Source organism: Tauraco erythrolophus, chromosome 4 (genome assembly GCF_009769465.1).
Source record: "Tauraco erythrolophus isolate bTauEry1 chromosome 4, bTauEry1.pri, whole genome shotgun sequence".
NCBI classification, from domain to species: Eukaryota; Metazoa; Chordata; class Aves; order Musophagiformes; family Musophagidae; genus Tauraco; species Tauraco erythrolophus.
In genome coordinates, this window is record NC_141468.1 from 77,033,440 (window position 1) to 77,105,528 (window position 72,089).

Consider the following 72,089-nt stretch of genomic DNA (forward strand, 5'->3'; position numbering starts at 1 on the left):
TTCCCGTGCAGGAGGGAGTTCTTCCCTATGCCCTTGCTAGTGGAAGAAGTGCTGTAGCATACCAAAAACTTTAGCTATGAGACTTTATTCAAATACTTTCTCTTCAACTATTACACATTTTTCTAGCAAATATTTCAGCCCTTGGAGTTGCTAATGAGATGCACACCCAGTCTGCCATCCAGACTCACATACGGTACAAATAAATGCATCTTTCACACAGTTCTGTGTCTATGTATCCAAAAAAGGCAGCTGCCACACTCCTTCAGTACCAGGTTTGCCAGTCAAGTGTGGTGGTGTAGCGTTTAACAGCCAGCACTGGGAGTGTTAAAAGTTGCATCATTTCTTAAATAATTTAATTCAAACATAGTTCCTCAAGGTTTTTGGAGGAATGCTCTCAAAATCTTCATAGAGTGGAACTTACTACCTATGAGACTTGGGTGTACAGTACAAACACTGACGGTAAAACCAACTCCCATGCAGCAAATGCGCCCAGATAAAGACCAGGCACACACTCCATCCACAGAGAACAACAGTCCCTGAAGTCCTTTCTATGTTTTAAGTTAATGTTATAATCAATACATCAGGCAAATAGAAAAAAAAAGGGGGGGGGGGAGATAAAAAAAGGAGTAGCCTTAATTATGCTGAAGAGGTACACAGAAAGACATTCATTGGTTAAATTCCCCATTTCATTTAAGGTTATTATACATCTTTGCAAAATTAAAGAATTAGCAAGGATGTCAAATGCATTCTGCTGGCACAAGCCAAAGGAAACACTTTACAAATGCAAGCTCCATTTTCAATGGATCAAAAACTACCTGAATCCATACAAAACCCACTAGTAACACTAAAGCACACGTAAACGTTGATCTGCAATAGGACTAGCACAGTGAAGGTTTTAGTTCCATAAAATTCATACTGAAGACTGCAAGAAAGTACACAAATTGGTTCACAAGCTATACACACAGTCCAAACGGCATGTAAAACTTCACGGGCAAGTACAGCACTCAAGATGTAACAACTTATAAGCAAGTATTTTTAATAATTTAAATAAAACCAGAGAGAGATCCATTCACCTCCAACTTTGATGTCCTATGTATCTATAAAGAAATACTCAAATTTGTAGCTTAAGTAGAAAAAGTATGTCCGCCTACTGCAAAGTAAAAAGAAGTCAGGTTGATTGAGACAAGAGAGAGCCCATGGCAACAGAAAGTAAAATGACACTTCAAAAAAAGCAAAACAAAACCTGGAGTCTTTTTGAGGCACATCACGGTCGTTCACACAAACAGTGCTCTTCTAAATAGGAAATTAAGAGCTTATATCAGTACTTTCATCAAGTGTGTGTTAGTGTTTAATAATTTAACTGGCTAATGGCCATTAAAAGTGACACAGCTGCTGCTGCATGAGTTGAATGCCCTTCATTTGGAAGTGAATATTCTGTCTAAAGAGAAGTATGAAGAAGGCCAGCTATGTTATTTGTTTAAACCTTCCATGCTGAATGAGAAACCAGCACTCTACATCCTAGAAAATTCTCTTTGGTACCCTGCCTCTCATCAGGGATGAGACTCCTGTGAGTGTCTATTCATTAAGAAAACTGCCAGAGCATAAACACGTCTTTTCAGAAAAAGACAATTACACTGGAAAGACTAAACCTAGTTCAGAATCTGTTTTAAATTTCAGTCCTGAACTGTTAGCTTTAATATTTAGCTGAACATTTAAAAGTCTGAATTCATATTTGCTCATTTTAACATTGCTCACTCTCATTTTTTTATAGAGGTGTTCTGTTTCCTCTCCTTTAGTCTTATAGCTTTTTATACTGTTTTCAAAATTTTAGACTACCCGAGATTATTATAATTAGATGTATCACAAAACAATGATGACATTGAATATATGGTCTCTCATAGTTCTTTACATATTGAAGCAAAGGAAAACCACCTGGTTTTTAAACTAGAAAATTATATACAGTCTTGTTCTATTATAATAATACCTGTACTGATTTCTAAGATGATAGACATTTTATAGACACAAGATGCTGTTACGGTTAATTTTTCTTCCTGGTCTGCTAGATGAGGGAAAATGTGTTATGGAGGGGTTTTTGTGTTTTGTTTTGCTTTGTTGTTTGTTGTTTGTTTTGTGTTTTTTGTTTTGTTTTGTTTTTAAATAACATTATTTATTCAATACTGAGGTAGAAATGTTCCACTTAACTGATGCTACTGATTTGCTTCAGAATAATTTCTATTATATATTCTATTTAACTGAAGAACTTTTTAAAAGACCATTTATTCCATGCAGACATTAGCTCTACCAGCTGCAGACCAGGTTGCTTTTTTTGTTTGACAATGCAAGAAAGCTGAATGCTCTGACTTGCACAGAATACACTCAGCATAAAGTCTCATCCCAATTAAATTAAAACCATCCAAGAGCACTGCAGTTGCTAACAGTGATTTAGCACTGGTGTCATAAAAGATACATTCAATGACACTGTTTCAAAAACCTTTCCATGGTAGAGCTGTGTAAAATCTTCCTGAAAAGGATTGCTACTGCTGTGGCTGCCAGGCTCCAGTACTTTTAAAAAACAAGACAAGAATGGTAGAACAAACCTACAATCCTAAACACTCAAATTCTGTAATTGTAAGATTATTTTCTCTGTTATCACATGCAAAGTTCAGGATAATCTCCCAGACATCTGACCAACTCCTTATTACAGCCGTGAAGGAGTAAGGTGTTTTTTTCCCCCTGTAACATCACAGTATGAATTTATACTTTTTAATTGGAATAACTGCCCACACACCCCAGAGAAGGGGAAGCCAACCTGACCCCCACTCACTTTTCTGTGGGCCTGTGTGTTTTATCGCACACGAGAGAGGAAGACTCTGAACACTTCCCTCAAAGGGCACGACATGGACAGCAATTTCGACACAGATGCCCGACAAAACCAGCAGGTTTTCTGGAAAGGTAGCAAGTATCAAACATTAGTCGCTACATCGCTGCAGAGATGTCCACTGGCAGCAAGTACAGGCACAACTCAACAGCAAACATACTTATGTTGAAGCACGCTTCCATATTATTGAAGTCACCATTGTATTTTATTTTTAATGCTCGTGTTGTTAAATCTTGCCATATGGCAGCAAACCTGCTCCTTTATGTTCTAACCATCTCCCAGTTTCCTTCCCCCAAAGCTCCCTAGCAGCTCACTCATTAACGGTACCTAATACCACCAGGTCTTCCAAATACAGAGCATTTTCAACTTTTTTATGTGAGTGGGACAGCTCCAAGTAATCACCCACCGTCTCAGAACTGGCAATACAAGTATTAGCCCCGCTGCTGCCACATTGCTGCTGCCTTCTCGCTGGCTCAGAGGTGACCCCAATACAGCAACAAGACCGTACAGCCACTGTCCCCAAAAGCCCTCCTCTCCTCCCCAGGCCTCTTTTAGCCTTAGAAAGGACTGTAAGCAGTAAAGTAACAAAACAGCTGAACAAACTGTGCTTCAGATCGTATTTGCAACCTCAGCACTGTTCACATAAATTTAAAGAGTCCACAAGCATATGGGCAGTCATTTCAGGTGTACCACCTGGGGCCATCTGTCACCATCTTACTGTCCCAAACACCGGGCATGGCTATAAAAGCAAAAACATCTCAACCACTCAATAGGTAAAGTGACATCCCAAACTACCCAATTTAGCAAATAATATGCTTTTGAATCACAGTTACGACTGCGGGCCTCCCTTGCGCCTTTTATCCTTTCACAGACAAAGTCTATGGCCAGAAACACAGTCAGCCAGGAGGAATTGCTTCGGATCTGTCCAGAGCCCTTCTACTACTGATTCTGCGTAGCACTACAGCAGCTTCTAGTGGGATTGATTTCTTTCTTACCCATCCTAATTACTAGAGCCCCTGCAACAAATTTCAAATGAGAAGATACTAATCACATCAATATTCTGTAGAATTAAGTGTAATCCAGGTGTTGTTTCCAGAGGAATACAGGAATACTTTATGTCCTGTGATAGCTTTTGAGCACTTTGTTATCTTTCAATGTAATGCAATACAGGTAGGGGAACAGCAACCCAGGTAAAGGCTCACGTAACGAGATTTTTCTTCGTTTATTCTTACTGGACAACTCTATGGTGCAGGGTGCAGTGTGGTCTGTCAGCAGATGTGCTTGAAAGGCCTCTTCAGCCTTCAGCAAAGTCCCCCATTCATCCCTTATTTCTTGTACAGATCACAGTTCTCAAAACTTAACTGTGGACAAGCTGCTTAGTGTGCAGGCTGAGGCTGTTTCTGTAGGTCTGCTCAACTCAGGAAGGCTACTGTCCCCTTTAAAATGGCCAACTGATACTAGTCTAAGGCTCTCATTTATTAAAGTACTACACTTGACTAGTCTTTAATCAATATGCACAAAAAGGAGTTCTTAAGGAAACAGAATACATAAAATTTATCAACGGGACCAAAATAAACTTTGAACTCCTGGGAGAAAATCCTAACAGTGTTTTGGTATCTAAACATCACCATTCTTACCACTACAAATATTTTGCTATGTCAAAATGCGGATAGTGCTGGTGAAAAAACAGTAACATTTGTTGACATTCTTAACATAGTGTCATATTTTATCTCATAACAACAAAAAAATCATCAGAAATGCTTTGTTAAATACGTATTTGCTACAGTAGCTGTCAGATAAACACACTAAAAAAAGGTTCTTTATATTAAATTTTGGTATTTGAAATAGATCTGACTTCTGTCATTCACACAATTTTATGTTTTGAGCATCTGTGAGCCTGTTGCTGCAACTTTTTAGAAAGGGAAGGATGTTTCGTCAAGTGGAGCTCTGCACAAGCAAGCAGATCACTTTCTAGTCTTCGTATTCTGGAACGTGAGTTACCAGCATGAACAGCTGTAGTTACTGTGTTACAGCAACAGCAATATATACCAATGCTAAAGCAATGTATAAAACTGTGGTGTCTTTAAAGAAGAGTGGAGTCTCAGTGCTAGCCTGACAGAACAAGATTTCATGGCAGTCCTGACAGCATTCAGAAAAGTCAAGTAGCTTGCCAGTATGTCCAAACCTGTGTCTTTAGCTGAGTAGAAGAAATCAGGAATATAATAGCTTGTGTATTTCTGTTCTACTCTCCCAGAATCTTCTTTGTATTACGATTTTAATTTTGCCAACATCTAATAACAACAAAAAAAAAAAATCTAAATTTAGATGCAGAGAAAGTGGATTCTAGGTTTAGATTCTCTTAGGATAATCACAACTCAGGTTTGATACGTATAAAAACAAGCTGGACTTGATGATCTTCAAGGTCTCTTCCAACCTAAACGATTCTATGATTCTACAAAAAAATGAATATGTAACTATCTTCAAAGATGAGTTGTTAGAACTAAACTAGTGGATTAGTCCAAGCTTACAAAAACGGGAATATATGCCACGTGATAAAGCAGGAGGTCACTTTTAAGCGAAATTAGCATCTAAAGAAGTCAGTGGAGGAGAGGCATGCCTCTCACACAAAAGCAAACAACATAGTATCACATGATCACATGTCTAGACAACCCTTTTTGCAACTGCTGCAGCAAAAAGATCCGTTTGCAAGACCCAAATCAATGGCTTCGCTAAGAGGATTAAAACACTCACTGCCTCAGAGCTGAGAACCCTGAACCTTTCAAAGTTATTTTTGAATTTTACTATTTACTGTGCTAAATAGCTGACTTGAACATTTACAGTACTCAGTTCAGATTGTAGGAGACATTTAAATGCAGATGATTTTACAATAGTGAAATACATTCGAATCAGAACATTTTGGTTCACTTACAACCATTACTTGTATAAAATAATTTCTGATGCATAACAGAATTTTTTCAGGGTCATTTGCTCACAGGAATTGATGACAAATCAAAACTGTTCCCCCTTAATTTCCACTCCAGTCACACTCACGCTTGGTCATCCCAATACCTGTGAGACTTGTGGTTGGAAGAGTGAAGGTTGTGCAGGACAATGACAACTGTAATCACGTGAACCGTATCCAAGAGCCAATTTCTGACACAACTCTCTAACATTTTAAGAAACAACTATTAACTGAAAGCTCTAAGTTAAAATCGCTAGAATCCTATCAACACTCTCCTTTGAAAAGAATCAGAGGTACAATGAACCTTTAGAGCATAATTCTTTAATGTAGTTTCTTGCAGAGTCTGAGAGGTAAATCACTCAGAATTGTATCTGTATTTCAAGAAAAAATTTAGACCATATCGAGCTATATTGTAGTCTTGATTTCAATTACAGAGCACAATTTCATATACTGATGTAAAACATTTCTGTATTATAGAAATCTGATTCCTGCTCCAAACTGAACACCATCACATATCCTGAAAAAAAAAAACAAATAATAAACCACATAAGTGATATAGAAGGTACCAATGAAATTAAAATAAATTCTCCTTACTCTCAAATTTCTACAGTTTTCAATCTTTGGGAAGTTACAATTCAAATTTTAGCCCACAAAGCCTTTTTTAAAATAAATGCTTTTCCAATTTGTCATCTATATGGAGTATTTACGTTTGCAAAATAAAGCCCATAATTTTTGAATTGCTATTATTAATTCACATTTCACATGAATGACAAGTAGAAACATAACTCAATTCCTGTGCAAAATACAGAGTATCTCACACAGTACTGACAGGCAAGAACAGGCCCCCTGAAGCTTTTCTATTCTGTACTATAATATTTGCTTGGTGTAGGATAATTGGTTGCTAACAAATTAATTTGTTCTCTCTTTATCTGTAGTTAAACTTGTTTTCATTTTTCAAGCAAAGACACTAAACTCAGTATTTATCCAATAATTTGGTTTTGGAAGGCTTAAGAAAAATCCCATGAGCTGTTTGAGCGATCATTTCCCCTCAAGAAATAAAACCTGCTACACAGCTACTCGTATATTTTAACGGCTGATCTCAAGTTCAATGAGCTTTGAAACCTGAGACACAAAGTCTTAAACCAAGAAGTACTGTGAAACACCACTGATCCGGTGAGCTGAAAGAAGAGCATCAAGTGCTGAAAAATCTCAAAACTGGAATAGAATAAACAAGATTTAAAGACAGCAATTCTCTCTGCCGAATACGGATAGAAGTGCAGTAAAAACAGCTACTATTAAAAAACTGGTGTAAAAAACAAACCTGTCACCAGACTGTACTCCCATGGGGAAACAGTAGTTAAGTTCTAATCTAGCAATGTTTCCAAGTCGGAGCACTATTCCAGCACCATAAGACCATCGGATATACTCTGCCAGCTTCTGCAGGTGAGCTCTGGGACCATCACCTGAAACCAAAAGAGCAGGAGAACAAGAATGAAAGTGGTCAAAGGCTAACTGGATTTTCAAAGCCAGGAGACAGACTACTTAGGAGCATGTCCTGCAGATTCAACACTTGTTTACTACCCACACCTCCCATAAATGCCAAGTACCTTGGACTCAAACTACTCTGATTTTAGTTGGATTGCTGGTTGATCTTCATTTCCCACCACAGGGCACCTACTTGCATGAATCTGGAAAAGAGTACTAAAAACTTAACTAAAAGTCTTTAGTGGTTTTCTATTAGTTTTAAAGTTGATTTGTCTGATTTTCCATTGTGCACAAAGTGTTTCCCTCCCACACAGATGTCACCCCTCTTCCATCAAGCGAGGCAGACATCAAATATCACTATATCCCTAAATTGATACTAAAAACCACTGATACAGTGAAATATATCTTTAAAAAAGTTGGGGATGGAAGGAAAAAAAAAACCCAAATATCAGCTACCTCACTTTCATCTACACTCCAATACCACCACGTTTTATTTAGTTCACCCCAGAAAACAACAGAATCTCACTAAAACCTCATCTTCCAATCTCCCTTTAGACTGGTGTATAGCAGGTGTTAATCAATTACCATACTGGTCTGCAAACATCACCAAGTCACAGATAGCACTGTTACCATCCCAGCTCTCTTTCCTACAAATTGTGCTAGAACTTATGTACAGAGCTAAAAAAATTACTGGCAATATATCAAATATACAAGTTAATAGCAGCAGCTTTTTGACAGGCACAAAAATATACGCAGTAAACAATCTGCTTCTGAGTAAACAGACACATAACCGCTCTCTTCTTTTTGTTTTTCTATATATAAAGAAGCAGGGGGTTTATATACAATTCTGTTGAGTCTCACCATAGTTAAGATTGCAGAGGTTTCCAGCATTAAGGAAGAAATGTGTTCGGAAAAGGTCTCCAAACCCTCCCCGGCCTGGCCGGAAAGGGAGAGGGGTGTATAGATGTAAGCCTCCAGCCCAGTAGGCTTCTCCTCCCAAGTAATCACCTATTTAGGGAAAATGTTGGAATAAAAGAAGTTACTGTGGAATACATTAAAAGACCACTTCCTTAAGTTCTTTTATATTGCACTGCTACCTCTTTTGCAACTCTTGCCACTTGCTTCCAGCTCTCTCCAACCTCACCACTAGCGAGTAAAAAATTAGCACTTACACAATTCTTCAAACCTGCCAAGTGAATTGCCCTTTTCCTTCATTCCTTCACCCGAACAGCCTGAGGTATGCACTTACTTGTGGTTCATCAGAGCCTACCTCCTGAACACCTCTGAAATACTTGCCTTAGTTTTAAAACCAGAAAATTGATACAATTAAACAATTAGCTTTAAAATATACTGAACACACTGGTTAACAGCAAGCCAGCAGCAGAGTAAGGAACAGAACCGAGGAAGCTCCTGGCTCTCCAAACACCTTTGTTGATCAGATTACCTTTCCCTTGAGCTACCTCAACATATGCTGCATCAAATAGAGATTCAGCGTGACTGTTGTTGTAACAATCTGTTGGGAACTTTTTCAGCTTGAAGGTTGCTTAGGAATTAAAGTGACATACTGGAACTACGCAGGTCTGAACACACACTTGGTTTACAAAAGTAGCTCATGGCTTAACTAAGAACTACCAGGCTTTATTCCATTGTGAACTAATATATAACAACCGAACAAAGACAACACTTCTCAGATTCCAAGTGCAGAACGAGTGCAATTATTTTCAAGCTACACAAAGCTTAAGGACAGAATTTGGTTCTTTGTTCCACACTAGTATTTACAGTATTGTCAGAAGAGAGGGATTTAAAAGTTTCACACCTTCACTCTGGGGTCCAATGCTGTACATACTGAATCCACGCACGCTTGTTGGTCCACCAAGGTAAAACCTAGAGAATACAGTTATATTTAATTTAATGCTTCACTTGAAAGCACGTATTTGAAAATAACTAGCCATACTTCTAACATTGCTTTCAGAGTTACAGGTAACTTTTTAACAGGTTTAGTAAGTGTATTTAAAGAAGTACAAGAAATTATACGTAAATCTAAATCCTGACGCATTTGGCAAAAAATTCAAAATAAAATGGAAGCATTAAAAATAAAAACCAGTCTTCCATCACTTATAAAGATCAAAACTAAAGGTTCCCCAGCACTGAAGATGAATTGGAATACTGTCTGATTCAGTCTCTTGCAATAATTTTGACAGAATACTGTAGTTAAGATCTATCACATGTGAAGCTGACACTTAGTGTTTCTTGTAAATAAATGTAAATCTACATGGTTTCTGCTAGTGATCTTTAAACACAGGCGTTAGAGGGCAAAATTGTCTAAAAAGTCAATAAAGTTACAACACGGCTTTACTTCTAAAAATACCTACAGTGTTACCTATGCCTGATGCAAAATTTTGCTGATGCTAAATACCTTTTTGCAACCATAAATATTGGCAGGCAGAGCTACTACATAGCAAGTTACAAATTTATACCACCTCAATATGGAAATTAAAAACAGAAGGCATGGCTTGAGTACTAACATGCATTTAAAGATAACTAGAACTATTCTGTTCTCCTCAGATACTGCTTCTCTCTTCTACTATAAAGTTTTGTTACACATTACCTGGGTTGACTGAAAAAAATTAAGAAACATTTAAAAAACTTGCCTATCAGCTATACTGGATGGCTTGTCTCCAATAGGTACTAGCATTCCACCCCAAAGTGATGCTGAAAAAACCTTTGGAGAAAAAAAGTTGTTTATTAATACATATTACTTAATTTCCCTAAAAATAGCATTAGTAAAATTCCATCACTCAGTAACAGGCAGAGCTCCCATTAGCCTGATAGAAAGTTACAGATGATCACAGTGTGTGCATGGATGTCACACCATCAGCAATAGCATTTTCAAGAAACTCTTGATCATTGCTGCCCTCTTTCTTTCATGCCGTGCTACATCTTGAAAAAGGCAATACAGCATATTTGAACCAAATGCTACTTTCAAAATAGCTAAAGGGAACGCTCATCCAGCTCCTATTTTCTTATGAATTTTAATGCCTTGAAATAAGACAACACTGCTGACATAAATTACTCCTGGCAATTTTAAACACATAGGAGGCTAAGTCCAGCTACCAAAACCATACAATTATTACCTGTCTGTAAACTAGCCTATTTAAATGAAACCACCTTCTGCAACTCACTATCAAATATGACTATACTGACATACAGCATTACTGCTTATCCATACAGTAATTCTTGGCAACTAAATCACTATAATAAATATGTTTAACCATTTGCTTGCTGCCTGAGTACGAAGTACAGGTACTACTGCCAGATGGTGAGATCTATTGTCAATACCTAGGCTAAAGGTGTTGGATGATGTCTCTAATTTTACAGCACACTCCTGCTACCTTCTGCCCTGAGAGTTCCCAGGCGCCTCCCCTGCCATTATCAGAGCGAACTCACCAGGCGGTACACGCGTGTCTGGTTACAAAACACATGGCGTAGGCAAAGGCCAGTTACACGCCAGTCTACACTCATGAGCAATGGGTGACGTAATTTTACGTACGCCACGTGATGAGATACACTTCACTTTCACTCACAATGTAGGCATATTTGCAGTCAATGGGAAAGAGCAAAATCCTCTTTGCGTAGCCATGAAGCCACTAAATGACTTCATAGGAGAATACACTGTCTTCCTCAGCTGAAGGTCAGCAAAGAAATGCGAGATGACTAGAATTGCACTCATCAGGCAACGTCTTTCTTCCAGCACATGGCAGGTGCAAATATAATAATTTATATTATAAATTATTGTTTCTGCTAGTGAAATACGAAAGGGGTATAGCGGATAGTCTTAAAATGCCCTTCTGGTGTTGGCCTCACTCATCCAACTCAAGAACTTCATTGCACTGAGTCGCCAAAGAATAAAAGCATGACACAGTAGACTGACAGATTCTTACAGCATCAGTGCATTAGTATCTGCACTACAGAAGTAGCTTGGAGTTTTTCAGTTTTACTGTTGGTATAATGCTAACACTGTTCCAGTCTCCTAGAATTTCTTCATTATTCCAATACTTCTTAAAAAGCTTTCAAGGGGCAGAGATCTTCTCAACTCTTGGTTTGGTTTGGTTTTGTTCAGTATGTTGGGATGCAAATTATTCTAACCTCTGCTTTTTAATTCTCCATAATGGAAGCTGCTGCTTAATTCCCCATTCAGATACGAGAAAAGAACCTACTGCACCGCTTCCACGTGATTAAAGAACTTCTTTCTAAATGCAGACAGAAGTAATTTTACTGTAGAGTTAAATTATTATTTCATTAAGCAGAAAAACACCTATTTCCACCTAATACTAGCTCTCTGTTCTTAAAGATGCCTGAAACTTAAAACCTCTATGTTCTCCTAAGAAGCTGGAGCATATTAAACATGAACTTGAAGCCGAGTTATCCAGTGTTGTTTCCTCCGAAGGAAGCCTAATTGGTTAACAAAAGAACTGCTCTGCTAACCAAACCAAGACTTCCAAGTGATGATGATAAAGGAATTTGCTACAAAACCACAGTTACTCCAAACCAAAGTACTGATGTACACATCACACCGTAAAATCTGGGACGTGCTCTGCCTATAGGGTGGCAAGCCTGGGGTTTCTTAAACTTGTCACACTACCATGTGTGTTTCTAACTGGAACTTAAATTGTTCATTGTGCACAAATACGAAGAAGTTTGAAATGTTTCAGTGCAAGCTTAGTGTTGTAGTGAAATCAGCCTTACCATTCTTGCCCAATAATTTTACATAGAAGAAATAATTACATGCTAGGACACCAAAATTAGTAGTCCTATCTTCACAATTTACAATGACAAAAGAAAACTAAACCAAGATGAGTCAGAATATTCATAAACAGGTGAAGGACACAGAACAAAGCCCGTAATAAGTTTTTGAAAAATCACGCTCAAGAAAGATCACAAAGAACAGACATGGTCAACATTACTTCTGAAAGGAAAACAGTTCATATGGTTAACTGTCAAATGAGTCACTCCTTCCAAAATGCCCACTTCTCAAGTGACTGTACACGGCAGGAACGTCAGGTTAAAAATAAAGAGTATTTCACTTTCAAAAAAAACCAAACCAACGTATCACACCAGCCACCTTTCACTTCCATGATCCTTTTCTAATCCATGGTGAAAAATTATCATAAGACATAGATTGAATAACTTCATTTGCTAACTGAGATCAATTAGTAAAATATCTTTTAAAAAATTACCGAATCCCAGAGAAGTTGCTTATTCAACTGAAATTCAAAATCCTCTTTCAGAAAGCTCACGTCTCCACCTGTATAGCCAGCCAACTCCTGCAAAGACATAAGTTTATGAAAGTTGTAACAGGTATTACATGTTTCTTCCCTCTAAAAGTTCATCATATCTGCATCAGCATAAGCAGTGTTTTCTGGACAAGAAATAAAGATACACTAGTATGGAGAGAAAACTGAATTTTGGGCCAATGAAAAACCATGCATGACCCTCAGAACAACGAGCTGCATTTTTCTCCTCCAAATATTAAAACAAGGTATCGCTTTCTAAGCCATTTTGTAAACGATGGCAAAATAGAACGGAGCATAGAAAAGAATTTGAAGGATCAAACCTGTTACTGTATTTACCGAGGCCTGAGAAGATTTCATATGTACTCAAGTAGGGCTGAAGAAGCAGACAGCCAGCTGCATTGCACCAACGCTAGTTGAAAATATCATGTGAAGTGACTGAACTAGAGTTAGAGGCAGCATCTAACAAATAGTATGTTAACAAAACCCTGAATTGTAACCACCTTTCTCACTCAGAAACAGAATAGTTCACTGCTGCTAAGGAACAGTAGCACTTCTAGTTCCAATGGCATTTCAAAGAAATCTGCTTCTAAAGCGTCACAGAAGTTAATGTTTCCGAACTATTAACCCATATAGCAGAAAAGCCAGCTTTCCAAAAGCTCTGAAAGTAACAAGAATGAAAACCATTTTCTGTGCCAAAATGATACACGTGGATGCCTTTGAGAGCTATTTTTACCTAGTCTTTCATTTTTAATTCTAAGACTTAGAAACTTTGTTAGTAGTAACAGGACCACAGTCTGGGAGTTTTATGTTACAGTGTTAGAAAACAAGGACTAATACGTACTGTAAAGTGTGGAGTAAGTGCACTGTCAGGGATCATGTATCTCAGCTAATAAATAATTTAATGTTAACAGCAAGATAAAACGGTTGTGCTGTTTGACCAGTGGTATACAAATGAAAATTTGCCACCATAAAAAAGGTTTCATGATTTTAAAAGGCACACACTGTAAAGGTAAAAAGTAAATACTGACCACCATTGTCTCCTAGTCAATTTATGATTAATTTCTAACTTTAGATATTTTTAACATGAACATCAATTAGATAAATTAAGACGTACTCAAACACACTTACAGGTAAAATCCAGTAATAGTATAAGTGATTTAATACTACCTGATTAATTTTTAGCAAAGCACCTCGTCTTGGCAAGATGGAAGAGTTCCGGGAATCAATCACCATGGCATGCTGAAAAGAATCCAACAATTATTTTTAAGTTCTTCTATCTGTTGAATACTGCAGAGTGACACTATTCTTTTCCTTCAAAAACTATGCACACAGTGGAAGATAGCCACAGCTCCAGCTAATGCTAGTATAGTTCCGTGGATTTGGGAACAACGTACCTAGAGACTAACTTAGTTCTGACTTTAGAAGCCACATCAAATATATATATATGTACCTTTGGCCATGGTACACACCAGAAATATAGCAGCAACAATGCCCCAGTGTAAATCACCAGTTTTGTGACAGTAACCTGCAAATAGTTTATCTCCTAAAATTTGTAAGATACAAATTAAAGATGAGAAGTGACCAAAAACTAGTACAGGAAAGAATATTTAGAAAGGGCATAGCAACTGTAGGATGAGAAAATTTACTGATCCTGCCTGCTACAAAACCAGAGAATTCTGCAAAAAAGGGACAGCGGATGACACAGAGGGAGGCCCTGCAGAAAGAACAAGCCAGCCTAAGCAGCAGTCAAAATGCAAGTCAACTATGAAAATATGTTCGCTGTTTGGACCTCCCTGATGACTCTGTGTGAATGGCCAAACACAGTAGAAGATATTTGACGTAAACCACGCTTCCTACTCAGACAAAAAGTTCCTTTGGCATCATTCATAAGCATTAGATCACTTGTAATAACGCATTTTAAAAAAATATCAGGAAAAAACCTTACAGAGAGAGAAGATTTAAGAGAGTGTCCACTTTCTTCTCGAACAGAAAACGATGCTGTTCTAGCAAGGCAGCCAAGCTCTCTCCACACACCCTCCCACTTCAGTGTGTGATTGGTCTTCCAGATTGGAAACTACAAATAAAGAATTGAGTAAGATATGAAAAAATTTTTGCTACAAAATTAAAATAAACATTTCCCTGAAAAATCTTTCTCTCTAAAGTTTATTTATACATAAGTCTATGCTTTTTCTTTCCAAACTTCCTGGATCAGAGAGAAATCCTTTTTCATTTAGGAGTAATGCTAATTGTGCTCCAGCCAAGAGAGTTTCTCCAAGTAGGTGCACACTATTTAATCCATCCCAAATGAAAAATATCTTGAATGGGGCTGCTACAGTGAGCTAGGCAACCAGCAGCCTATACAAAAAACATTTAAACATGAAAAATTTGGAGAAAAACACACTGGTATTTTTATATGTCCAAAATAAGATTGAAATCCAACAAAGAGATTGAGATTTATTATCTCTGTAATTTTAAAATTGTTGACCTCTTTCAAATAATGACAAGTTAGCTCTATGCACAAGTGTTTCAACCATTAAAAAAGTAAACCAAGTATTTACGAAAGCCAGCTGTGATCTGAATTAAATGTAAATGAAGTACGTGTTCCACAAACACTTGTGCTACACTTACATTAAACTCTGTTGATATTCCTCTATCAGTTTCACGAAGAGAGCTCCAAGGGAACTGTCCAGTTACTTTATACAGGTTAACTGAAAAACTGAAACACAACGTTACTGGTAGGTTTGAAAGTGAAACTATTTAAGTAGGTGGAGTTTTAAATTATGACAAGAACTTAAGAAACCAGCTCTGCTACATTATTAACAGACCCTCAGCTAAGAAATAAATTTAATTACTCAATGAAAGATCATATTAATTGTTTTATATTCCTTTGCTAAAAAAGAGAAGTACTCAAAAATACATCCCTTACTTTCTTTCAAAGTTTCCAGGCTGTGGTTTGAAGAATGACAGGCCATATGAAGTTTCCTTTGTTCCGTAGGAGAACTGGAAGGTTACCTTTTCTGCACGTCCAAAGAGATTTGGGAACTTGAGTCCAAGTACCTACAGAAAATTAAAAAAAAAAACCCCACATTTCATATAGTTTGCTGTCTTGCATCTTAATCGTATGCTGATGACAAGCATATCTACCATGATAATGAGAAATGAAGACATTAAAATATTTGTACCTGAATATGTTTTTCTTTTAAGTGAGGTTTCTCTTTGAACTGGCAGCAAAAGCCATCATCACAATAGCACAAGTTACAGTTAATCATCCAATTTTTATTGCTGTCCAGTGGCTGCTGACTTAATCGGCATTCTCACTGTATCATCGGTACTGCTATTATTTCAAGCAACATTTCCCAGCCAGTCTCAAAGCCCAGGAGAAAAAGTCTTTGGCATAACAAGCAGCTGCTCTGCAACCACAGACTTGCCTGCTGATCATCAGGAAAACTAATTGTCAGGCTGAGTTGATTGGAACCACAGCAATAAGCCAATGGAAAACTATCAATACAGAGTTACTCCCCTGTATTTTTGTTCGGAATAACAAGATGCTTTTGCAGTCAGTCCTGACAGCAGCACAACATACCATTACAGTTCTCCAGAAACCAGTTAAACGCTTTTGCCTGTTCTGACACAAATTCTTTGTACCCCTTTGGCAGACAGGATGGAGCAGGTTTCCTCCAAGCACAGACACTACCAGCACTGTTCTACTGTTGTGTGTTCTATTTTAAAAGAACGTAAAGAAGCTACCAAATCCTAATTGGCTTTGTCTAACAGCTACTGGAAGCAAATCAGTCACCTGAACTTTGTGATGATGGCTAATATGCAATGATCCAACTAACCAGAAAGGGTTATTACTACAAAATATTACATCTACAGGCTTCGTGTGAATTTAAGAAATTAGAACAAATGTCAAATCTATTTAACTCTTAAGGAACCATAATCTGCTGCCAAGAGCAGTGTATACAAGTCATGCTTTCATATCACTTAAACGTTTTACTTCTCTGTAACGAATTGATATCAAATAGAGGGGAAGCTGAGTACAAAAAGAGAAATCACAGTAGGTTTCAGACTGTTTTCAAATGCAATGGAACCAGCAAGTAGGATTCCCCACTGGTTTCATTCCACAACATCCTGGACATTGGTCTCAGCAGCAAAGCTGCAAAAGCAGCTCTCAAAAGACTGAGCTCCTATTCTCCCTGCACTCACACAACACCATCACCTGAGTCATGCAGTATCTTATCCAGGTTAAAAATACCCCTAAGAAGAAAAGGATGAGTCCCTTGATCTGGCTTATCTACTAGCCCCAGGCACAGCTGCACTGTGCACATGAGAAGGCAGAATGGGTGCAGGAATGGGCACCTGAAAGCACGATCTACTTACACCAGCACTTCCCTTAAAAACACATTAAGAGAACGATGGTACAGCTGTCACCTTTTGTGTCAATTGGTAAACATTTTTCACACAAGATTTTAATCTGATGCACCCTTAACTGAATCAAATGGAAACAAGTTCCACAGTTTACATGACTCTGGAAAACCTCGCATTTTGCAGCCTATAACAACTGGTACTGGGCGGAAATAGTGAAAACCAACAACAATTTCCAAGTCAGACATAAAGCATTTTGACTGAGACGAAAAACACTTTAAATAGATCTCACCGAAACTAAATATCAAACTCCTTACTAATCTCTCCAGTAGACAGAGCATCTTAAATATACCAAGAAATAATTTAAGTCATTTTAAGAATTAAAAAATTAACATACTGAGATGGAAGCCACAGCATTCTTCCCTAGCTCAAAATAGGCTTTTGCTGAATGAAAGCCTGACTAATACCAAGACTCCTTAGAGACAAAGGTCCAGCAAAGCCTTAGTAAAGCTGGATCAAGAAAATAATTTGGCTTGGATCAAGTCCTCACTTATTTAATAATCAAATTCCTTGCTAGGTTTGGAACATGAAAGTGAGAGGAATATCAAAAAGAATCAATAATTATTTTAAATAAACCATACCATACTGCCTTCATTGTTGCCAACCATAGTGTTATAGCTTCCAGTTAGTCTTCTCAATTCTGTTACCTCAAAGGTTACATCTAAACCATTTGGAAGGGCATCATCTCCTACACAAAGAAAGAAATGTATGTTATCTCTAGAGAGCTATTTGAAAAAATGCAAACAGAAGATGATGTGAATTATTTGAAAACTGGTTGTATCAAATGATACAATAGAAGTCTACATTACAAAGAAAAATGACTTGAGAAACAGAAGCCGTTTGGACATGTGTGCAGAGTTTAGTTCAATCAAAGCATCACTGGCTCTAATCATCAACGCACTGGTTTAACTATGAACTAGTAACATTTGTTTGTTACCTACCTGCTAAAACCAAAGATGTATGCAAATTCTTGCATCAGAATAACTAGAAATCAAAGTGGTCCAGACATGGCAAGAACACTCTCAGTAGGGCAGAGCTCCCAGCCCTCTGTAGGTAAGCGCTAAACAACAGAAACTGCCCAGTTCCCTCAAGGCTCTGGCTACAGCAGCTGTTCCAAAACTGTAAGCTGTACCTAATTCTGCTTGAAGCAAATGGAAGAGCATCCCATCACCAGCAATCTCTGGGACTACGCTGCGTTTCCTTTTCAATAACACAACTTTCCTCTGCTGAAGAGAACAGCAACAGGTTTGAAAAGCAACCACGAGCCCAGGAATGCCAACTGAGCCTTACTGTGAAACCTGCATTCAGCTGCCCCACATATAACATAGCCAATTTTTAATCACAAGCACTGATACGGTTACTAGTATTTCCTTAAGCACCAAGGATGTGCTGATATAATGTCAGTTACGTTATGTGTAATACATGGAATACAGGACACATTTTCAAGCGCTTCCTCAAGTGTTCCTCTGAAACTTTGGATTAAGTGATGTGTACTGTAATTATTTTAGTGCTGGAAATTGACTCATTTTTGCATGTATACAAGTAATATTTATATATACAAACACATATATACAGACACATGCAAATGCATCTTCTTCATATGGATAATGGATGTAAACACATACATTTGTATAGACGGCACATCTACATATACATCTAAAATATATAAAGGTATATGACAGAGTAAGTTATACGCACCCCAGAAAAAATATTCAACCTATTACACAGGGAAACACACATTATAGGTATGCATGTGTCTATATGTGTATGAGAAAAAAGGTAAGCGTTAATGAGGCGATACGCACCTTGACAGGTATCAATCAGAACCTCCACCTGTCTGAAGATTCCTAGACGAAGCAACTTCTCACGAGCTTCATGTGATTTTCTCATCACCTATAGGATGAGATAAGCAGCTCAGTCTTTCAGGTTACCAAAAAATAACTAGGATAAAATAGTTTAAATGCAGCTAAGTCATACAATATCCAGAAATTTTGCGTACAAAGACACAAAAACGTGCCTTCGAAACCGATCACAACCACTTTAACACTTGAATCTGTAAAGAAAAATTAAAACCAAAGCATATGGCTCAATTCCTACCTTTTGTTAGTCCTAACTGTTATAATACTTAAAGCTATTATTCAAATAGGTTTCAGTACTTAAAACTTATACACCTATTTTTTTGTATGATTCTATTTAAGGGGCCCATGCTTCTGGAAAAAAAAAAAACCAACAAAACAAAAACGGAACGGCCTAATCTGTTCAAATTTAGACCAATTTACAGGTCTAGTTGCCAGCCGAATTCCAGAAGGAATCACCACCTAGAAGTGCAAGGACGTACAGCCTAACTCACACTTTGATCCATTGTGGAGACCGGCATCAGTTATTTGTGCTGAGATCCAACAATTTATCTTAAGCAAATTAACTGAAAGTGTCACCTACAGTTAGCAATTCTCAAATGGCAAGAGAGAAGCTGAAAAAATATCCCAGAGTACTGTTTGCCATCTCACAATATCTTTGAGCTGAAGACATCAGAAAACACAGTGCCTGCCAGTATTTCATATTCAAATTTGGCTTCCACATCACAAGATCAGAACGACCACAAAACTTGACAGTTTCCCCCTCTCTGTAGGGAGTAGCCCAAAGCAGGAAAAAGAGAGAAAATCATATCCTGAATTTTTAAACAATAAGTCTGTTATTTACTACAGTACTTACATCAATGAGATTTTTAGCCTTGAAAACATCAGCGATTTCATACATGATAATGTCGTCTTTGGTCCTTCCAAGTCCATCGAAGTGCACGTGCTGAACCACCACCTAAACAGAGCAGATGTTTAAACACAAATACTGAATTTGCATCTAATAACAAGTATCAAAATCACAAATGCAGAAGAAAATATCGCTGTCCAAGTGAAACACTCTGAAGATTCCTGGACTAATTTCTGATAACCTACATTATCGAAGATCAGGGCTATCTACAATTCTGGAAAGTTGTTCCCTTGACACAAAAATTGAAGAAAAAAATAACTCTAATATCAAAACTAATACTGGTTGAAGCAGAAGAGACAGTAATGGATTGTTGCTGCTGGGATTTTAGTCGTAAATATTGTATGGACAAATAAGTCACTGCAGAAATCACGCTAAGATATTAAGACACATAAGAAAAAACATGTAATTAGGTGTTTCTTGTATCAGCTACACATAAGCAAAGAGTTAAAAAGAAAAAATAAACAAACCTACAAGCCATAAATATTTAAACTCTAGCTATTAAAATTATTACTACCACTGAAGCATTGCAGTTCAAAATGCATTTTAAGATCACCAGCATTATGAGGTTTTCTCTTTTCTAAAAATCATTCATTTTGTTATATAATCATCCAAGATAAAATTATCTTAAAAACCACAACACACTTCAGGTTAGCTGGTACAAATGGACTGCAGTGATTGCATTTCCTTCACTCTTCCATCCTTTTCAGTGTGTTATAATCTTAGGGATAACTGTAAAAAAAAACACCTGCAAATGCTTCATGTATTTGCATATAATAAAACAGCAGAATAAGAGCAATCTAGCAGGGCTGCAAACTGCTTAAAAAAACCTGTCGAAATATATACATAATGAATGAAATAAAAAGGAAATGTTATTACCAAGCTTCTAGTGAGGATGACTCTGAATAGCATAAGGGCAAGGAAAATTTTAATAAAAACTAAGATAACACATGATATCTCACCCCTCTAGCATGGCTAAATGTATTATGGGCCCAGACAGACACGCTTTTACAGGTGAATTATTTAAAAAACCAAAAAGTTACCATCCTCTGCTGAAGTTAGTACTTCCCTTAGCAACATCATTGACACGGTGGCAGCTCACCCTAACCTGGCTAATACTGCACTCCAGCAGATTAAGGACAGGTGCCTGGTTTGCTCTCAAGCAGTGCTGCAGGAGCAGTAATCTCTTATGAGAGAGGAAAAAGTAGCATCTGGAAACAGGTCTGTTAGCTCAAAGCTGAATTTTACTAACTCCTGTGGTAGGCAAAAAAAAAAGAACAGGAACTAGACAACATCAGATTAAATTCACAGCACTAAATTTAATTCTTTCACATTTCAAGCCATAGTTTAGAAAGTTCTCTTAGGAAACACAAGCAGGCAAGGATGTCGTCCACGTACTTACATCTTTGTTTTCGAGAATTTCCTGCTTGGCCTCAGGTTCAACTTCAACCAGTTCTGCTTCCTCTCCCAAGGCACCAAAGTCCGGCCCACCCATTGGAAGAGGCTCCAAACTCTGAAAGCACAAAAGAAAACTGCATTTAATATGGTACGTGGATTTGTGATTTATGCTTTTTGCAAAGGAAAAAAACTATTGTTCTTGACACCATGCTCATCAGATCCTACGGAAAAAAAGCAAAGGGAAGAACCACAATGAAGGTGATTACCAGCACAGTTGTTACCTACCTGCTTGCTGAAATTTTTAATGAAAGCTGAATAGCTTCCATGTTGAATGGTTTCTCAAAAATGCTCTGCACTCTTCCAAAAATAAGCTTAGTTTTAACGCATGCTTCCTATGCTAAATTCTACCTTCTTAAAAAAAACCCTAAAAAATCAGGGTGTCATTACTTAGTTTGGGTTTTTGGAAGGGAGAGGAGTATGAATGCTGAACAAAGAAGAAAAAAAAAGGTGTTTTCAGCATGTTACTTTGCTCTCCGTATATTTATATGCTTTTAGATTTTAAGATTTCTTTTAAAAGCATCCTTCCAAGTAATGCTCAAGAACCTCAGGCCCTATCCATCAGAGGTGAACATTTTAATCAGAATGTTGTCCAGCACAGCATGGCTTTATTTACTATACCTGAGAGGGTTCTAAAATAAGATGTATCAGAAGATAACAGATTCGAGCTAATAGAGGGTTACCTGCAAAAGCAGAGGTCAGGATTGGGTAACTCAGTAAATCTACTTTTAGCCTTAAGTCATTAATACAGTACTCGCTGCATTATTTAAGGATAGCTGTTTGGCTGGATTTATAAATTGCTGTTACCTATCAGAAATAAGTTAAATGAACATGGCATCCTTTCTCACTCCCAATAATTTTCAGGCAAATACGAAACAGTCGGCATCCACATGCTATTGTGTATCAGTTTATGCTACAGATGGATAGAAAACCAAGAATATGAGGAAAAAAATTAAAACCGGAAATTGAATTAGTCATGGTAATTAGATACTCTGGGGCCTTAACCACCCCCTGCAGGCAATATATTCTTCAGCCTAATTAAACACTACGTAAAAGCCTGCTGGTTTTCAACAGGCTCTCAGGAAAGAGGTATTCTACTTGGGATCCTGAGGAATCATCCAGACCATTCTTAGTCCCCAAAGAGGTCGGTCACCCATTAGTCATATAGGAATTACTGACATCAGTTTTAAACACCTCTATCCAGGGCAGAAGTAGAAACGCTTCTCTAATGAAGCCTCGAGGCATGGAGAATCCAACACCTTTCTAAAATATTTCAGAGCCTGCGCATCCATATTCTCTGAAATTCTTTTCAGAGGTTGAAGATGCACTTTTGCTGTTGCCATTATAACCACTACTTCTCAACCTACTGCAACAAACACATAAATCTTTACCTTCCTTCTCTAAGCAACGATATATGGAATTGGAGATTCATAGAATGGTTAGGGTTGGAAAGGACCTCAAAGATCATCTAGTTCCAACCCCCCTGCCATGGGCAGGGAAACCCTCCACTACACCAGGTTGCCCAAAGCCTCATCCAGTCTGGCCTTGAACACTTCCAGGGATGGGGCAGCCACAACTTCTCTGGGCAACCTGTTCCAGTGCCTCACCACCCTCTGAGTGAAAAATTTCTTCCTTTTACCTAATCTAAATCTCCCCTCTTTCAGTTTAAAGCCATTGCCCCTTGTCCTATCACTACATGCCCTTGTAAAAAGCCCCTCTCCAGCTTTTCTGTAAGCCCCCTTTAGGTATGGGAAAGCTGCTATAAGATCACCCCAGAGCCTTCTCTTCTCCAGGCTGAACAATCCCAACTCTCTCAGCCTATCTTCATAGCAGAGGTGCTCCAGCCCTCGGATCATCTTTGTGGCCCTCCTCTGGACCCGCTCCAGCAGCTCCATGTCCTTCTTGTGTTGGGGACTCCAGAGCTGAACGCAGTATTCCAGGTGGGGTCTCAGGAGAGCAGAGTAGAGGGGCAGAATCACCTCCCTCGACCTGCTGGCCACGCTTCTTTGGATGCAGCCCAGGATGCGGTTGGCTTTCTGGGCTGCCAGCGCACATTGCCGGCTCATGTTGAGCTTCCCATCCACCAGCACTCCCAAGTCCTTTTCCTCAGGGCTGCTCTCAATCCATTCTCCGCCCAGCCTGTACTTGTCATCTACACGCTCTGGCTCTTCCCAGCCCACCGCGGCACGGCCAACCCCGACCGCTGCCAGAGGGGAAGGAAAGACCCAGGAAGCGAAGACAAGCCGGGCCCTACGCACGTCTCCGGTAGGACGGCGCTTCCCGTCCCGGAGGGAAGGCGTTCCCGGAGCGCCTCAGGCGAGGCGGAGCACAGCGCGGCAGGGTGCCCCGATCCCAGACTCATCCCCGGTAAGGCGCGCTGTACCCCGCAGGCGGCCGGCGCTCGCCCCCCGTCCCGGGCCTGGCCCGAAGGTCGCCTCGGTGACCCGCTGACCGCCCTCCGACCAGCCCCTCCTCGCTGCCCGGCGGCGCGGCGCTTACCCGGGCGTGCACGGTGCCCATGGCGGCGCGGAGCGGCGGCGGGAGCAGCGGAGCCGCTGGCGCTCAGGGAAGCAGCACGCGAGCGGCCATGACAGGCAGCCCCTCCCCGGCTCCCATTGGCTGGAGGAGCAGGAAGAGGCGGGGCGAAGCGCGCGCTCCCCGGCTGCTTCCCCGCCGGCCGGCGCGCATGCGCAAGGAGGAACAGTGGAAACTGGATTTTTTTTTTTTTTTTTCTTTTTTTTGAGTTATTGCCTAAAAAAACGGATCGGTTTTCACAGCTAAAGCTGTGCTAAATTACTCTTTTTTTTAAAAAAAAAAAAAAGAACGGAGAGAATGTTTGCTTTCTTCCTCTAGACCCAAACAACAACTTTTTCTGCATTTAAACGATTTAAAAAGCAAAGTTCTTTGTAAACTAATTGATTGCAAAGAAAGTAGGTTTTAAATCAAGATGATTTACAGGTCCAGCTGGAGCACGAACAGGCATCTCACCAACTTAACTGACTACTCTTAAGTTACTACTGCTGAAAAAAAAGATACCTGGCTACACCATTAAGTCTTTTAAGCGTTCCATGAAATTAACACGGTGAATTACACACCAGACAGCTTAGAAAACATGGTAACAGAAGAGATTGTCTTTTTATTTTACAAAAAGGAGACAAAATTGGAGCTGTGCACGACAGAAGTGGTTAAGGTTAATTTAAACATAGTTACTATTCCAGTACACGGAAAGGAAGCAAAACTTGGCATTCCTGCTTAAATTCTAACACATGCTGGTAAAACTAACATTTTGTGGAACATTATGAAAGTTTAAAGTTACAAACAAAGACAATATAAAACAGATCTTGTATCCTTTAATTGTAGTTAGAGTAACATTTCCAACTGCTCTTGCAAATTTGAAGATATATACACAGAAGAAAGGAACAAAAGAGTTGAAGTAAAATAGCACCAGTCATTTGTAGTATGGAAATGGACAGCTCAACACTTTCTCCCCTGTCTGCCACCATTTTGAAAATAAATTTGAATGTTGTAATATTTAGCACTACAAGCTTAGGGAAATCACAACCAAGAATCTGCTTCAAGGCTGGTCCAATTCAGAAATGCTACATTTTGCTCTTTGACAGACTTCTGGACACCAAAGTTCCCTCTCCCAAGCATCACAATCTCATCACTGTTTCTCCTTCTACAAAATACTCTCAGTAAGAGTCTATAGTCTCTTCCATGGGCTGCATCCGAGTTGCACAGAATTCACATTATTGAATGAGAAGCCTTCAAATGTCACATGCCTGCCCCCAAACACGTCCGCAAACTCAGCTTTAGAGCCATCATTGCTTCCTTCTACTTTAAAGAAATTGTACAAGACATGACAACAAAACATTACCAGAGTAGTTAATCCTAACAGTTACTTACTTCTCCTGATGTACTCATACACCAACACATTGCCTTTACTAAAATGATGCAGCATCTTTGTAGTGGAAAGCGTTTAAAATGCTTATCACTCAATACAGGTATGATTTGGCTGACTTCCAACTCATTATCTGAGACCTTTGCACAGCTCCCTGGATATTGATACTTCCACAAAGTCTTAAACGTTTGCTTCTTCTAACAATCGGTCTTGGAAAACTTCCTTTGGGTTATCATACCTCACCGAGACCGGAGGGACCCCTTTTTTCTTCCCTCCTTTAGCATGAGGGAAGTGAACAAAGGGAAGAAAAATCTCTCAAGTTGGGAGAGGGGGCAGAAATCGAGAAAGATTGGGCAGCGATTAGAGAGAAGACCTGAACATCATTCACCACTTGCTATACGTCGATTTTTGTTACCATCTTCTGAAAGTTTAACACCTTCTGAAATGACTGTTTGATGTTAATCACAGTCACTATTTCACCTACTTTTCAATACTTAAGTCAAGTATTAAGCCCTTATTAAGTACAAAAAAAATCCTCCAAAATCACTGAAGCTGTACCTGTTTACACTTCAGGGGAATTTATCCCATTTCTTATGTCTGTATCCCTTGAAGTATTTGAAGAGGGAAAGAGTCATAGAGAAGTAATATGAACTGCAGCATACATACAACTACCTAGAATACTGTTCCTACAGTATCTCATGCAGACAACTTTTCCATAAACACAACAGTATGTTTAAACATAAGGCAAACGGACACCGGAGGCCATTAAAAAGCTGATTTGCTTATTTCCCTTTATGAAGTAAAAGTCCAATTTCATTTAAGTGCTATAAAAGTAATCCTAACATATAATATTGTTAAGAATTATATTTTAAAAAAGCTTTTGTTATCAATGCTTGTTTGTTTAACAATCTGTTAACAGAATTTACATTTTTATGCTGAAAGTAGATTAAAAAAAAATTATTTCCCAAGAGACACTGTTTACTACAAGTCTTACTACAGTTGATTGAACTGGAGCTTCACCAGAATTGTAGTCTGTGACTTAGTATAGCAGCCACTGTTTTTATAATCATTAAAACAGTAGAATTCCCAAGGCAGATTTGTCAGGAAGCTGTAAACAAATAATTTTCCAAGACTTATTGGCAATAAACAAAGTGACCTTCAGTCCTTCAGGATTTAAATTTCTCTGCCAAATTGGAATTTTGGAAACTGTGGAATCTACTTCCAAATTAATACTCTGGAGCAGTTTGGAAACTTGTCTCTGAGGAAGAGTCAAAATCTATTTCCAACCCAGACTCATCACAATTTGGGAGAAAATTAGGATAGGAGCTTAAGTCTGAAGGCTCCGGCATGTTAGCAGAAGCATTTTTCATAGCTGAGTGCATGAAGCATGAAGATTCCCAGAGCCAGGTTTCGAGGTCCGCAGAGGAGTGAGGCATTTTAAGGTGGCAGTATGAAGAATGAAATTCCATAGTAGATGGGACAGTGTGACATTTTCTTAGTGATGTGTGATTGTCTTTCCTGTTTAAAAAAAAAGAAAAACATTAGTGCTTCAATGACGCTTCTATTACTGTTCAGATGTCTGACAGGGAATCTTCACATAAGGAAGAACACTAGAGGAAAACGGTTAATTCTAAATGCATTTTGTGAGTTAGGCTATGGGACAACAGGAAAAGTATCCTGAAACTATCGTCTCTAAACGAGAGGCACTCTGTCCTTATGTGTTGTCCTCAGAAGTAGGTACAAAATAGTTACACTAAAAGTCACACCGCTCTGATAAGCTCAGAAGGGTAGATCCAGATTGTACATTACCTCTTATTTAGAGTCCTGACCTCCCCCAGCTATCCAGTTGGAATATGTGCCCATTTACCAAGCACAGCACTAACTGAACATTAACAAGAACAGCTTCAACATTTACAAGTTGAGGAGCAAATATAGTTGTTCAATTTCCCAAATGCCATCTCTGCATTCCACTTTACAACCAGCTAATTACCACCAACGTGAACAGGCAGAACAGAACTTTCCTACACTCTAAACCTGCATCTGAACCACCAGGTTAGTCTTTTCTGATTCAAGAAATAGGAAACTGAAGTTGTCACCAAGAATACCTAGTTTTTTCTTTGAAGTTCTCTCTTCTCTCTTGCAGTGCTTTTGGGAAAAACTCCAAAACAACCTGCAACATCCCCTCTCCCACACAAAAAAAAACCCAACTTGCCATACACACACTTCAACACCATTTTCCATACCTGAAGTTTAGGTGCACTAGAAGATATCATCCACCAGGTTAAGTTTCCTAAAAGGATTTTCAAACTGTAAACAGTGCAAATGTTCACAAGGTTTAAGTCTGATTCCAAAACAGATGCTACATCTGATGACATAAGCGGAAGAGCGTAAAAAAAGGTGGGGGGGATTACTTTGTGCAAAAGCAGCAGTTAAGTTCTTGGTGGATGTACAAGTACACGGGAAGTACAAGCCCACAAAGAGTCACCTGTAGAATACGATACAAGATTCCACACACTGAGCCTTGGGACCTAGCTGCCTGAAGAGGAAGTCCACTTAAAGGAAAGCTTCAGAAAACTTAGAAATTTGACAGTGTAAACAGTTCAGTAGGAGATGATCACCTTGAAGATACCATAAAAGCATAGAGCAAAAGACACATGACCACCATGTAGTGTTTTATGGCCAAGAACTTCTATTCCAAAAGAGGAGAAACAATGTTTTTGGTTAATCATGACTCAATGACCCAGCAACCACTCTGAGAAGTTAGATCTGAGGCAGCCTTGTGATACCATGCCTTCCAAATGCCCACTTCAGATGAAGAGTCTCATGACTGGTAAGACTGGAATATCAGCAACATCAAGAAGCTGCTGAAACAGTAAAAACAGGAAGATGACTATACTCAAATTTATTGTGGAAAGGAGTCAGAAATATCATTACGAAGGAAAAAAGGACACTGGATTGCATGTGGTATCAAATAACTGAAGAGATGAAAGCAGGATGATAGTAAATATATACCAAGAACTACATTTCTGCTCAGAGATGGCCTCAAAAGCCAACTAGTGCTATACAAGAAAAGGCTTGAACTGATTTCAGAAAGGGAGAAGATGTATGTAATTTGTAACCAGAATTCAGAAGCATTTAATTCCTGTATAAATCTGAGAAGAAAATTTCTTTACAATCGACTATTAAAGCCACCATTTACTACTTTCAAAGGGGGAAGGAAGCCCAAGCTTCAACCTCATTAAGTCTTCTATCAAGCCAAAACTTTAACAGTAAGTTTGACTACTCTGTACTTCTAAGGGATGGAGGGTATGAACCAGATTTTCCACGATACCAATCCAGAACCTGGCAAAGCTTCTTCTAAGGAAGTAGGATCAAGCAAGCTCTTCTCAGACATACCAAACCTGCATTTCTAATGGGTCAGTGTCTAGCATTTCCGGGGCTGGGGGAGGGGGGTGTGTGTGGAATAAAATCTTTGATCTTCCTCCTTATTCCTCCTTATCTAACTTTATTACTAAAAAGCTTAAGAACTCTTGGCTCCAATAAAAGTTTATTTTTCATTTTAATTTTAAAATGAAACGTATACAGAACATGGCAATGCTTTAATTGAAATAACTGCTGCAGTTTGGAGTCTTCAATGCTACAGCTATCTCTTGGAAGCTTTCATGAAGCATTTGAGAATTCTGTTTACTCCTAACAGCGTTCCGGGCTAATTTCTATCCCCCTCCGACCCAGCAACTCTAGGAGTCAAGATAGTGATCCAAAAAATTACAGTAAAATAGATACAACCTACTCTGCTGAAGTCTGGATTTATGCTTTTTCAGACACAATCTTAGGAGACTTCATATTTAAAAGCATTTGGACCCCAGCAAGAGCCTATGTTTCTCTACTTATGGCACTGCTCTGACATGGCTGCACAACACTGTTGCAGCAACAAGTTCATTTTTTGGCAGGAAAATCTAAGCTGAATATCAGTTGTATTCATTTTGTGAAAGTTTGCGGAGCTCCTTGGGCAAATACTACACTCTTCAGCAAAAAGCAAAACTAATGGTATTTTTAGATTTGTACTGAGGTGAGTTGTCACTGATTCCTCTATACACACAGTGCTACAAATTTTAGCCTTTCAGACTTTTTAGTTCTCTTAAATCTCATACCAGCTTGGTGTGAGAAGCATAAAGAACATAGTTACAAGCAGGTTAGAGTAGAGGTTTCTCTTCCACGGAAATAGAGGTTCCTAAAAATTTTCTGTATGTGACTTATTTTAATTCTTCCCAACTATCTTACAATACAGTCCTTCATATTCGTCTGCTTTTTAACTCTTACAAGCTCTCCTATTCAGACTCCTAAGAATCTAGTCTTTCTCCCAGTGTTTTCCAGCTCCTTCCTGCTACATCTGATTTAGAATATCTTCAGCAACCTTTTTCTCCTCTTTCCTTCCTGATTGCTCCAGCTACTGTGGAGCCCCAAAGAAATAAGGTCTCTGTTCACAGTACACTGCCAGCTCCATAACCCACCCCTGTTCCTGAAAAGCAGAAGCCTACCAAGAGGCAACACCTCTTTATCTACAATACGTAGCAGTCACTGATCAGTTAGAAACAAGAAGCACTAGAAAATATACTTAAGAAACAATGCTAAGGATTAGAAGCAGTGAGAACTGTTTCGTGTTACCTTTGAGACAATTATTAAATCCTGCTTTAAGAGAGAGACTTATTAGCACTTGAAGCTTTGACAAAAGAGAGAGAATTTCTAAAAATGCACCATTTGCATGCAGCAGCACTCTACTTTACCTGGATGTACAGAATAGCTTGCTTTTAGCCTGGGAATAAACTGTACTAGCAATCCGACAAAGCTGTTCTTGCATCCATCGAACATCAGCAGGCATGTCAGGAAACCAGTTTACTAACCTACAATCAAAACCAAAATACAATTGTTTTGTAAGCAGTAGATCTAATTCACATTGTATTTTTCACATACCATGTCAAACATCCAACAAAATAACATAGCGTTCATTCTCCCCGAGTTAACTGCCCCACCAAGGTCTCCGGTTCTTCCCAGCCTCCCCGAATTCCCATCTAGCCCACTCATCTATCTCCTACAGCTGAGGAAACGGGCAACACAAACCATTGCATGCCTGGTCTATGCTGAGAGGCTGACCAGTATGTGCATTCCACACCCTGTGACCAACATTTAGGAAGCCTGCAAAATATTCCTGTCTCCGAGACCTCTTCCTGCGTGATAGGAACTTTCCAGCCAGTTTAAAGTTAGGTGGAAAAGGAAGGAAGAACAAAAGAAAAGCACAATGGAAGAACAAACAGAGGGCAGAAATAGAACAGAGTCACAAACTTATGTTTTTTCCTTATGATGCTGTTAACAGAAGTCAGTTACACTGGAGGGGAACAATGGAAAAAAACCCACATGAAGGTTCTGTTGAATCTTTCTTCCTCCCCACCTACCAAAAAAATGGTACAGACGTGCCACATCAAGTGGCACAGAAACAAAAGTGTTCTGTGTGGTTCCATTTACAGAACATTTGATTTTGCAAGTGTTTTCTAAAGATAGTGAGGACATCTGCTGCTCAAGGACTGCAATTCTCTTAAGCAAACATAAAGCTTAAGGTTCACAGTGCATTTGTTTAGTATAATTGCTCCTTTACGAGAACTGAAAAACTTATAAAATTAAGCCCTGTTTCAAGAGCACAACTTTCAGTCAACTTACACAAACCTGGTGAGTAAACACTGGATTTCACTCCTGACTTCTGAAAGAAGCTAAAGCACAAGAACTATATGGCTAGAGTTCAAATACCACTGCAGAATATAGCAATATTAATAAAGAACATGCTCCTGGAAAACACTGTTAAGGGCGTTCCTCTTGAGCAATTACGAGATGGCTACTAGTAGCAAGAGTAAATTATTGAGGAATCTTCTTAATATGTTTGTTTATTTAGCCTTAGACTACAGAGGCTTTAAGAGGATGCATTATATAGGTAGAAATAACGGTCTTCAGACAGTTACGACTTGAATTCTAGAGTACCAGAATGCCTACAACACCGAATAAGCTCTCAATAAGTAAATTACCAAAAGTGTAAGAATTCTTAAATGGTTCATTAAAAGTTCCTTACCGTAAAGCAACGGAGTAAGCAGACTCCACTGGTAGTGTATATGGTAGCATCAGGTAGGATATCACCCGCATTGGAAAGAGTTTAGAGAACTGAGCGTAGAATCCATTCTGTTCTTTACAAGCTTCCTGCAGTGCTTAATTATTTTTGAAAAAGATGTTAAACTATTTGAAAACAGTTTAAATAGTTTGCTCAAAGTCTAGTAACCTTCAGTCAATATTATCAAGTGTTACTAAATAAGGCTCAGATAGAAAACAAAAAGAATTAATCTCAAGGCACTCTTACCATGCTACCGTCCTCTCTATGCTATTTTAAAATGTGGGAAACAGACTCGTACCACAGGGACAAAAGGCATTTCCCAGAAGTTTTAAGCAATAAGCGTAAGAGTTAAATTTGTAATAAGAGGATGTAAAGTTCACCTCTCCAAGAATATTTATGTATTTTAGATAGCATTCCTGTGTTAGAGGATTTATAATTCTAAGGAGATTGTTTAATTTCTAGAGTTCCACATATTCTAGTTGTTACATGTAGTTGTAAGAAATATCACACTCCAAATTTTGTTCTCCTAGGTCATTGAGATCACAAATTTCAGATCTTGAAAATATTGACCAGCATCCACAAAAAACCCTGGGTAAAAGTTATACATTAAATACTAGAAGTGGCTTTGGTTTATTAACAGTTTATTAATAAAAACAGGAAAGGCAGAGAATTAGAAATCTGTCTACAGAAGTCTGTTTTAAAAATAAGATTGGGATAACCAGTGCTTGGATTTGAGGTTCAACTTTGGTGTGAAATATACACTCACAAAAATACTGTGCACATACAAAATTTATCGAAAAGCAAATGAGAATTTAATTCAAAACTCTGCAGTGTTCAAAGTAGCTCTGGTTCAATCTTATTTCTGTAGCTAAATCAAAATGTACATGTTCACATTTAAGAAGTAGTTAAAGAATTTTTTTGGGTTGAGCTAGTCTCTAATACCATATCATCATAAGATTAAATAAAAAGCTTTGTATGCAAACTAGAAGAGTAAGCAGGGGTAAAATATAAAAAAAAAAGAAATCAAAGTTTGCCATTCAAAGTACCAGAAAACAGTCCAAAGTATGTACCTTTACGAAGTCTAGGAGGTAGACTCTCAAATATGCTTTTCTCCAAAGGCCATGGATTTTGCTTCAGCTGATCATTAAGTATTTCCACTTTCAAAGTTTCCACTTTGTTATCTTCTGTCAATTTTTTTTTCTTCAGATGGTCGATGTGTTGTGCAGCCTCATGAGGATTTCTTTTTGTGAAGGACAAGTGGATATAAATTGAGTCATTCAGAATACCTGAAAGAGTCAAGAGCTTCCACTTAGGCTCGATCCATGGGTGTGCAGACTACCTGTAGCCTGTGTATCCGTACAAAGGCCTACCCTGACAGAACGGCATCTACCCAACACCAAATACACCTGCTCTAGTAATGCATAATGACACTGATGAATACTGTTTTGCAGGTTTAGGTCTTACTTTGAAAAAAAAAAAAAAAAAAAAAGGTTCTAAAGGAAAAAGTGAACAGTTAACGGAAACTGCACTGGAAACGAAGTTGTTTACCAAACTTGTTTTTCAGCAAGAAAGTGATTTAAAGGAGAAGAGGAAAACTGATTTAGTATTTATTTGAAAGAAAAGACCTAAAACACATCAAGTATTTAGGAAATTTTACATTCCAGTGTCGTGGGTTAGGCCGATCCGGCAACTAAACCCCATGCAGCTCTCCCACCCTCGTGTGATACCCCGCCAGGTATCACACGAGTACTTGGAGGCATTGCTACAACAGCGTGGAGACGGAAGGCGAGTGGGGTACAATATTGTTTCAAGATATGTCCAAAGTACAGATCTAAATCTACATTGGTTGCCTTGCAAAACTGGTGCCAATTAAGAAACAGCACTGGCAACTACCTTAGAAACAAGTGCTAGATAATGAGCACAAAGTGAAAAATACAGGAAGGGTATTTATACTCAGTTTTCAGAAAATGTTTATGGAGTTATTTGTATATAAAAACTATCGAATTTGACTAGGATCCACACCTACATAAACCAGAATCTGTACCCTACTTAACAAATACTCCTAAAAGACAAATGTCAAAAGAATATACAGTGAATTTAGCAAAAAAAGTTACCTGAAGTGTTACAGAGTGGGAGGGGAAATTTAACTCCTACAGTTTAAATAACTTAACAAGAAAGGAGACACATAATCAATGTGGAAAGGTTGTAATTATCACTGACTAAACATGAAGCAAGACAAACCTGTCGCAGTGTAAGAACAAAAGTGATCTAATTATCACTGATTAAACCTGAAGCAAAACAAACCTGTCACAGCATAAGAACAGAGGTGATCAGAGGATCAGTAGTGTGAAAAGGAGCACAACAGTGCAATACACAGCAGACGTAGGGGAAAGACACCAAGGGGGAACTGCGAGGAATCTCAGATATTAGTGTCAGATGGAAACATGAACATAGAAGACTTGTGGGTGCAGTACAGCAACAGAACCCATTTTAGCACAGACAACCACAAATTATAGGTTCTTGGTATAGCTTGTGCTTTTAATCACCTGGTAAACAGTATAAAGCAGGACTCGTATCATTAAATGTTTCATAACGTTACTAGAAAAATCAAACTCCCAAGCAGAACCGTGACATTCTTTAAGAGTGAAGAAAATTGTTCCAAGAAAACTTGAATATTTAATATTTAGTTACAACAGAGTATAAGCAGTGAGCACATCAATCTATGACTGCATTACGATACTGCAGCTGTTACTATCTGTAATAGTGCAAACATTACATTTCAGTTTCCATTCCTCTAATCTGACCCAGTGCCAATTTGCTCCTGCATCCAGAACAGGGATAGGCATACTAAACACATGGTTAACTTCACACTAATTATCAAGTTACTGTCTTCAACTTGTTTGTCTCAAAGCATGCAGAGCAGTAATATTTATTAATATAGAATACGTTACTAGAATTCTAGGAGTAGAGTAGACCAGAGTGACTTTCAGTTCTTCCTAAACTTATCTGGGTCCCAACAACTGCTACATTACAAGATGTTGTCTTCTAGACTCTTTCATGAAACAGACTAAGGATTTGTCTGTAACTAAGTTTATATTGTTGTTAGTCAGCTCCCAGTTCTGGACCACAAGGCTTTACCTAGAAATTCACTTGGATGATTGCCAAGTGGAGGTGATAAGAAGATAAATATTTCACAGGAGCGGAAAACAATAGCCTATTCTATCCTTCACAATTAACACAAAATATGTAATAATATGATTTCCCTAGAATTGGAATTCTTTGGTAACTTCACTTAACAATACCTTAATATTCACTTCAAACAAATTTGCAAAACCTCAGAAGTTCTGTTTCTGTGTGGCAGCACAACTTATGTCAGGTGAATAGTTACTACAACTATGTGACTTCCATGAGAACTAAACTTATGATCAGACCTAGCCCCTTCTTAGCTACATACAACCCCCTCATCTTTTTTTTTCGTTTTTTAAACTCAAGTTAAGACCACGTCAATAATTATCCGAAAGTGTAACATACCATTCTCTTTCAAGAATTTAAGAGCATCTGAATATCCTTGCTCACAGATCTCTCCTAGTACCTGCAAGCATAGGTTAAATGAGTCAAGACAAATAAAAGGAGATTCAACTTAAGATCAACAGTTTACAGAATGAAAAGCCACTTCCACCCACCCTTGTATGAAAAATTTACATTAACAATTGCTGTAATTCAACAGATTCAGGTTAATCTGCCTACTGTGATGATGCATACATGATCATGCATACATGAACTTATCCTTCAGCTGCTACAGATGCACTGAATTATTCACCTAAAAGGATAGCATTCTAATAGTTTGCAAGTTTCCTCCCCTTTTGTTTCTTTGACTAGCCTTTCAGCAGATGCAAGCAACAATGAAATACAGTGGCTTGTCGTATGCTAATTCCCATTCTTCCCTCCCAGTGCTTCCCACTGCCCAAAACTATGAAAAATCAGCTGTGAAATTCTCATGCTCAAACTCAGACTCAGTCTTCCATATGAAAACATCTTTCACCAGATGCAACACCAGCTCACCTACACAGTAGTCCTAGACAAAAAAAAAAAAAAAAAAAATTTAAAGTCTACATAAGGAGAATTCAACATTTTTCTTCAAATGGTCAAAAAGTCCTGAATTAAAAAAAAAAAAGTATCTATAGCAGTCAGGAACATTACTTCTCCTCTGTAGTATATCCCAAGCCAATTGGCAAAGTCTGTTTTCAGTTTTTCAGCTTCCACAACAGCAATTCAAGAGCATTTTCCTCATTGGATCCGCAATTAACAGCACTTAGCAAAGTTTAAAGGCAAATTGCCTGCATGGAGTATTAATTGAAAACTTTCCAAAACCAGGACGCTTTGGAGTCCCTTCTAAGTTCTGAAGCACCTAATTAGCAGGTAAACATGAAAGGACTACAAACTGACAGTTATTATTTTATGTTTATAATGTTGATTTTATTATAGAATCCTGTGCTAATTCCCAAATAAATACTGAAAGCCAGGACATGCATTTTTAGTCTAAGAGAGACTAAAAAGGAGAATGAAGATAAACTACGAAAACAATAGAAACAAGAAGAGAAACATCACCAGAAAAGTTTATATGACTAGATGAAATGCTAAGATTACTGTCACTTTCTGCAAAAGCAAAGCTTTTATATGGAAAGATGTTTTAGTAACCACATGAAGGCAGTAACTTACCTTAGGCTCTGGTGGAAAGAGCGCTTGTGTTAAACGGTAAAGGTTTCCCAAACTGAGCTGAATGCTGGTGTTGGTCACATTCATCTCATGAAAGTTGGCAGAATTCCCCTTTGGACAGATATCACACTCTCCAGCAAAAGGCGAAACTGTGATGGTGTTCTTAGATTCATAGTTAGGTAAGTTGTCACTGATTCCTCCATCCACATAGCGCTACAAAAATTAACAGAAATAAGAAGTCTCAAAGGCTGAAAATTTCTAACTAGCATATTTCCCATGCAAGAATTAAATAGCATTTAAGACTGAAATAGAACAGTCTCTTCCTATGCTCCCCGGCTAAACATTTTGAGTAGCATGCTTTGCTCTCTAATGCCAGTTAAAAAGCATTCCTACCTGTAGCTCCATAGAGAGCCTAAGAGTATTGTATTTGGGATTTTTCTGTATGTTTAAGAAAGAGCAAGTCCATTTTAAAGATCATATTACTACATAACATGCAGAGAAAAAGTAGCACAGCTGTCTCCTCTTCCTCAAAGGACAGCACCAGCCAAAGAGCTACCAGGGTACTTCTTTAGAAAGAATACAAGTAAAAGAATAGCTTTACGCTTCAAAGCTCACATTCCGTGATACTAAACCATTCAGTTAGAAAAAAAGGAACTTAAAATTAGTCTTATTAATTAGAATTTGATATAAAAGCACCAAAAACATTGGGACATAAGGAAGCAGCAAGTAAAAACGGACAATGCTTCAGAAACCTCGTCAACAGTCATGACTACCTATTCTGCTTTGAGTGGAAGTTTAGAAGCTGTTCCAGGTTACGCTTTCGTCTCCTTCACGTTGAACTGCCCCTTTCCGTAGTTTTAGTGCATCATCACCACGGACATTTCAAGATCCAAGAAAGGCCACCAGCTTTGCTGGTCTAGTGGCTGCATTTTCCTCCTCCCTCCCTAGGCAACAGGCATCACCGGTAGGTCCTTGTGCAATGTAAATGTAACAGAGCAGGTGACTTGAGCAGGAGCGACCTGGATTATCAGTTTCATCTGCCTTGATACTCACTCCCCAACCATTCTGAGAAGCAAATTAGGAATTCGGAAGAGAACAGCCCAGAGCAATTTATCCAACACACTCTTCTAGAGCAGCCTGTTCCTAGCTGCCGGCTTTCTTGGACACTCTTTAGACCCAGCAGCATGCAGCTACTGACAAACCTCCTACAGGTGTATAATGCAATCACCAAGTCCTTTGTGGAAGTACCAAGCACAACACGACGAGTTTGCCAAAGGAGGAGCCATAGCAGGCAGCCTTCTCATGAAATTATTAAAAAGTGGAAGTACACATCTGAGCCACTGTTCTACAGAGGTAAATGGTTTTAATTATTTGGAGTTTCTGCCTATTTGTTCCTCCTAGTAATTTTTTAATCTGAAACCATTGCTGTGTTTGAAAGGAGTAAAAAAACCCAAACAAAAAACCACATCACACACAAAAGCTTCACAACTGGTAGTTATGCTTAAGACTCTGTTTTAAAGTATACATGCACGAGGCACCACGCCAGTAAACAGCAAGATGCTACAAATACTTGACATTCTACTGTGTTTAAGCCCTACAGGAATCATGCTGAGCATGTGCAACTGGTATTCTTAGCAAGTTACATCAAAAATGCTTCCTAAGCACTAAAATTGTATCAAAAGAATTGCAAGGATCAAAAGGATACAATGATTCCTTCCTTCCCCTTCCCTCAAAATAAGGCAAAATAAAGCATCGCTTTTGTGTTTGTGTACTCTGAACTAAGCCTTTTAAAATAACATTGTTGTCTGGTGACAAGAACTGAATAGCCAGATTAGCCTAGATCCACCTAAACCTTGGATTCAGTCCAACGTCCTGTTTTCATAACACCTTTAATCTGGAAGAGTTTAAGGAGACATGCAAGGTTTAGAAATACAGATAAAGAAAAATCCCTATACAGTTCTAATCACTTTTGCTTAAATTTCAGCATGACTACATTTCGTGTCTATCCTTGACCTTTTAGCACTTCCAGATTGCCTGGAGAACAGTCTGTAATCAACCACTGTTAAAGGTGTTTTCAGTTTTTTTTCAATATTCTTCCCCTCCGATTCTGTAAGGAGCACCAAAGTTGGAAGGAAAGCAAATGCAAGTTAACACAAGACTCTTAAAAAGCCATGAATGTCACTGACTTAACGTGAAACACGTCTGCTTCCAGACCTGTTAATCAAAACACCTACAACAAACCACACCAACTTTTCTGCAGTTGTTACCCCTTTAATGAGGTATTTTAGAAAACCCAGTATAGCTATGAAGTATTAAGAGGTTTTGTAACCAACAGTTCCTGTGAACTAATAGAACAGACGAATTACTGACACTTTACTTTTAAAAAGCAACTTTTCCTACACTGGATACAAATGACAGAAGACATTAAAAAGCTTTGTTTATATCTAACTGAACATGGCAATCCAGATTTAAGGCAGATATACGCAGAGAAAGAGCACAAAGATACACAATAAACTATCTTACAAGATTATGATTTTTTTTTTTTTAAACAAACTAGTATAAGTGACCCTTCTATAAGTTTGTGCAGGTGAATAAGCATCACTTTCTTCAACAAATATTTATCCTTAAGTTAAATACTTGCTAGCTTAGAATACCCTCTTTGAATTACTGCATCAGCAGGCAAGCAATTTAAGAGAGAGCAAGCATATGTGTGTTTTACAGGGTGGAAAAGAAATACATTTAACAGATCTTCTACACATTTAGTGTTTCCTTGCTTTTTTGAGATGTTGTAACACACAGCTACAGTACTAGAAGCTATGATGAAGGTACTTATTTTACAATAGGATCATCGAAAAAACATATACATTGTCTCTCACTATTTTCAGAATAGCTAGAACTATTTTAGATCTTAACAATAGAGACTTACCACACCTCTAAATGACGGTGGAATTAGGCCACAATAAATAGGGACAAATGAACTACAGATTAAAGCCTGTAGGAAAATGAGACCAAATAAATGAAATTGTAACTGTTCTGTTATTGAAAGTATCATTTATTTTTATCTCTTTACACGTTAGCAAAAACAACTAAGCAAGCAACCAAAAAAATCTGCAGCAAGTATACTTGAATAATAAGAAGGCGGGTTTCACATTTCTTTTTTAGAATGTAACCACACACCATCTAAAAAAATGATTAAGACTCACTAAAAGACCATTTCTAGAAATGCTAATTAGCAAGGAAAAATTTATGATCATTCACGCAAGCTATACATTTTCTGAGTAACCAAAGTAACTAACTGAGGACACAAACAGCAACATTCTCTGATCATATTAAACTAGCTTTGTAACACATATGAATAATTTTCAAAGGTTGTTTTTGACCGTTTCTTGATCACTGCTTTTATAAGAATAACCTTAAAAAAATTCTTATTCATGAAGGATATAGCTTCACTGCACTTCAAAGACATTTAACCTTTTTAAGATTGATCTCTCGCACCTATTCGCTAAAACAGTTCACAGCTACATTGACTGGGAAAACTGGTAAGTGAATTTAGTGTAATGAAGCTCGAATTCATCTTTAAAGTACTGTCAAAGTCACAATATCCTATAATGTTTAAAATGGAAATCCAACGGATGTCCTTATATGGACTTAAGATTACAGAAACTTTTTGAAGTTGCGAAAACCAAACATACCTGGACAACTTCTTCTTTAGAGTTGAAATTAGATATCAATGCATTTTTACCATCTGACACTCTGGTTAGTGAAATACACAGTCTGCCCGATGACAACTGGTGAGTGTTTTCTGGAAGATTTCTCATCAGTCCATCTCTTATTATCTTTATCACATTAAAGGAGGGATGAAGAGGACCAAGATTTCGCTTTCTAGCTTCTTTGGCTAATGCCAGAACATCTGCACAAGCTTGAGCTGAAAATAAAATGCATTTAATTTAAGAACAGAAGATATGTCAACACCCAAAAAACATACTTCCAGTTATAAAACACCTAAAGCTCCAACTTCTCTTTCTGATTGCTAGCATGAAAATTCAAGAGTTTTTTAACAGATGAAATAACAGAGTTTAGGAGTTTTCTGAGGGGAAAAAAAATGGTCACTTCAGACTTTGAAATAGAACTCCTGGAGAAGACCCAGCCATGGAGTTACTTATATGTTATTTATATGTAGCCTGTAGGTGTAACGTACCCATATAAGATGCTTCTATTAGGAATGATTCATTCCAGAAACACATTCTTTAAGAAAAAACAAATATGAGTGACTTTCTATAAGCACGTGTGCACATATTCCATACGTCACATCCATAAAAACCTACAGTGTATGATGTGCAGATTTAAGGTCCACAGTCTGTCTGCTGAAGAAGCAGAGCGCCAGGGTTCATCACAGCTAGTAACACTTGATGGACTTTAACCAAACTTAAGGCCTCAGGGCACCATTTATCTTCACTGATACAAACACAACAAAGGGAACATCAAATGTGAACTTGGTAAGAAATACCAAGAGGGAAGTTTTTAAAGCAGTGGGTAAGGAATATGGAGGAGATCTGTAACACTCTCACACAGGTCTCCACCTAAATAGGTGTATTTTTACCAATACGTAACAGACATACAATAATTTTTCCTCCAATTAAATCAGCATTTGGGAACTAGATCAAACGAATACAGAAGACACGATTGTTCCTGAAGAACACTGCAATCATTTTAACAACCACACACCTAATCATAGTAAGGGCAGCAGCTCATCCACCTGCAATGTTTTGTTTGAATTTTTAATGTCATGTTTCTTCAGGGCATACTTTGAGGAAATTGCCTGATAAGCTTGTCAATTTGGTAGAGGAAAGAGGGTGGGGAGGAAGGTCAAAGTAACAGGTTATTAACCTGGGTGATACGCTACAAGGTCTTCCAAAAATATTTTCAGAGCTTGCATACTTTAACTTGCATAGACTCCTTCTAGAACAGATAGGATTCAGCTTACCAAGTTAAATGTGAGCACTGCACTGGAACCAACTCTGCTTAAGCCTTTGAGTTCAGATTAAATTTCCAAAAACATTATCCTACTACAATGTTATTTTTCCCCCTCATACAGCAATACCTAAGCCTTTCTCATCACAATAAATTATGTTCAAAAGAGTATCTCTAAAAAAGTTTGAGGTATCAGACATATTCCATTTTACCACTACAATTTTTTTCATTCCACCCTTGCAGAGTGAAGCCTTCGGCCACGAATCCACTGATACCCTGACCCCACCTCCCACTCCAGAAGACAGCAAGCAATTCAGTTACAGCTCACTGTTCATGGTCAAATATATGCTTATGTTAGTAAAACATTTTACACACAATTAAAAAAATGGCAGAAGTCACACTCTGGCAAGTGAAGAAGTTATTTCCAAAAGCAGTTATGCAAACAGTTTTAGCAGTTCTATTTTTCATGCACTCAGATATAAACCACGACCTCCCTTTTAAAAAAAAAAAAAAAAAAAACAACAAAAACTAATCTAGCAATGTTCAATCTTCTAAACTTTCTAAAGAGAGAAATCAGGCACATTGCAGGAGTCTGAGACACTGAACTACCAGAACTCTGTCCAGGAACAGCAGTCTTAGCGCATGCATTGACTTCCTTTTGCAAAATCAGTACATTTTTGAAAACCTACGTAGCAAGAAGTAAACTGCTTGTTCTAAAAAGCAGACCAAGAGCACCAGGTGCATGGACACATGAGCGAATGAATACACACGTTCTCACGTCTCTGCCAGGTCTTGATCCTGTTTTTCTAGCTAGCATTCTGCCAAACTGAAGCTCAAGCCATTACTTAATTTGAAGCATGGTAACTCATTTGCACTGCATACCTGTTTCTGCAGAAAAAATAGTAAACCAGCGCCCTCTACTAACCTTGTGCTGTGATTATTTATCTCTCACTGTAAAAAAATGTCAGTTAAGCATCAACTCACTTTACATACTCCATTAAAGGGCTGCAAAATTAATGACCTCTAACAGTTTAGATCTGAACTCCCCTCATTTTTGTTTCAATTTCCTTTTAGAAAATAACTACCCATCAAAATTAAATTTGATTACACAGTTTACCCATCTCTTCCACATACAAGAATGTCTACATTTGAGGCAGTCTATAGGAAAAAAAAAAAAAAAAGAAAAGAAAAATCAAGTTTACATATTTTATTTATTGTAAACTAATTTAAATACGAGCACTCCTAAGAAAAAAAAATAAAAACACATCACAAAAAAAAAACACACCAGTATTTTGCGCCTACCCAAGAGTATGTCATATTAAAACACTGAAAATTTAAAAAGCTGTTCATTATTAATTCAACAGACTTTCCTTCTCCCTTTCTTCCTCAGCAAAACTAAAATACAGTTTCCTCTTAGGCTAGCGTATTCCAAAATGGGATCTTCTCAGAAAGGGACCAAGGGCTAGAGCTCAAGCCAGACTGGGATTTTAAGCAGACCTTGGTACATCTGTTTGATTTTTTGAAACACAAGAGAGCTAAAGAAATTAATGTTCCTATTAAATGTGAACTGTTTCTAGTTATATTTCTATATTCCTAGCTATATTTCCATATTCGTGTTTCTAATGGTTAAATAATTACCAATTCATTTCCCACAGAGTAAAATCTGACATCATATTTACAGCCCCCACCAAACCTGTCCTCTTCAGTGTCTCACCAGAACAGGTGACCACATTGCCACTGAAACACCAGATCTCTAAGACACCCATGGATAAGATCTAACAAGAGGAGTGGACCTTAATAGTTCCAGTTTGGAATAGCCTGGAATGCATTTCATCTTCAAAAGAACAGTCACCTCTCAGCTTCTCCCTCTACCTCCCCAAATTAAACAAATTCCTCAGTCTGAAAAAGTATACTTTTCTTTTTCTTCATTCAATGTCTAATGTTTACATTTATCCAAACTTGAAATCCTGCAGACTCTCAGCTTGCCTATCCAACAGGTAACATGAAGCATAAAAGAAACCTCTTTATTTACAACATCTGGCTACAAATCTGTAAGAGACAAAACACATACGTCAATTTTACTCAAATCTCTGTTCTTATATACAGATACACTCAAGAGTCTTATGTGCAGCAATAAGTGTACTAATTGAGGGCTGAGCCCAGTCAAGCCTTGAACACCTCCAAGGATGGAGATCCCACAACCTCTCTGGGCACCTGTTCCAGTATTTTACCACTCTCGTGGTAACTGTCTTTTCCTTCCACCTCATCAGAATTTGCCATGTTCCAGCTTGTGGCTGCTGCCTCGCATCCTTCCACTACCCATCTCTGAGAAGAGTCTGGCTCCATCTTCCCACAGTGAAATGCAACTGTGAAAACACGTGGAACTTACAAGCGCAACTGCAGAAATAACAAATACTGCATGCTACACTGTGTCAACGTAAGGGACGTGTACAATACAAGCTAATGAAATATACCAAATTATTATACCACAGTGTCTCTTCAGAACTTATTTACAATTCTCTGCTTTGACACAAACTCACAAAAAATTAACAGCTAAAAATATACATAATTAACATGGGAATATCTTCTTAGTTTGATGACTTTACAATGATTCACAGATTTCAGAACGTGGCTGGGTTTGAACTGTCTTCCAACATTCCCACGTGGCTTTTTTTTTTTTGGAAAAAAAAAAATAATTTCCAGAAGAAATATGCTTGCCCATGAAATACAACACCTTGGGTAGTGACTGCACATGCACTAGCTATTCTATTACAGAAAAGCAAAAACCTCAGTTGGCGTACATAAGAAGAGAAAGACAAGGGAATAATTTGAAGTCTCCAAGTCTCAATTATTAAAATGCTAAAAATTTTAAAAGCTGTTAAAAATACGTACTTTCTGCTAAACAATATACACTTTTTTGTGCTTAAGAGCACTTCAAATATTTAAAGTAGCTTCCTTCTTAAACCATTTACAATGACTTAAGATTTAAAACTGGATATGTTCTAAAAATAAACAGTTATTGTGGATAGATTTGATCTGTTTTAAAAGCTGATATTAGGCTCATAATAACTCAATGTGTTATGTTAGGACATTAGAGCAAAATTAAATTAAAAAGTCTAAGTAGCACAAATTTATTGCTAAAGCTTTTAAGAAATTAAGCATATGTCAGAGATCAGTGGCTAAGCAGCAAGGACAAGCATTTCACAGCATTACTCTCTTGCATGTACAGAGAACTTCTGTTCATTTTAGTCAAGTGAATTGTTCCCTCAAAAATCTAAAAGCAAAACTCAAATCCTCTCCAAATTCAAATACAGTGGTCATTGCTTTCCTCCTCCACCTACAAGAAAGATGAAACGTTAATTTACAAAACCTTCTAGTTCTAAATCTGTTAAGGGTACCATTAACAGAAACGACCAATGTTGAGTCATGAACTAGACAAGCTTTTATCCAGTTAAACCTCTTTGGTTTAAAAGGAAAACCATTTTCAGATTTCCAGATATTTCATATGCTTTTTTTAACTGCATTTCAGTCACTATCCTAAACACCTTTGATATTTCACTTGTATCAAGCTTGCTAAATAGGTAAAAGTAAGGTATGCTTTTCCTACTGCTAGAAAATAAGCACCTATTTCACAAGAGAGACTATATTTAGTTGCAAACTAACATCTTTTATCCGGTATAAATGCAAACCGGCATTAACTCTATTATTTAAATCACAATTAAAATAAGTTATTTTAATGAATCCGCTGTTTCTAATCATATACCTAAGTGACCTATGCAATAGACACTGTGCACAGATTAAAGAGGAAAAGCACGTTAAAGCTAACCTAAGCCCTGACCTTAACTCTCTTAGCCTTACCCCAAGAAAGGAGAGGCTTTAGAGGAAGCAAGTTAAAGCTGAAACTTCACGTGCAAAGGTGACCACAGAAGCGACGCACTCATTATTTCCCAACAAAGTGTAAATATTTTGCTTCGAGCCGATGACAGGGTTAGTCTGTTTGCTTTGAAGGGTGTTAGGGCTCAGCTACCTCCCTCTACTTTGCACGAAGGTAAGAGCGGTTCTCATCAACCCGGTACTGGCAGCTCCGAGGACAAGAGGCACAGGAACTCCTCCGGCGGGCACACAGATCTGTCCCTGCACCTGCAGTAGTGAACTCCGACCGTTTTACTACACGGGTGTCCAAATCGGACGAGGCACCGTCAAGACCATTTCTCCCGCCCGGCAGGTTGCCAAACATCCACCCGAGGTGAGGGACACGCCAACTGCACCCCCTGCCTCTTCGCCCGCTCTCAAGCAAACACGCGATTTCAAGAGTATTTTACTCGGGGGTCTGACGCGCGTGCGAGGAGAGGCAAAGGAACAGAAGGAAAAACAGCCCGGCACCTACAGGACCACATAACCCGCTCGGATTTAGGTTCGTAAAAGCGGTCATGCCCCTCTTTGAGGGCAGAAAAAGAGAAAGAGAGAAGAGCCAGCCCCGCGGGGAAGCGCAGCCCAGCCCAGCCCACCCCGCACCCTTCTCTGCCAGCCGGCGCTGGAGGCGGCCCGAGGCGCTCCCCGGCGCCGGAGCGGTGCCGCAACCGCCCTCCGCCGCACTTCCAACCCCGCCGCTGCCGCATCGGGCTCAGCCCGGCTCCCCACACCTGCCCCTTCCCGCAGGCCCGGCGGCGGCTCGCCTCAGCCCCCCGCCCCGCTCCCCTCAGCCCGCCGGCCCCCCCGCCGCCGCGCAGGCAGAAGGGCGGAGCCGCTGACCCAGAGAGCCGCCTCCGACGAGCACGGCGCCGGCGAGCGCCCCGGCGGAGGCGCCGTAGATGTGCCGGGCGTCGCGGATGATGTGGGGGGCGCGCTCCTGCAGGCAGGTGGCGGCGCCGATGTGGTAGACGCCCAGGAAGCCGCAACCGGCGAACGAGACGCTCCAGCCGCGCTCGCGGTCCAGCATCGTCACCGGCGGGCGGAGAGCGCCGCTGAGACGACAGCAGGTCCCACAGCGCCGGCCGCTGCCGAGCGACTGAGACGGGAGCGGCGGGGCCCTCCCGCGGCTTACACCGCGGCCGCGCCCAGCGCCGCCAGCCCGCGCCGCAGCCAATCCCGCGCCCCGTCCTGGTGGCCCAAGGCGGCTCAGCCAATCCAAGGACAGATGCTAAACGAGGCCCCGCCTCCTCTGTCTCCGCCCCCCCCCCCCCCGGCAGCGGGAGGGCGCGCGCCGGGCGGCCGCGGTGCTGCGTGACCCGCGCTCTGCGCGGCACCGCCGCGGCCCCGGGCCCCTCGGGCTCCTCAGCCCCCCTCGCCACGGGCGGGTTCCTCCTGCGCCCGGCCGCCCGCCCCCGGGGCGGCTGGCTTCTCCCTGCCCCCGGTGGGCGGCTGGCTTCTCCCTGCCCCCGAGCAATCGGTCCCGCGGGGCGCGTCCCGCACCCCCCAGGCGCGGGCTGGGTGAGGTGGGGCTGTGGCCGCCGGGTTGTGGTAACGCTGAAACGCGCCCTTTAGTCCTCAGAGAAGAAAGGGAGGCAGCGCTGGGATCCGCCCGTGCCTCCAGCTGTCGCGGGGTAGCGGGACGCGGCGCGGCTCCTGCAGCCCGTGCAGGCGGCGGGAGGTGCGGGTTAGACGGTCACCCTCATGATCCAAGGCTCAGGTGAACACACCACGCTAGCCCGTACAGCCATTTGTGTTTCATGACCTTCAGTAATCGTGTGATAAACTTCTAAGAGGAAGAAAATTCATGATGATAATACTAGGCTTACAAAGAGAAGATTATGGGCTAATCTGCTTTTTTCTGAGTACTTCATTAACTTACACAATTCTCTGTTCATGTTCTACCAACGTTTTACAGACAGAAGTACAAGCAAAGCCGCTAAATACCATTTGAATTCTAAAACGGCGTCACTTAGCAGAGTTTCAGTAGTACCCGGCTGACATCCATCAAAACCAGGTGCCGGGTACTGGGGACTTTTGAAGGTCTCATAATGGCGTCTCTAAGCACCTGTAGACCTCCAGAAAATCTGCAGCACACTGGTAGAGTGATTAGCACCAAGGGATTAATATGATCACTTGCAATTGTCTTTATGGAACTGCTCAATGCAGTGCCGTATCACGATGTCTCGCTTAGCTGCAAACAGGTCCGTACGTTTATTAGCACAGCAGTGTCCGAGATCTGTCTATTTGCTACATAATACGTCTGTATGAAGAAGGTGCTGTGCTGATGTCTACCAGCCCTGACTCTTGCCTGCATCAGTGTGGCAATATCATCATGCATTCAGCTCTGCAGACTACTTTCCACACCGCTAGTTCAGGTATTTCTGTGGAGTGCTGCATTGCAGGCCAGAGATGTGCCCTAAAGCTTTCTCTGCTCAAGTCCTCTGGAAGTCTTAAATGCATCTGAACACGTCCAGGCAGGGTTTAGCTCCCTATAAAAGGTGCTTCCTTGAAAGCTGTAAGAGGAACTGGTATTTGTATGTGCCTCCTCTCCATCACCACAAATCCCAATTTCCACTAGGCTCCCCACTGTAATGCTGGTGGAGATTAAGTGGCTCAGAGGGAATTCACAACAATTACCTTGCCTGGCAGGGAGCTCCCCAGAGCTGGACTGTGAAAAAAAAAAAACAAACAGAGAACAGCATGTCTGAAATCCTCCAAGGTTTAATTGCCTCACTCAGAGCTGCAGAAAACCTCTTTAGCTATTTGCATGCACCATCATAACCTAACAACAGGATTTAAAAACATCTCAAAAGAGGAGAGAGGAGCCCATACCTTCCAAATACACCTAGCAGAGGCTGTGTTGTGCAATTTTTCATTTATAGAAAGCACACTGCCAGGAAGAGAGAGCAGGATTCAAGCTCTTTTTCAGTCTGAGTAGGCTTGAAGCCATACTGAGCAATCACTAGATAGTTTTACCAGGGAGATGTTGAAGAAGCCTCAGACAAAACACTATGATGAGAAACTCAGGGTTCTGCCTCTAAGTGAGCACCTCAAGCACTGGGCCATACTTCCAGTTTTCCCACCTCTAACTTAGCTCTCTAGCCACCTCCGTGTTGGGCCATGCATCTTCATCCATTCATCGCCACACCATTTCAATGAGCAGAGCACAGTGTCCTAATCCCAATCCTGCCTGCCATTTAGCTGCTTCTCTTCATTTAGGAAAGAAGAGAGTGTAAGACTGAACCCATTTTAGTTCACCGGGAAGGACAGAGCTGAAAAGGGAGATGAAACCACATCCCACACTTCCTAGAAGAGTTCTATTTCATTAAAAAGGTGAATGTGACCCATCTTTTTCCATTCTCTTCTAAAGGAAAGGGCCAGCTCCACTGTATTTTGTATTCTCTCTCTGTGTGCTCTCATGCTATTTGCTCAGAGCTTAAGTGCAGGAGAGTGCCATTTCCTAATCCATGTTTTCGTAAAAGAGACACTGAGGTGTTCAGGGAGGGACATTTCTGAAAATCTGCAGAAATTTGACAGGGAGAGACAATGAAATGGCAGGGGAACAGGGGATTTTCAGAGCATTATCACATCAGTAGGTTTTTCAGGGCTAATCTCAATTTTGCCGATAGAGATCAACCCCATTTAAAAATGTTTTTTATCCCTAAATTGTCACTAGAACATTGTTCCTGAACCTCGTTTCTTTAATAGTTTGGAGGAGTCTTACTTCTACCATGAAATGCTACATGGCCAGTTCATATCCATCTGCTCTTGTACTTTGTCCTTTTACATCAACAGTGGCTCCTGTGGGCCACTGACAATGTTTGCAGTGGTAAGCCTTACTCCCTGCCAGCCCTCGTTCTGTGACACTCAGGGAGCTGAGCTCCTCTAGCTTCCTCTCGTGAGAAAGGTGCTACAAACGCTCCCTGACCAGTACTGCAACCGGTCCTTCAGATGGGGCCTCACTAGAGCCTTACACAGTCTTTGCTAGGAAAGCTGAATCACTGATTCTGATTAACTTATATTAAATAATAAATAAAATTATTTATTTTATTTAAAAATAAATCCAGTTCCTTCACCATCTCAGCTTAGAGCAAATTTTTAAAAATATATTGCAGTTCCCCAGTGCACAACACCAAGTTTGTCCCCAGTGCTGGACTCCCCTTCCTGCATATGCCTACTCTTTTTCAGTACCTGTTTTTATCTTCTTGGGCTGCTCCCTAACAGATCTTGCAATTTCTTCACTATGTCATCTCCAGCTTAGCAAACAGCTTCTCATGCAGTAAAAAACCCAGACAGCTGAGGAGCATATAGACAGGATGGATCCCATTTCCCTTCCTAGGAAAAGCAGCTGTCTCATCAAAAAGGTAGATTACTTTGACACACTGAAACTTTGGCTAATCACTGGCTATCTCATCTCTCTTTTATCTCCAGGTCTATAAAGATAATTGTCCTTCCTCCCAAAACCTGTTCTAATCCCTTCTTTTTCTTTCCTATTTTTTTCTTCACATTTTTCAGTTTTTTCATTTAATTCCAATTACAGGTTTAGCTGCTCTGCACATAGCTGTTTAGGATAAAGATCCTGGAGCTAGCTCTAATATCTGGGACATCTGAGAAAGCTAATGCAACCTCATCACAAGCACTACCAACTAACCCTACTGAGGTTGTACAATATGCAATTTCAAGATTGTCCCATTTAGCTCAAGTATCACTACGTATACTACGCTGCAATCTGTTGCAAACATAGCCTAAATCTTTTACTGAATCCAGTTCATAATCATTTCATCATAACTCCAGGAACATGAAGGAAGGCCTGAAAGGCCATGGGAAGAAAATAAAATATAGTTTCATGGGGACAGAATCTACCAGGAAACCCACATGCAGCTTACAAACTTCTGTAAACAGACATCAACCCAGCCCAACGTCTGGCACGTACATTTGACAGGCGTGCCATCTGTTCATCATTTAACCACCGAAAGCTTCCCCCTTAATCCTTTCCATGTACCTACCATGTTAATTATGATATAGGCGTGCCATTTTCCTAAGATTTAGATTAAATCAAATCTATCACAAAAGAAGAGAGAAACTGATAGTTCACTTGTCAAGTGCTTTTAAATCCTTAGAAGAAAGGTACCATGTAAGTACTAGGCTAGCTGAAGGCATATAATTTATAGGAAAAGGAACCACATAGGATAGAGCACCAGCAGAAGGTAACAAGAGCACTACTGGACAGGTGACAAGTCATCAGGTGTGAGATCTCGGCCAGCCTTGAAGATCTGATGAGAATTTGTGTCATCGGAGAGAGAAGGATATGAGCTCAAGGAGGTGATTGCTAAGCCCTGCTAGTAAACAGTGAACTTCTACAATCTTCTTGTCTTTCAGGGATTCAGTAATAATCATTGATCTCTTAACACGGCATTTTTTGTAAAGCATTTTAGAAGATATTGATGTATCATGATAGGCATTTTCATGGCGGAGGTGGAAAGGGGCACAGTAGTGAGGTTGGCCCAGTATCACTCAGCAAGGCCAGTTTCAAGGCTGGAGAAGAAGCCTGATTTACTGAGTGCTCAGCCAGATCAATAGCTTAGCACTTCTCCAGAAGGATGACAAAATACCTACTAGAATTTCTGGAGCCTAGGAAAATGGCCTTAACTTGCTAGTATCGTCTGTCATGTGTGTGTCATTATTCCTGCCTTATCAAGTGATGATGTACCTAATCTAAAAACATCAAGACCTCATCTCTGCCTAACACCTTTCTGGGAATACCCTACTGTGAAAATTTTCTGAAGAAACACAAAGCATTTGTTGACCCAGTTTAGGTGCCTTTGGTGAATAATGCAACCTTGTCTCATGATAGAAAGCCTTGTTCTGCTCTCCCTAGAAGGAACCAAAGAGAAAAAACAAGAGAGTGCTTACACTCCCTTTGAGATCTCTCATATGGGATGCTGCCAGTTTACCCCTCTTGTTTCAATGCATGCAGGGGAGAAAGAGCATGAGCTATGCTGTCTTTATTATTCAGGTAACTTCTGTATATGTTTTCCTGAAGATGCCAATTTATCACAGAAATTATAATCAATAACAGAGATTAATTTTACTCCTTTCATATGATCATCCGGTATGATCATCCTATTTGGGCAGACCATAAGGGAAATCCTTCTGGATCGGTGGCCAGACTGTTAAACAGCCTTTACTGTTTAAAATGCATGAGGAACCCACATGCAGGAAAAGTATTGAGTTACAGAAGGAGGTAAGCTGAGGACAAATACTGATCATAACCTGGACAAGGAATCCCATTACATTCCTTGCACCAAGGCCCCACATGCACACTGCACCGCTCTCTTCACCGACTTCTGCTGCAGGGCTGTATGCTGGGGAGCAGGGACAGTGAAAGGATTTTTAAATTTTCCTGGCCAAAATAAGTTTTTACAGTTTTTAATGTGTTTGCAGCACCAACTGAAATACCCTCGCTACACTCTGTACTTCAAAGAGGAACTACTCTTGGCACGAGCATTGTTCTTGTTCCATCGTCGGCTTCCAGTTCAGTTTAAAACTGACATCAAACAGCAAAGACACAGGCACTTTGTGGGGCTTTTTTTATCTTTGCACGTCATATCATGGCCCATTAAGCTTGCAAAGGTCTCAAGTTAACTACTCTCAGGTTTCTTTGGCAAGAGATGTAAAGTAGGTCATTTTAGTGAAGGCTACTGACCTGCTTTTCCCTTGGTCTCAATCTTCTAGTGTTTGAGTAAGATTTTGGGGTTTGGGTTAATAGTGTGGTGATTATGTTCCTAAGGGATTATGGTAGTGCATAGTAAAGCTGTAGAAATTCAAGAGTATGATCTCAAAAGTGGGTTTGTACACATCTAATACAGTACATGCTGACAGTTTGAGCAATTTCAGTGCACCTTCCAAGCTTCGCAGCATAATCCTAATGATTGCTTTGAACTAAGCTAAGAGGTCTGTTCTCTGAGTTTTAGTTGTGACTGTGGACGAACAGGCTCCAGTTTGGGCAAAGGGAAATCAACTATGAAGATTTGTTTGAAAGGAACAATACAAAATCTAAAACCTCTGGAATTTTCTGTAGGCTCCTGCAGTAATTTTTTTTAAAGGAAAAAATCAAGCATCCATTTCACACACCTTTTCATAGGATCCAACACTAAGTCATTCTGTAGAGGTAGACCCATATTTTCTCTGTAATATGGCTGAAGCATGGGGGTAGTAGGGTTAGCTTTTGTTTCAAGCTATATGCTCTTAGAAAACTGGGAACTTAATTTTGGAAGCTGTATCAGAAGTACTTTCTCTGGTTACTTTGGCTGGTATTGTGTGAAGTATTTTTTAACTACTGCTGAATCTCAAAATATATGGGAAGTCCTCAGATCCAGGTGCATCCCGGAACATTCTGTCTGTTGAAATGCTAATTCTGCTGTCAGCCCGCACTTATTGTCCCAGTGATGTGGGAGAGAGAAATGTGGTAATCCGAATTTAGAAAACATGTGTTAACTAACAAAACATATTGAGCACATTTGCCTTTGACCAACTTGTTTGTAAACAGGTTTCTCTCGAGAACATAACATGTTTTAAATGACAGCAGGTAGAGATGAGTGTGGTGCGCTCGGTTAATCCATGGTGCATGTGATCCACTCACCAATAATCAAGAGCTATCCACCTTATGCTAAAGGAATGAAAACAGCAACTGACTTCTGTGACTAGAGTCTTGCTTTGTCAATTTATTTCGAAAAGCAATACAAGTCCTCCAGCACTTAGCATATTTTCATATTGGAGGACAGCTAGAAACCAGTGTAACTGGTTCTGGTAGGAGAAACAATGAGTTTTCCTATCTTGAATTCCTTGGTGTGATCTATGTTTTTCAATCTCCACGTACAATAGATGAATCCTGAGAGTTACAATTTACTTTTCAGGTCTGATATCACAATCATTGCCTTTACTCTTCATGATTTCAAAACTATTGCATAGAACAAATAGCCTAATACTATTTCACATGAACATGGTCCATTTTTTTTTTAGATTTTCACAGTATTTTTGTTTCATAACTTTGTGGCCTGATATGTATGTGGCAATAGTTTATTGCAAAAGATCCCATGCAGCTTTATATATCCTACAAATAAGATACAGCAATGACCATGACCATTGCTAACTTGCAACCTTAGTTTTTGATTAGTTACTTTTGAAGGATTTGTTATTCTTTAAGACAGAAAAATACAAAAAAAAAAAGAGTATGGCTAACAAACTCGGGGGGAAATTCAGATAGCCACTGGAGTTAGATTTTTCAAATCTAGTCTTGGAGAGCACCAAGTTCCTTTTTCTGTTTGTAATGGAGATATTAGGACATAACCTGTTTTCTCTCTTAAGCTGTGACATTTCTACATTAACTAAATTATTATTTTTAATAAAAATTATGGATATTACTATATCTGGTAACTGCTAGGTGGCAAATACCATTGAATCTTAAAGACTTAATATCTTGTCATAGAAAGGCCTCATAATTAGCACCTTACAACAGCTGCTGAGATAGATTCTTAGCAAAGCTTCCTCCCTGGTCTTGACCTAAGAAAGGCTTTCAAACCTGTTATTGCTCTAAAGACTAGATATTTGTCTTCCTAAGTGTAAGACTAATAATATTTAGAGTATTATTCTAGAGATAGATATGTACGTAAGGAACAGTGGCAGAATATTTCCCAAGAGTTACGATGCATTTTTAATCTTGTCTTGCAGCACAATGACCCATCGGCCAGGAAATACTCATGAATATTATTTTATGTTCACCTACTTACAGAGGTTCCCATTCTGCAAAGAAACTGTGGACACAGAAACAGCTGGTCCTTCATTCAGCACCCCTGAGAGGTGGAAACTGGGAGAACAGTATGGAAGAAACATTTGTAATAAAAGGAAATTATTGCTTGTGTAAATAGTAACCAGTAAGCTGCTTAGCATGCATTAGCCCCTTCTTAACATTCAAAAATGTGGTAAGAAATTCTGGAGAGGGGATTACGGAGCTGAATGTAGGTGAAGATGCTGTCAGCAGAGTGTGTGGGTGGGATATAAACATATGCACTGTGCATAAATATAGGCCTTTGTTATAGTAGTCCTGGATCCCTTGATTCTTTAAATACCAGAGATTTAAAATTCTTGGATTTTTTCCTGCCAGTTGGAGAAAAGGAAGAAAATTATACCAAACAGTTGCACCTTGCAGATGTCTCAACTAAACCACAGGCTAGACGACAGACCACGTAATGCCAGCACAACAGGATCAGAGGCTTCACAAGTGCCGCAGATGGTTGCCCAAAGAGTTCACGCAGTTTGTCTTTCAAAGCAAAAAATTCTTAGTGAGCTTTTGAGCCATAATACCAACCTGAACAGTCACTGCCTGCCCTCCGCCACCCTTCGCTGTACTTAGTCATCTGTGCACCATGGACCAGCTGGAGGAACTGCCTGCCAGGAAATAACTTTGTTTCTTCTCTGGGGTGTTTCTCAGCTTCAACAATTCTGCTGCTGAACAGCTAAACCACCTGTGGCCTCACCGTCAACAAGCTTCCTTGCTCTTTGCGTAACCCAGGTGACCTGGGGAAAGGCATTCACTGGCACGTAAAAGGGGGTGAAGGGAGCTGAGAGACTGGGGTGGGAGGGAAGGCAGCCCTGGTGGGGATGATACACGCTGTATGCTGCACAGTGTTTAGAGGGACCTTTCTGTTCAAATCCACTACACCGGAGATTTGAGGGACTTAATGAAAATTATCCCTGGGTTGTGAAGGAGTTGTAAAACCAGGCGGTCCTCATTGTGGCCAGTCACACTACATTAATTCTGTAGCCTCTAGGATTCCTAAAACTAGGGAGGAGAGAAAGAAGAGAGAATTTAAGGAGCCTGTCTTTTCCCAAAAGGTCTCTGAGGACCCTTTTTGTGGAGCTGGAAGTTTGGAGCAGCTATTTGAACCCAGAGCTAGAGAGGAGTGTCTGAAACCAGAGCTGGCTACAGCTTCATCTACAGGCCAACTAGCTGTGTTACAGGAGTTGTCCTAAACGACTGTCCTCAGCCTGGACCTCTGTTTTAATCATTGAATTATAGTGCAAGGAGGAGGACTTGGGGAAGGCTCTTCATCCTATAGCTCTGCTTTAACAGGAATAGAGAGCCTTTTCTTTTTGTTTATAGAGGAAGGATGTTATTTAAGGTCAGTGAGGAAGGCATCTAAGCTATGCATCTCTCATTGGCTTAAACTAAACATCTGTCATCATCCTCCTGTCGGTTATTTTAGGCAGCTAACTGTGCGAGGTCCTGGCTGTTGTGAATCCCATTTCGAAGAATTCACCATTCTTCCCAACTGTTGCACAGAAAATTCAGGCACAGCCTTAACCCCAGGCTGTAAATTTTATCCCAGGGGATCAAGTGTTTCAAGGGAGTTTTTGAAACTACGAATATAACAATACTTAATTCCTTTTGTTGGTCTAATTATCATTTCATTTTCATCTAGATGGCACTAGATACAATAGTTGTTTAGTAGGCAAATTATCTATACAGCAGAAAAGGAGAGCCTGTTAAGCTCCCAACTTAACCAGGAATCCTACAGAAGTTCACAATCATCAAGAACATTACTGTAGACTTCCAGTGTCACCAATTGTTTAAATGCCATTATAAATCAACAACTCCTTATCCATTTGTATTAGGATTTAAAAATAAATGTTGGGTCCAGATCTTCAATTGTTGCAAATCAGTATATTCACATGTCAAACCTGCTAGTGAATTTGCACTTAGTTTTAGAAATCAGTAAACTGCCCTTCTTGAGTAACAGCTTTACTTGAGTGGTCCCCCTTACTTCAGTGATGCTTTTCAGTGAGAAAAACAGTACTAAATCTGTACCAGAAAGACAAAGTCTGGTTCTATATCCATAAAATAGGACAGCAGCAATTAACTGAAAGGAGACATGCCACCTATGTGGTATGGCTGCCTGAACTTCAGTTGAGGAGCAGGAATAACTAGAAGAGAGGCTGCACGTAGTTGTGGTTTGGTTTGAGGGGAGGAGGGAGCTGTGATCCTGGGCAAACGTGGGTGGTGGATGACAGGATGGGGACTACTGCTGTTCTCTTCTCCCACTAAAACGTGTCCAGAAAAGGAGGCTCTAGCTCCATCCTCCCTTGAAGAAAACAGCAAACCAGAGGAAAGAAGGGTAGGGGCAGACCATGAGAGTAGAAATTAAGTACATCCATGTACTCACATTAGTTATCTTCTGCATGTACAATGCTGAGAAGTTGCCCAATGTCACCAGTCAATGATTAGTGTGCTCAGACCAATGCAACTTCTCATCAATTTTGAAAGAGTTGTATGAAAAGGAATTTCTCTTAGTACACTCAAACTCACACTCCAATCTTCCAGTGATAGGTGAGGTCAGTGAAAGTCTTTCCTTTGACTACAGGCCTTGGAGTACATCCTCTAAGCATGGGCATAAGGCTTCCAAGAATTAACACCTGGGTTTCACACAACAAAAATGTAGGATGTGATGGTGAAGGAACAGTTAAACAACCATCTCTCTACAAAGTAAGCATGTGTCAGGACTTACCACTTCCCTAACTATTGTGCAACAATCTTATAAGCAACTCAGCAAAACAAATTAATGAGGGATTTGAGAGCACATAAGATGACAACTGAAAGATAGAATTTCGCATAATCCCTCCAGCCATTGATATTTATAATTAAAATGTTAACTAGGGTTTACCTCTTCAGCTAGAGAAAATTCACATAAACAACAGTAGCATCGTGGTTTGCATCATTATTGGCCTCCACAGGAAAAGACTGAAGCCTTATTTAAAACACTGCGGTTTCCAAAGTTGTCTAAACTGCAGCCCGTCCCAAGATTTCCCTGTTACAACTTAAATCATTCTGAAACCAACTCATGGAGCTCAGCCAGGAATTTGACTTTGTATGTAGAGTGAGTTCAGTTTAGAGTTATTTTTATAGGTCAGTGCTGACTGCTACAGAATTTTCTGTTGAGGTTTCTCAAGAACAAATTGCATGCACGTTCTCATTGTACATTCACTGCTTTTCTACTTCTGAGTCAATCATTTCAGTCAAATTCATACTGCAGGGCTCATTGTCTAGCGTTAAATGAATAGTCCATGGCAATACACATTTCATAATACAGATTTTACTTTGATAAGCATATATGTTCAGAATTTGTCATTAGACACATAGATTCATGCAAAAAGTTTTGCCTAAATTCTAGAAGACTGATGCAGATTTCCCAAACGAGCACTGTCAGTTCATTCACTGTGCTGATGCTCTGCTGAATTTTTGTTTCACTGCAGCATCTGATCTTCATTTAAATATTTGCTACAGTTTGATATGAACCTTTCCCTAGCATGTTTCTCCTGTTGACCTGATACTCATATCCGATAAATTCTATTCTCGTATCACCAAAAGGGAAGCTGATAAATGAGAACAGAATCAATGTATACTCTTGTAGAAGTTTTGCACTCCATTTTTTAAGATTTTACAGCTTCCTTCCTCTGAGAAAGCCTGTGTTTTCAACTATGATTGCATTCTGATTTAGAATTTAAGCCCAGATTACTTTTCTTTAACAAACGATTATTTGAAAACATTTCAGTGTGAAAACTGAAATGTTTCCTTTAAATAAGTGGTTTTGGTAATGTTCAAGTGTATGAATAAAATTAATATGGAGTTAAAACCAAATGAATTTAAATGAAATATTTTACCTTACTGGAAGTGAATTTGTTATTAAAGTTAAATATAAGAGTTGAAGCAACAACTCTTTTGTTCTTTTCTCATTGAAAATTGCTCAAACTGTCACATTCCTGTGCCTTATTATTTCCATGATGTTGAGTTTTCTGAAGGAAGAAACTGTTCTATGTTATTTGTCTGTCATTTAGTTGGAACTAATATAAAACTTTGTATTTATTTATCCTTTGGCCAAACTTTAAATCACAAAGGTTTGTATAATCCTCCTCTTTGATGTTCACTTGTGCTGGCAGACAAGGCCAGTGACAAATATAGAGTCATATATAGAAAGCCACAGCCTTTATTCACCTTAAACCAACTGTGCTTTCCTCTCTCTAGTAAGAGCCATTGGCATTTGCAGACCACCATTCTTTTCACAATAGAACTATGCGAATGTATTCCTAGGACATATGAGTGGTTGCTTATTACTTCTTGGTCCCTTTTTGTAATAGCTACTTTGTCCATTTGCTCAGTCTGATTTGCACAAAACTCTCATGTAGAGGGACACTCTGCACTCTGGGACCTTTCTCAGCGTTTTATCTTTATGTATAAGATTTCTCACTCTGAAATAAGTAATTATGCAGCTTATGGTAGGTGTTTCTTCGGACCAGGAGTACTGACATCTTTCCTAGCTCTAGTGCGAGACCAAGGACTCTTCACTTCCTCGACACTTCCATATTTCATCCCTTTGCCCCTCGTCCCACTCCTGATTTCTCCGTTCCTTCCTTCTCTGCTTCCATGTTTGCCTGCTCCCCATCTTCCTTTCCTTCTTCTGCCACTTCTCTGATCCCAGGCTTAGCCAATTCAATTAGCTAAATTCAGAAAGACAAAAGTGGGTAGTTTGCTGGGTTAGAAAGCTGAATTGGCTTAGCAAGCAGAACAGCTAAGCAAGTGCCAGAGGCTGCCTTTCCCTTCCCAGCAGGAGCCAGCTGGTGGATTGGCTCCATCTGCAGCACAGCTTCACCTTAAGATGGGGGTCAGTGCAGGGAGGCCGTGAGTGCGGACGCACGTTTACAATCATCTCGTTTTGTGACTTGTGGGCAGCCCCGGCTTCCCTCCCTTGGGGGTGCGAGGGAGAGGGCACAGCACGGTGCCCGCCAAAGCTGGTTAGTGGGTCAGTCAGCTGCCTCCTGGCATGGGACGAGCCTGACCTTCACCTCCTCTGCCCTCTGCCATTTCCAAAAAAAACCCATGCTGTGGAAGCCAGACTGCTGCTGTGTCTGCCTTGGATTCTTTCAGAAGCCTTTTGCAGTTTCTGTTTCTGCTGTGACAAAAGCGACTAAGGAGTGGGGATTTTTTAGCCTGTCCTCCCCCTCCCACCCCTAAATCTGCAGTGTATTTACCCCAGGGACATATAGATGCCTCCTGATGGTACTTTTGACATCTGTATGTGTTCCTTCTGAGAAATGCTGCAGCGGACCACATTGTTTACATTTTTAACCATCTTAAATTGTGTACAAAACAGTAATCATCACCTTCTTGTGCCTTAAATTCTTGTCCATGTACTGGGAAGGTGCAAAATCCCTTTGTCCCCTTCCCTTCAGTAATCCATTCTAGTTTACTAATCTAAGATCACTGTGTCACACCATCACCTCATACTCGCTGCTCTCCTCCTTCTTTCCCAGCTGCCAAATGTTGGATTGCTGTAGGGCATTTGGCTGTGGAGTGATATATCAACTATATTGTGAAACACTCAGACTCTGATCTTAATTTCCAGCTGGTACATTCAGAGACACTCTTAACTTCAACTTTACCCACAGTGATAGATCTGGCCCTGACTTGTCATGTGGAATGAATTACATTACTCCGAAAATAGGAATAGATTCAGTAGGACTGTCCTTTCCCTAACTAAATATTGACTTTGATCAACCCAAGAAACAAGGTTTGTTTGCTTCAGTCCATTTCAAAAGCAAAGAATAAAGTTTAATCTCACTGAAGTCAAGTTCCAAATAAGAAAATTCCCTGTCTACTCCTCTTCCAGGGAGCGCTGTCGCTGCCTGCCAGCCTGCTGCCCACTGACCCCCACTCAGCCCTCCTTAGTGTGCACACATATCTAGGCAAAGCAGTCCCAAAGCCTTGACATCTAGCTGAACTGTGCTCCCCATTTCAGCAAAAGGTGATGTTTGGAGTACGACAGTGCAGTTCCCATAGCTAGCAGATCAACCCCTTCTTTGCCACCTTTAAAAGGGGACAGTATGTATCTCCGTGTACAAGAGATGCGGCTAATACTGATTATTCCCAGGAAAATACAGCAAGGTCACAGGAAGCTCGTAAGGACTGCAACATGTGCCAGGCAGAGGATTCACTCTCCTATAGCAAGTCCTTTTTTTTTCCCTCCAAACACAACAACAGTTGTTTTTTTTTTTCCTATCACAGCGAAAATGTTCCATCATTTCTGGATGCTCCATGGAAATGGGCAGATAATTCTAGACTAGCTCAGAAGAAACACCACTGCTTTTTCCCACCAGGCATGAAGCAATACAAATGAGGATTAACTGGGAGACTAGGAGAAAGAAAGAGTACAGGTAGTTGAGATAAGCAATCTTATCTTTAGATGACCTCTTTTAATCTCATTTGTTGCCAAGATCAACATAACCACAAGTTCTGCATATTCCGAAAACAAAAAGACAACACACTTGGTGGCTTTAATCTTTATCTTGCATTAAATTTGCCAAGCAGAACTAGAAGCTCAGCATGATTTCATGGGGGCATGTGTGCTTTACACACAGGACCTTTCAGTGTATCAGCAGGGTAAGACGTTCTGGCATAATTTTAGGCACACATTTTGATATCTCTCTGCTCAGAGAAGACTTCCATTTGGCACTGCCTACTTCCATTGTACCACAAAAAATAATACATGTATCTATAGAACAGCTAACAGCATATGCACTGAAATACAATTTTAGGTCTTTCACAGCATCATAGGTTTGTAAACTGAGGTGTTACTTGATCACAAACTATTGACATAAATGTTTTAACTACATAAATGCATATGTGCTTATATGCTTATAGATATACTTTCTAACCTTGGTGTTTGCTTACATTCTTCAGCCTTTTTATGAATGCCAAGAGAATGCTTTTCCATGTGGGGCCATGGAAATCCTGTTCCCTAAGAGCAGAGTGCAGTCTCTGGAAATACAAAGACTCACTCATGATTAGCTGCCACAAAGGCGAATACAATTTGTCTGAGTCCATGCCTGTTGGCTGTTGTTGGGCTGTTGCTTCAATTTCGGCAAATCTCAGACCACAATCTTTGCTATAGACAAGTACATAGGAAACCATACTGCAGCCTACAGCAAGTGTTTCCATCTCTAAAGCTCTACAGGCATCCATTTAATGGCTGCATTTCACATCTAATAGTTACTAACATTGAGGTATGTTTAGTAACATAATTAACATTATAATAGGTAACAACTGAAGTAAAGGTTCCCCCTTTCTAGTTGCTATCCAGACATGATGAGAGTTTAAAATTTCTTAGAGAGGTACTTGGCAGCTGTGTGCTGTAAAGTCCCTAAGGCATAGTGGTTCGTGTAAGGAGCAAGAAAGCTGGCGTAAGGGCATGTCTAGCTGGGCAAAGGTAGACTAAGGACAGGGAAAAGGTCAGAGAGAAAGACAAAAAGAAGGGCAGACTGGAAACAAACACATCACTCTTTGGAGCACTGTTTTGCAGACACTCGGCTCTGCCCTCTAGGCTCAGAAGCCTGTTGCAAAAAAGCAGGGTGACCCCAGGGAGCTGCACCTGCTCTTTTCCATAACTCATTACAATAACTACTAGAAGAGAAGGTGACACCAGCTGGGTTTACATTACCAGGACTACCATCTTCCAGGCACTAGGTCTGCTACCACTTGTGGTTCTGCCTGTTCTTGAATGCCCCTCTTGCTTGCCCTTTTCCTTTGCCTTTTAGCCTTTGTGAGCAGCAGACTCCTTGCTCTGTTGCCATAACACCAGGCAGCACTTCAGCCTTCCTCCAGCATGTGCTGCAGTTCTCTGTCCGCATTAATCTGGCCAAAAGGCTTTTCCAAGAGGAAACATTGATAACCACAGGACTTTCTCCAGTTGTTAGGTGCAAGCAATCTATTCTCTTCATATAAAATACCTATAAGGAATGGGTAGGCTGTGAATGCCAGCCCTTGACATCAATACTGCAAGGGCTATCTGTCCCATGGAAAACTGAAAATCAAGAAAAAAAGACTTCTAATGGATACCTTCTTAAAGAGGTCTTAAGAGCTTTATTGAGTCTACAGCTAAAAATATTTTCGTATAGGTCATCACTGATGAGTCAACTGAGATTAGTTATAATTCTATAATTCGGTCCAGGAGCATATAGAGACAAACCACTCTTCCTGGATCAGTTTCTGAAGTAAATGCACAATCGGTGGGGTGGGGGTGTAGCTAGTTTGAAAGGGTCTTTAGACAAGTCTAAAGTTACCAGTCACTTCATAAAACACAATTTCATATAGTTTACGTTCAAATCCAACGTCCAAAAGACAGAGCATGTGGGAAATGCTTTTTCTCATAGTTTGATGGGAAGGTCCAAATAGAAGCTCTTGACTATCCAGCTGTTAATCACTCACTGATGAATCTTAGTCAGATGGAGGCCTATTGTACACAGCTTGCTCAGAATATATCCCAAACTGTTCACAAGCACTTTATTCATTCTGAGTTGTAGAGACCTCAATCACCTCCCAGTCCAAGATCTCAAAAAGCCTTTCAAAATGCAACCAACACTGATTAAAAAAACCACATTCCTACAACTCCTAATCTTGTGAGCTGGCTGTGGTGTCCCCTACTGAGGGCATCCATCCATCCCCTTCCTTGTTGTCCACCGCTCGCTACCTTATGTGAATCCAGAACTTCAGTCCCAGTCTTCTGCTTAAACCAACACCATTATTCTTTCTCCCTTGCTGAGAAATCAAACCAGACCAAAGCTGTCCTCAAAATATAGGAAGTCTCCTGACTGAAGCCCTAACATGCTGCTTGCTAGCTCTGAAGAAAGTGTGCACACTTCCAATTCAGCTGCTAAAACATCCACAGAAAATGTGGAAAAAAGAAAATTGCCTCCAGATCCCATTGTGATCTTCCGGTTGCAGCTAAGTGACTAAATCCTCAGATCCCATGTCATCTTTAAAAAGAGCAGGAGATAACTGAATGACCACTTAGCTGTTTTCGAAATAAAAGCAAGGAAATTTGTTCGGTATTGCCATCCTGGCCACCATGTACTACCAATTAAATATTAGACTATAAAATCCTTTTCTTTTCTTTTCCCAGAATAGAATGCACATGAGATTGTTTCAATTTCTGCTGAGATTTTTCTGTTCTCTTTCATGTACTGTGGCCTGTCAGCAACGCACAGACTGTAGGTCAAAGAAAGAGTGCCCTGCAGTACCAACAGGGAATAGTTTGATGTTGTATTGCTCCTAATATACACTTCTGGTTTTCTTGTAAAGAAAAATCTTATTCTGTATAAATTCTGTATTTCATTCACTGATATTCTGCAAACCAGAAACCTGATTCACTAATAAAAAAAATCATTCTCAGTTAAGCACTTACTGTCAATATCCTCACAGCTTTTATTTCCTCCTCCCAATAAAAAACTCTGAACTTACAGAAGACTGCAGCTCATCCTCTCATCACTGTCTATTTTGCAAGGCGAACAAGCAGAACTGAGAAGCTGGAACAGAAGCAAATAAGCAAGAATGAACAGTGGAGGTTACGGAAAAGAAGGAGATGAGGAAGCAACTGATCAAGAGAAAGTATGGTGGAACAGCAGTCTGAAACTCTTCTTTAATATGCTAAGCTTTTTGTGGGATCAGGGATATGTGCTGTCACTGCTTCCCAACAGGAATGGTTAAGTTTAATTGAGTTTAAGAGACAGTTCTAATTCTATTTAAAGATTTTATCTTTTGTTTAAAAATATTCCTGATTGTCAAGTAAGCTTGATCAACCTGTAGTTTCCTGGAATCACAAAATAAGTTAGACCCTCAGAGCAACACTGCAAAGCATGAAAACGCAACCAAGCTTGTCAAATGTTTGTTTCACAATTAGAAAAGAGTACAATATAGAGAAACATTGTATAAAACAACCTTTAAATCTTCAAACAACTCTTACAACAAAAACATCAGAAAAGAGCTTATAGAGCAGAGGATAACATTGCATTGAAGTAATGTCATTTTCATAAGTTGAAGCATCCATCTCAAGTATATATGAATCTGCAAGTACAATCTACATAGTAATAAAAAAAATCCTTGCTGTAGCTGATAAGATCCAGTTAAAATCTCTGAATGCTGTTTGACTTTTAGTCTGTTTTCTGTCAGTAGTTTGATTTCTCTATGTAACAGCAGATTCGAAGGACCACAGAACGTTACCTCTGTAATCATTAAGTGCAGTATCATGTGTAGAACATATAATTCCTGTTTTTCTCATTCTATCTTTTTTACCTTCTTTACAGAGAAGAAACAAAAAGCAGATCTAGAACTTAACTGCTCACCTACTTCTTGCAAACCACAAGGATCGCTGAGGTCCCTTCCAACCCTAACCATTCTATGATTCTATGATTCTATACACAAACAGACCTTTTTTTTAGGTTGAGGCTTTGCACTTCAAACTAAGATTTGTTATGATCTAATGGGGAATGTATCACTAAACATTTACAGGAGGAAAAACACAGTCCTCAAGTATTTACATTATATTTATATTATACATATATAACATATTTATATTATATATAAATTGTCATAGAGCAAAAAGTGAATGACGTTAAAGCATTTACAAGGGAATATATGACAAGTAGTCCAGTAACTATTGTTTTGCTTAATCATACAGCTTTTCCTTTGTAACGCCAACAGCAGTAATCTAGAAAGCAGTTCTAGCACAGATTAATGCAGTCCTATTCATAACACAGAGTTTACAGTCTCAGTAGTTAAAAGGCACATACACAGGCAGTGTGAGTTCTGGTTCTAGCCAGACCTATTAAGTCAAAGTTTCCTGTCTTACTAATTTTTTCCAGTTTCATTTGCATGTAGCAGCATGGAACGTAATACTGATATAAATCTAGTGAGAGAAAAGCCAGGTGCAAGAGAACTAAAAATGGCTGTAGTTTGTTGTGCAAGAAGGAACACTCCCTTTCATGTCAGACTTTCAAAATCTGGCAGGCTGAATATCTTGCTAAACAAGAAGATTTTCTCACAGTCCCATTTGATATGTACCTGGCTTTTGCAAATGCCACAGTATAATTAAAGGATAGTTTAAACAAGAGTTACAAAGGTTAGGTCATGCAGTACCTAGAACTGGGGAGGAAAACAGACTACCTATTACAGCTGAAGTGCCATTCTTTCTCCTGTTTACTTGCTTTCTCCTTGCATATAGTATTTACTTAGGCTACAAGGTGACCTTTTTTAACCAAAATACATTTAAATCCATATTTAAATCCAAGACTGCTTCATCCCTGTGACAGAGAAGAGAGAAAAAGCAATGCAGTTTATGCTCAATCTGTCCCAAGTGTTGAGGAATGACATCTGGTAGTCACAGCTGTAGACCTCAACTAGAAACCATCCCCTTGAAAGTGAAAGCAGCATCTGAAGTTGCACCAGTCACTGTAGTTTCAGTCTGTGAATGCAAACTGCATTGTCTGAAATTGCAGTGTAGGAAATTGTACACTTTTTTTTTAAATTGCCTGGAGTTATACTGCTATTAAGTGTATTCTTTAGCACTGGAAATATTACCACAAGAAATATGAGTAGTGAATACTTCCTTATTATTTTTTACAATAAAAAATTATTTGTTTTGAAACTCAGCAATTCTGACTCTGGTAATGACTATTACAGCGCAAATCAAAAGCAATGGAATCACTGAAGACCAAAGATGTGCTATTTAATTTGTAAAACATGACCCTGACCACAAGTTCATGCTGTAAACCTATGGAGCAGTTGTGTCTTCATCTCGCTGCCACCCCTTTCTGGAGACCACTGGTCCCACAGCAAAGCCGATAAAAGCAATGGGAGCATACGTTATTTGCTTCAATGTGGAGTCATGCTTTGTAATTTGATTTGCTGAGGAAATGCAGGAGTGACTGAGCTAGCCTGAATGGCCTAGTGTCCAGGTTTCGCTGGGACAGAATCATTTTTGTTCAGAAAAGCTACATTTCTAAAGTAAGTTGCATTTTTGAAAAGACTGCAGCACCCGATTTGGTGAGAACAAAGTTGATAAGACACTTTGGTTTAGTTTGTAGCCAGCCATGGTATGCAGATATCCATAGGGATCCAGGACTTTTCTACTTGTTTTTGCTAACGACCCAGATATCCAAGAACCTGGGGGAAGCATGGCCAGGGAGATTGACACCTCAATTGGCAAATGGGTATTCCATACCATGTAACGCCATACTCACTGTAAATTGGCAAATTTGTTGGGGATGGTCTCTCTTTCTCAATGGTCACAGTCCCTGAAGGGTCTTGCCTGTTGTTCTGCTCCCGAGGCTGACTCTCTGTCTTCTGGCATTGTGGTTTCGGGATTTTCCTGCTCTGGGATTGCTAGCCAGGAACGGGCTGGATATTGGTCAAGGGGTGGTGAGCGATTGCACCGTACATCACTTGTCTGTACATATTATTACTATTATTATTTTCATTTTATTTTATTTTAATTATTAAACATTTCTTATCTTAACCCATGGGTCGTCTTTCCTTTTCCCCGATCCCCTCCTGGAGTCAAGAGGAGTCATTGGGTAATAGAACAGCTGGATATCATTTAGCCCTGGATCCAGGCTAAACTGAGACACTTAGCAGTAAAGCAATCAGAGGAGTGCTTGCACCAGGAGTGTACATTGCTGCTGCAGGACTCTCTTTGAACATATAGCCCTCCATTATGAGTAAGAAGTTGAAGTTCAATAAGCGATTTGGGCCTATATGTGAAAGGCAGAGCAGACCTACCCAAAGAGCACTTCCTGCCCAAATGTACCACCACAGCTGAAGCCTTTACATCCCTTGTTATAAAGGAAAGCCTCATCTTCAGCAGCAGGTCAGAATATCACCCCCAGCTTGAGCCTCCATGCAAAAAAATCAAGTTGTACTTTGAAAGACTGAATATAGCTGAACAAGAGGATAGCAAGGACTTGAACAATGGCACTGTTATTAAAGTTTAGAGAGTGCCCCTGTGCATTTTTATTTTCCTAACGACTGTTTCAAAAATCAAATATAACTGTGGTACAGCATAAGATGTTTGGCACATTAGTGCCAGTTGCACCTCACTACCTAATAGAAATATGAACTTCACAGCTGCAGTATGAAAAATTAGGGCACTCTGGCTTGGTATTTAGAGAATTATAGAACAAATTTCTCCATAGCATGCTAGCTTGAATAGCTGGAATTGAGAAGCTTGTTTCATATTCTCCTGGTTCTCTGTCAGATTCCTAAGAGCACAAGGCCCTTGAAATAAACCTCTCTCCAAATCACCTCCCCAGTTAAAGTACTCCTCCTGCCACAGCCTTTTAGAATACCCATCACTGATTTAGTAACTACTGGCTTGGAGTTAAATTGTCCAGGAGGCTTTTACCTAACAGCAGCTGAAAGCCTTCCATGTTCATCTGCACACAGCTCCTTTAAGGACTGGCTTCTGTCTTCACGTTGATTTCTCATGTGCATCCAAAGAAATCTCCTTTACTACCTATCTCAAAGTAGTGGCAAAACAATTCAGTGACAGCTGAATTAATCCTGTTTTCTATCTGCTATTTAATATTTTGCTGAGTACAGCATCTTCAATTAAGTGTAGAACATAGAATCATAGAATCATAGAATCATAGAATCATAGAATCGTTAGGGCTGGAAGGGACCTTCAAAGGTCATCTAGTCCAACCCCCCTGCAAGGAACAGGGATATCTCCAACTAGATCAGGTTGCTCAGGGCCTCATCCAACCGGGCCTTGAACGTCTCCAGGGATGGAGCATCCACCACCTCTCTGGGCAACCTGTTCCAGTGTTCTACAACTCTCATGGTAAAAAATTTTTTCCTAATATCCAACCTGAATCTACCTCCCTCTATTTTAAAACCATTACCCCTTGTCCTATCACAACTGGCCCTCCTGAACAGCCTCTCCCCATCTTTCTTGTAGGCCCCCTTGAGGTACTGGAAGACCGCTATAAGGTCACCCCGGAGCCTCCTCTTCTCCAGGCTGAACAGCCCCAACTCTTTCAGCCTGTCCTCATAGGAAAGGTGCTCCAGCCCTCGTATCATCTTCGTGGCCCTCCTCTGGACCCTCTCCAACTGGTCCATGTCCTTCTTATGTTGGGGACTCCAGAACTGGACGCAATACTCCAAGTGAGGTCTCACGAGGGCAGAGTAGAGGGGGAGAATCACCTCCCTTGACCTGCTGGCCACGCTCCTCTTGATGCAGCCCAGGACGCGGTTGGCCTTCTGGGCTGCAAGAGCACATTGCCGGCTCATATTGAGCTTCTCGTCCACCAGTACTCCCAAGTCCTTCTCCTCAGGGCTGCTCACGATCCATTCTGCGCCCAGTCTGTATTTGTGCCTGGGATTGCCATGACCCAGATGTAGGACCTTGCACTTGGCCTGGTTAAACTTCATGAGGTTGGTACGGGCCCACCTCTCCAGCCTGTCGAGGTCCCTCTGGATGGCATCCCTCCCTTCCAGCGTGTCAATGGCACCACACAGCTTGGTGTCATCGGCGAACTTGCTGAGGGTGCACTCCATGCCACTGTCCATGTCACCGACAAAGATGTTGAAGAGGGCCGGGCCCAACACGGACCCCTGAGGGACGCCACTCGTGACCGGTCTCCACATGGACATCGAGCCGTTGACCACTACTCTCTGAGTACGGCCATTGAGCCAATTCCTTATCCACCGAGTGGTCCATCCATCAAACCCATGCCTCTCTAGTTTAGAGAGAAGAATGTCGTGCGGGACAGTGTCAAAAGCTTTGCACAAGTCCAGGTAGATGATATCCATTGGTCGACCCTTGTCCACCGATGTTGTCACCCCATCATAAAAGGCCACCAAGTTGGTCAGGCACGATCTGCCTTTGGTGAAGCCATGTTGGCTGTCACCCACCACCTCCTTGCTCTCCATGTGCCTTAGCATGGTTCCCAGGAGAATCTGCTCCATGACCTTGCCAGGCACAGAGGTGAGGCTGACCGGCCTGTAGTTGCCCGGGTCCTCCTTGTTCCCCTTTTTAAAAATGGGGGTTATGTTCCCTCTCTTCCAGTCATCGGGGACCTCGCCAGACCACCACGACTTCTCAAATACAATGGCCAGTGGCTTGGCAACTTCATCCGCCAGTTCCTTCAGGACCCGCGGATGGATCTCATCAGGTCCCATGGACTTGTGCACCTTCAAGTTCCTCAGATGTTCCCGAACCTGCTCTTCAAGTACAGTGGGCGGTGGTTCATCCTCACAGTCCCTGCTAGTTCTTTCCACAGCTTGGGTGGTAAGACAAGAGGCTTTATCAGTGAAGACTGAGGCAAAAAATTCATTGAGTACCTCAGCCTTCTCTATGTCGCGGGTGACCAGAGCACCAGTATCCTTCCGGAGGGGGCCTACATTCTCCTTGGACTTCCTTTTGTCCCCTACATACCTATAGAAGCATTTCTTATTGCTTTTTATATCCCTTGCCAAATTCAATTCCTTCAGGGCTTTAGCCTTCCTCACCTGATCCCTGGTCACTCGTACAGCTTCTCTGTATTCCTCCCAGGCTATCTGTCTCCGCTTCCACCCTCTGTAGGCTAACCTCTTCATTTTCAGTTGGTCCAGGAGCTCCTTGCTCATCCACGCAGGCCTCCTGGTCTTTTTGCCCGACTTGTTCTTCATCGGGATGCACCTCTGCTGAGCTTGGAGGAGGTGCTCCTTGAATGTGGACCAACTTTCCTGGGCCCCTCGTCCCTCCAGGGCCACCTCCCACGGCACTTTGCCCATCAAGTCCTTGAAGAGGCCGAAGTCCGCCTTCTTAAAGTCTAGGGTACAGAGTTTGCTGAATGGTTTCCTTGCTGCCCCATGGATCTTGAACTCCACCGTGTCGTGGTCACTGCAGCCAAGGCTGTCCTTAAGTTTCACCTCACCCACCAGTCCCTCCCTGTTGGTGAGCACAAGGTCGAGCATGGCACCCCTCCTTGTCGGCTCCTCTATCACCTGCAGGAGGAAGTTGTCATCCACGCATTCCAGGAACCTCCTGGACTGCCTGTGCCCTGCCGTATTGTCTCTCCAACATCTTCAGTTGTGACCTGAGCTTTATTTATTATGACTATTCAGTGCAATTCAAGACAGTCAGTTTGAGGAGCTCTCTACCACGCTTTTTAAGAGCAAACAGGAGAATGAAAAAAAAATAATAAAAAAAGCATTACCCACAGGGCCCTAGAGCTGCGTACTAAATCCCAGCCTGCTCACACATCACTAAGCCAGCCAATACCCCCAGCACTCTGTTTGCCCAGTACCAGGGCAAAGTACCGGGGCTTCCTTGGAAAGAAGCCAAAGACTCCTGGGATGCAGTTCTGAAGTTTTCCCTCCTCCTGGCCCTAAGGCTTTTCTAGTCTGCAGCATCCACAGGAAGCAGGAAGGGAATGGGGGGAAGGACCCTTCACATTCTTACCCAGTGTATAAATTGATGGCCACAGTTCAAGGAGATAGCTTCAAACCCCCATCATTTCTCACAAACGTGTTTTTCATCTTTGTTTGCCCAGGCCCTCATTCAGAGTCCTTCAATGTAAACATAAGAAAGGCTTATCTGTGAGAAAATGAGACTTATTTCTGAGGATTAATGTAGTTGCCTCAGATGGCATCTGAACACAGGCAGGCTCAGAGACCTTGCCTTCTGCTCCTGGAATGGCTTCCTGCACAAGCCACACAAAGTACTGGCCATAACCAGGAGTGCTTGCAGTACTAGGTCAGAAACTCCCAAGCCTGTCAATGCAGAGCTTCTCGGATAATAGCTTCTTTTTAACAGCCTCTTTCCCTAGCAATTGTCCTCTCTCTGTCAGTGCTTAATACAAACAAATTTCATTTCCTCTGTATCATTCCTATAGAAGATTTTAATTGTTTGCTCATTGCAGCTGCCTCTCAACTAAAAGTGAGTCTTTGCTCAGCTTTCCTAAGTCATAAAAGTAGCTCCCCTGTGCCTTAATTTCTCCTGGTACTCTGATGCTCCCTTCCTGTCTTACACAAACTATACTAAATGTGTGGGCATCAGGTGTTTCCTGAGTGGATTTGTACTGTTCATCTCACTCGGTGGTCACACATACATGTCCTGGTGGCAGAGTAACTAAGCTTGCAACAGAAGACAAGTAAGAGGATTAATAGACTTGCAAAGTCATCGTTGCTCTGCTGCATAGCTGAAGGTTGAATGAGTGTGAAATACCAGGAGTTGGAGTTTGTGGTGGGAAGAACACAGCACTGAACACGTGGTAAACACTCTCATGTTTAGCTCAAAAGAGGCTGCTATAAGGGAGAAGGCTTTAGTAAATCCATCATAAAGACTTCAAGACACTAAGAGAAAGACATTTGCTGCATTTTATAAGTACAGAAAGAGAGGTTTAAGAACTTGAGTGGCTATGTCAAGTAAATTAGAGCAAAACGGATTAGAAACTGAAACTTCTCTTTCTCATCCACATGCTTAAACTTCAGAACAATACTATCTCCCCTGGAGTACATCTGATTTGTATTGTTTCTCTTTTTAGTGACTAAGCCTACATCATGTAATTCATATGGTCAGTCCCATAGAAATCAGTGAGAAAAGAGTCAGGATCGAGCATTTAAATTGTAGTCTTATGGTTTTGTTGCCTTTTTTTTTTTAAGCCAGCACCTATGCTTTCTTAGCACTCAGTACCTGAACTATGAAAATAAAGGTAATTAGGAATAATAGCAGGTTACTATATTCCAAAAGCTCCAAATTATATTTAACAAACAGGTAGGCTTGCTATTGAAGGCATAACATACGGTGTAAGAAAAACATACCAAGCCATTTGCCAGCCTAATTAATGAGTCTGGTTAAGATAAGTCATATTACACCTGAACATGACATACTCCTGAAAGACTGTGACCTCTGTCCTTATTACAGGTCCACCCACAGGAGATGACTGCAGCCATTTGCAGAAGATGCATTACATCTGAAGTATTCACAGGTGCTTTCATGATGCAGCTGATGATACATCTAGAATCGTCATGATACCACCACATGCCAGCAGATACTGTACCACAGTCCTTGTGACTGTTTGTCTGAAGAATCATATGACTAGCTATATTAGGATCAGGATGGAGCTGGAGGTGGTCTGGAACCAAAAATCTCTTAATTTTGCAATAGTCAACATGTGAATTTGGCAGCTAAAAGGTGAACTGCTTCATTTCCAAATACAGCAAGTGCCACTCAAAGAGCCTGCTCTTCCATTTGTATATCACTTCAGAACTTGCAGGGCAGAGTGCCCTTCAAGCCTGTCACACAGTAATG

The 72,089-nt window shown here is 40.2% G+C and overlaps 2 protein-coding genes across 2 annotated transcripts; both read right to left on the reverse strand.

Annotated features, from left to right (window-relative positions):
• Positions 1–6,165: 6,165 nt before the first annotated feature.
• Positions 6,166–23,842, reverse strand: SAMM50 (SAMM50 sorting and assembly machinery component). Its single transcript, XM_086611212.1, has 15 exons — positions 23,762–23,842; positions 21,210–21,320; positions 19,757–19,858; positions 18,850–18,937; positions 17,626–17,732; positions 15,546–15,676; positions 15,248–15,335; positions 14,565–14,693; positions 13,787–13,858; positions 12,563–12,649; positions 9,977–10,047; positions 9,142–9,209; positions 8,187–8,333; positions 7,162–7,303; positions 6,166–6,357 (listed from the first exon to the last, which is right to left on the reverse strand). The coding sequence occupies exons 1-15, from the start codon at positions 23,780–23,782 to the stop codon at positions 6,312–6,314; spliced, it is 1,410 nt and encodes a 469-aa protein (XP_086467338.1). The 5' UTR covers positions 23,783–23,842; the 3' UTR covers positions 6,166–6,311.
• A 2,547-nt stretch (positions 23,843–26,389) lies between these two features.
• On the reverse strand, positions 26,390–45,940 carry LOC104379771 (1-acylglycerol-3-phosphate O-acyltransferase Pnpla3). The gene is made up of 9 exons (XM_086610523.1): positions 45,754–45,940; positions 39,723–39,955; positions 38,957–39,022; positions 36,034–36,243; positions 34,846–34,906; positions 32,385–32,600; positions 31,279–31,411; positions 29,948–30,064; positions 26,390–26,681 (listed from the first exon to the last, which is right to left on the reverse strand). Exons 1-9 carry the CDS (start codon positions 45,938–45,940, stop codon positions 26,390–26,392), a joined length of 1,515 nt encoding a protein of 504 aa, XP_086466649.1.
• Positions 45,941–72,089: the final 26,149 nt, after the last annotated feature.

Excerpts from the sequence above, each read along its gene's own strand:
- SAMM50 (XM_086611212.1), bottom strand. The coding sequence starts at position 23,782 with ATGGGCACCGTGCACGCCCGG. Across the intron at positions 8,334-9,141 it reads CATTGGACCCCAGAGTGAAG|GTGATTACTTGGGAGGAGAA; the intron begins GTGTGAAACTTT and ends TTCCCTAAATAG. Across the intron at positions 6,358-7,161 it reads GGAGTACAGTCTGGTGACAG|GATATGTGATGGTGTTCAGT; the intron begins GTTTGTTTTTTA and ends TTTTTTTTTCAG.
- LOC104379771 (XM_086610523.1), bottom strand. The coding sequence starts at position 45,940 with ATGCTGGACCGCGAGCGCGGCTGGAGCGTCTCGTTCGCCGGTTGCGGC. Across the intron at positions 36,244-38,956 it reads CACCGTCATTTAGAGGTGTG|CGCTATGTGGATGGAGGAAT; the intron begins GTAAGTCTCTAT and ends TAATTTTTGTAG. Across the intron at positions 26,682-29,947 it reads AAGCTATTCTGTACATCCAG|GAAAGACAATCACACATCAC; the intron begins GTAAAGTAGAGT and ends TTTTTTAAACAG.